At 37.1% G+C, this 60129-nt stretch overlaps 2 protein-coding genes and 1 long non-coding RNA gene across 5 annotated transcripts; 1 reads left to right on the forward strand and 2 right to left on the reverse strand.

Moving 5' to 3' along the window:
* Positions 1-1025: 1025 nt before the first annotated feature.
* On the reverse strand, positions 1026-25524 carry LOC116016405 (ATP-dependent DNA helicase homolog RECG, chloroplastic). 3 transcript variants are annotated; one of them, XM_031256651.1, is made up of 18 exons: positions 25387-25515; positions 23635-23707; positions 23166-23248; positions 22356-22491; positions 20649-21128; positions 20451-20563; positions 19780-20035; positions 17102-17271; positions 14449-14530; positions 9435-9524; positions 9037-9270; positions 8372-8443; positions 7284-7436; positions 7021-7164; positions 6558-6716; positions 5469-5552; positions 3031-3603; positions 1026-1535 (listed from the first exon to the last, which is right to left on the reverse strand). In XM_031256651.1, the coding sequence occupies exons 2-18, from the start codon at positions 23635-23637 to the stop codon at positions 1443-1445; spliced, it is 2925 nt and encodes a 974-aa protein (XP_031112511.1). In that variant the 5' UTR covers positions 23638-23707; positions 25387-25515; the 3' UTR covers positions 1026-1442. The 3 variants fall into 3 exon arrangements, with proteins under 3 accessions (XP_031112511.1, XP_031112512.1, XP_031112513.1); XM_031256652.1 differs by lacking the exon at positions 23635-23707 and having other exon boundaries at positions 25387-25524; XM_031256653.1 differs by lacking the exon at positions 23166-23248 and having other exon boundaries at positions 25387-25524.
* Positions 25525-40655: 15131 nt separating this feature from the next.
* Positions 40656-43166, reverse strand: LOC116017845 (serine carboxypeptidase-like 50). Its single transcript, XM_031258488.1, has 2 exons — positions 42029-43166; positions 40656-41119 (listed from the first exon to the last, which is right to left on the reverse strand). Exons 1-2 carry the CDS (start codon positions 43057-43059, stop codon positions 40765-40767), a joined length of 1386 nt encoding a protein of 461 aa, XP_031114348.1. The 5' UTR covers positions 43060-43166; the 3' UTR covers positions 40656-40764.
* An 8344-nt stretch (positions 43167-51510) lies between these two features.
* LOC116017716 lies at positions 51511-52192 on the forward strand. Its single transcript, XR_004097953.1, has 2 exons — positions 51511-51617; positions 51721-52192. It is a non-coding gene; the product is annotated as an uncharacterized LOC116017716 (long non-coding RNA).
* Positions 52193-60129: the final 7937 nt, after the last annotated feature.

Consider the following 60129-nt stretch of genomic DNA (forward strand, 5'->3'; position numbering starts at 1 on the left):
AGAGAAGAGAAGAATTAGTCACAGTCGTCTAGGAGTATTCCATGGCCAACAACAGTGCCTGTAAGTATGTAATCAAAATTTTTTTCGAGTTTTGTTTGGTTCCGCAGGTGTGTGCGTTTATTGCGAACAGTGGGTGCATTTTTGGTGGGTGTGCGGTTATGCAAAATGGTTAGGGGATCCGACGGTGCATGCGTTCGTGGTTGCTAACGTTTGCAAAATTCTGGTAATGGTGATCGGCGTTGTTATAAATGTGCAAAATACTGAATGGCATTTTTTGTACGTTAATGGAGTTAAGCATGAGTTTTTTTTTTTTTTTTTAATTATTATTATTATGATTTGTGTTAAAATCAGACAAAGATCCCAACACAACTTGTATTGGGTTACCATGATTAGGTTTCCTTAATATATGGAATTATTATGTTCCATTAATTTCCTTTATTATAGACTCAATATATATATATATATATATATATATATATATATATATATATATATATATATATATATATATATATATGCGTAACTATATATAGGAAAAAAAATTAATGACAAATAACTTGAAATAAATTTTACAAAGTTTTAATAATTTTAATTTGCATACACAATAATAATAATGAAAACAACTCTAGATGCTTTTGTTAGTTACGAATGAATTTTTCTTTGTTGACTTAAAAAATACAAAATATTCAATAATTGCATATGTGTCTTAATAAATAAAGAATTATAGTTTATAAAAACGAATAGACAGTTTAAAACCAAATAAACTTATAGACAATCACATTGTTATTATAATAAATAATAAAGTAATTATTAATAAAAATTACAATACACAACTTACAAATAAGAGTAGAGCATGAAATCTTAATTACCGGGAGCAATAAATCAAAACACTTTAAAGCGTGATAAATGAAAGTTTCATTCTCTTTCTGAGCAGTTTCCCCAACTATTAATACTCATTCTCATTCCACCATACCACCAAATATGCAAAATACTTTCACCAATACCCATTACCATTACCATTACCATTATCAATACTAAGTATTTGATACCATTCCGATTCCGATTCTCATGTGCGAATCAAACACACCCTAAATACAATTCCATCCCTAAAACTAATACGTAGTTAACAAGTAGAACTGTCCCAAGCAGGTAGCTGATGAAATATGGAAGTATGCAAATTATACAAATGCAATAACACTAGTGAAAATGTAAAATTCCTTTCAGTAGCAAGAATTAATTTTAAATTATGGGGAGCAGGAGACATCTGTTGCACATCCAAGACTGTATGCTAAATGTAGTTACATTTTTCTCCACAAACATGTACAAAAAATTGTACAGTTTGCTATCCAAAGCAAAAAGGTACATAACCTTCAAGACCCGGATAGCTAATAGCTCCATCACTTCACGGTGCAAAAGAACGCCACCTCTCTGTTGCCTGTACCTTAATCCCCAAGAAGGGAAAGAGGCTGGCGCATGCTAAGCTCAGCTTTGAGGTAGGGAAATTTCTCTAAATCAATAGAATCACTCAAGATTCTCTGCAAAGAAATGTTATATGAAGTGTACATTAATAAGTAAATATATATGAAGTCTATTATATAGTTCTGTAGTGTGGACAGCAAAGGCCCTGTGGAACAGTGGAAGCAACACTAGGAAAAAAAAGAGTTAAAACCGTCTGGGGTCCTCCGAGTATAGTGGTTTTGCCACGTTTAGTCCTAAACTTTCAAATTGACCACTCGTGGTTCTTCGACTTTCAAATTGTTACCATCCACGGTCCAGGTTAACCACCCTTGGTCCTTCAACTATCAAATTTTAACCACCCGTGATCCTTTAACTATCAAATTTTAACCACCCATGGTCCTTCCAAGAGGATCACAACTGATTAAATTTTGAAAGTTGAAGGACCGTGGGTGATAAACTTGGACCACGGATGGTAACAATTTGAAAGTTGAAGAACCATGGGTGGTCAACTTGAAAGTTTAGGACTAAACGTGACAAAACCACCATACATGGAGGACTCCATATGGCATTAACTCAAAAAAATATAAAAAATCAATAGATGTATAAAGAGTAGTCAAATATTTTATGATTCAATAGATGTTAGAAATTACATAACTCGAAACAGTTTTCACTACTACTTAGTAACTCCACAAGTGTCTGTCTTCAGTTTTGCATTCTCTATCAGTCAAGAGGAACAGCTAAGGTAAACTGAATGCAATTTCTAGATCAAAGCTCAACTATTATAACTCTAATATAATTCCCCCTATGTAACAGAATATGTTCCCATTCCCCCTATGTAACAGAATATGTTCCCATGTCAAGGCATTTGGCACAAGCTATGTTCTGCTGTAATATTTTACAGATTATATTTATGAGCAAATATAGTTGACCTAAACATATGCAAAGTTCTAGAAATTAATATGCTAGATCATTAAAGAGTATCTCAAAGCTATAACTAAATTAATATTCTCACATAGAAAAGATGTCAATACATACACCCATACATGCACACAGATGCATATCTTAAACCAAATAGCATACACGGGAGGAGAAGAGAACAGAACAGAACAGCAAGTGGCCATTGTGACAATCGCAAGAATACATCCAAAAGCATATCTATAATATAAGATCTTTAGCCTAGTTACAGACTAAAGCCTATGTATAATAAAACATTTTTATCCTTTCTCCCAATGTATGTGAAACAGTTTGTGCCAGAAAGTCCAATGAAAAATAACATTCTTCTCCAAAGTTGCATCTTAATGAGATTTTTCATTTACAGAAAAAAGGATTGATTTCTATAAAGGGGAAAAAAATTTATTGGGCAAATATGGATTGACTCAATTCTTGAATTGTTTATGAAGTTTTATCTTAATAACCAAGTAAAGCATGCTTAACAAAAAGTCAGCTTACAGGGTACATAATTACTGAACGGCTCATTGACTCTGTGTGACAGTGATACTTTAAATTCATAAATCTCAATAAATTCAACACAAAACACCCAGAAAAATTACTTTTAAGAGAATATTTACTCACCAGTGCAGCCAGATGGGCTTCTTGTAGAACATTTCCATCTATCTCTAATCTAGCAACGGGAAACTCAGGAAGGTGGCCAGACTGTTTCTTACCAAGCAAATCTCCAGGTCCTCGCATTAGAAGATCCATATTTGCGAGATAAAAGCAATCAGATGACTCCTCAAGAACCTTCACCCGATTTAAGCCACTGGTTGTAGACGCTAGAAATATACATTTGGACTTTCTATTTCCACGTCCAACTCGTCCTCTAAGTTGGTGCAATTGAGCTATTCCAAAACGCTCTGCATTCATTACTACCATCATAGTTGCATCTGGAACATCAACACCTATCTCAATAACTTGAGTTGATAGCAGTATATCAGTTTCTCCAGTTCTAAACTGCCGCAAAGCTTCGCTTTTTTCGTCACTTTTCATTCTTCCATGCAATAGCCCACACCTATAAGCTGAAAACCTACTAGATATTATTTCTAGATCAGCAGCCGCAGCACGAAGCTGAGGCAGTTGTTCAGATTGTTCAATGACCGGATATACAAGATATATTTTCCCCCCTTTTTCCAACTCCTCCAGCATCATCTGTAATGTTGACAAGCCAAAAATGCTTAAAACCAATTATTTGGAAACATAAAAAGGGAATGCATTTTTATCAATTTCAATTACCCTTGTTTGATGTCGGAATCAACAATAAAAGTTAAAAAGAGATTGCATCCTAACAAAATTTGATCTCTCCTTATCTTGTTCTAGAGATGCAACTGAAGCATTCACTCTATATTTTAAGCATATGAAGCAACAACCAAAATAGAAGTGTATAGCCCCTCACCATATTCAGATAGGAACTTTAATAGCTAAATATGACCCATATTGCTCAAACTTGAAATGGTAAACAACAACTACTCCCTAAGACTTGTAAATATCCTAAAAAAATCAACTTTCACAATAAGAACTCTTTATATAGCTTTTCCTCTAGGGAAACCAACAATCAAGGGGTATATGATTAGAGGTATTTACCAGTGAGCTAATGAGACCTTAAAATAACGAAAAATCACCAAGGCAAGAGTAGAAACATGAAGATATGTGTTGAAGTACGAAAGGATGCATAATGGAAATAAGTTGTTGATGAAGTACGAAAGGTAGCATAATAGAAATAAGTTGATGAGCATTCACCTTTGAATGGCAGTATTACCTTACTGAGGTATCATCATTGCGTTGAATTTATTTTATAGGAGGCAGCCAAAATGTATTCCTCCAGGCTCCAAAGTTCTCACATTCTTTCTTTGCAACCATTTATGTTGAATAATAGGAAACCCTAGTCCTATTCCTAGTAGAAGTAGGCTTAGTTTCCTAATCTCAGTAAGGGTAGGTTTAGCCTAATGTTCCTAAAAATATAGCACATCTATATAGTTCAGTACATAGAAATATAGAAACTAAGGGATACAATCTATTATAATCTTTCATTATAATATATTTTTTGTAATCTCTCTTTCTTTAGCATTTTCAAAATTTTGCTTCCGTCTAACTGGCGGGTGGTGGCTATTCGCCACCCACAAATCCTTTCAATCCCTCAATTTCAACATGGCATCAGAGACTATGTATCCTAGGCTATTTCTTTTTCTGTTTTTCCAAGCAAAGGCGCTCAGCTTCATAATACAGTTTAAATAGTATCATAAAAATATATTTAATTACAATTATTCATAACATATGTGCAGTGCCCCATTCATTTATACATAGAGGTATAGGGGAGTCTAGCCGATTACAAAAACTTCATTTTCCAAGATGATAGACACAAGTAACAAATGCGTAATCTTTTTCATGATAAGGTATGAGAGTATCCAAGCATGTATGTCCAATATATTCATTATAGGGAAAAAGGTCAAATAAGCCCCTAAACTTTACCTGAAAAGTCAATTAGGTCCCTAAACTTTTAAAAAGTGTATTACACCCTTTAACATGTTATATCGGGGCAATGAAGTCCAATAGCCGGTAATTGACCTGCTATTACAGGTCATTTTCATTCCGGCATCATCTCAGGCGAAAGTTTGGCGACCTGAGAAGGCGACCAACTGGTCGCCTTCCTCAGCGAAAAGCGACCACACCAGTGGTTGCCTCGCCTTCCATGGAGAGGCGAACCGTTCGCCTTCTCCATGGAAGGTGAAATGTTCGCCTTCTCTGGTAGATGGCGACCAACGACGGTTCGGCCGTCGCCGGATTTTCGCCTGAGATGATGCCGGAATGAAAATGATCTGTAATAACAGGTCAATTACCAACTATTGGACTTCATTGCCCCGATATAACATGTTAAAGGGTGTCATTGCACTTTTTAAAAGTTAGGAGACCTAATTGACTTTTCAGTAAAGTTTAGGGGCTCATTTGACCCTTTTCCCTTCATTATAAATGAGAATGGTATATATTCTAGTGTGACTAAGTTTGTAGAGATCACATACCTTGTAAACCTCCTCAAAACCAGACTCATTTCCTTCAATTGCATATGTTTCCACTGGTATTCTCCCAGGAGGCAAATCAGTAATCTATTGTTAAAAGAACCAAGAAAAGGTTTAAAATGTAAAATAGAATAAAGTAATCTAGAGACCAAAAATAGTGGACAGGCATAATGTACAGATGTGATATATGATTTGCCTACTGATAGAAGAAAAGCTTTTATTCTTCACCCTGCTAGTTCTAGTCATTTTCAAAAGTCGGAGAAGGGAGGAGGGTAGAAGAATCTAACTACAATCCTCAAACAATGATTGCACATAAAACCAAAACCCTAGGCCACTATCTCAACTAACTTGTTTACCCTACCATCAGAGAGGATTGTAAGCAAGGACTCAATGATAATGTCCTGATTTGAACTTCTAAATGAAAACTAACAATATATATATATGGGATCAAATTCAAACAGGCCTCCAAGTGCGGATGCGCGGACAAATCTAGCCCATCCATATAAACCTGATCAAAGGCTGAAAATTAATGAGAAGGGAGAAAAAACAAGGTGGCATTTTTGTTATTTCCTATAATTAAGATTGTGCATTTGGAAATGCTTGACGATGCATTTAGGAACTCTTGTGATCACACGAGGGAAGGTGATGAGAATTAGGTAGTCCTTCCGTGCACTGTCAAGCATTTCTAAATGCACAATCGTAATGACATGGGGGAAGTAAGGTGATGGGAATCAGGTAGTGCCTTCCATGCACTCAAAGCATTTCCAGATGCACCGTCAAGCATTTCTAAATGTATAATCGCAATTACGGAAAATTACAAAAATGTCAGCACGTTTTTCCCCCTTTTCATTGATTTTCAGCATTTGATCATGTTTAGATAGACTGACCAAATTTGTCCGCAAGCACCTGGAATGTTGTCTGCATGTGAACCTGGCCATATATATATATATAAAAACAAGCAAAGAATTTGAACAGAAAAATGCAGAGAATTGTTAGATTATAAAGTTTGATCATATCCCTGTTTACAACACAGAAATTTCCCAATAAACTCTACAACTTCTGAGCATCAAGAGGATGACAAACATAACATACCTGTGTCAAGGACATGTCTCCATACAAAGCCAATGCAAGTGACCTTGGGATGGGAGTGGCTGACATAGCCAAAACATGTGGTGCCATAAGCACACTGCCTTTGAAGGAGTCATCTTGCCCAATTGATATCTTTTTGGAACTTGTAGAGTTAAAAAACAGCTGCAGGCTATAAACTCTAATCATATTGTGATTATAGAAAATGACTGAGCAAAATGAATCAAACACCACCAATAAAAGCACATAAGTGTTCTCTTTAGAAATTTTCTACTTCTGTTAGCCACGTCTACAATCTTAAAGACAAGATGATGCTTCCCAACATAATTACGCAGACAGTTTTGGTCTTTCTGCTTGACATTATTTTCTTGACCAACCTACCATCACAGCAAGTCTGACCATTTGCAAAGATTCCACTATCAACACAGAAACATACACATGCCAATATGCCAGTCCAATGGAATATTACCTTGCCATTAAACAGTCCCCTCTGGACCACTCCAAAGCGATGTTGCTCATCAACCACAGCAATTCGTAATGCTGAAAATTCCACATTTTCAGCTATTAAACTGTGGGTACCAATGACCAAAGAGATATCTCCAGTTTGTAGGCCCTTCAAGCAGTTAAAGAAAATAATAGAAAGTTGGACACTTTAAACTTAAAAAAAACTAAAGCAACTTCCAACAAATGTAGAAGAAAAATAAAGCAGAAAATCTGTTCAAGATACTTTACCATACGAATCAGCCGTGATTGTTTTGATGGGGTTGAACCTGTCAGTAAAGCTACAGAAGGTTTACAGACCACTTCCTCCAGATTTTCTAGCAATTTTAAAAGATGCTCATAATGCTGAACCGCTAGCAATTCAGTTGGGACCATAAAAGCTGCCTGAAGGATGAGAAATACTAATTCAAATTGTAAGGTAACTTTGAATTCCTTGCATATATTTCTATTCCAGGATATGGAAAGCACAAGAAATTTCAGAGATGCGTTGTGGCACATGAGATTAGAACATTGTCAGAGGGAGAGATCTAAGAAAAATTGAAATGTGATCCTTTAGCTTCAGGAGGTGCGTTGTGGCACATCTAGATGATTTTGGTGGTGGGAAGTGGGCTCCCTAACGGTGGGTCACGATGAGGTGCCAAGCAATGTGGTGGTGTTAGTTTGCAAAGGCAACCACCAGAAAGGTTGGAACTAAGATAGGGTAACCGTGTTCCTTCGCCTACTTTTTCTCATCAGAAAAATAGCTTTGCTCAGGAAAAAAAAAAAAAAGAATATACAGGGTATGTAGGCTTTGATACCATGTTGAAATTGAGAGATTGAAAGGCCTAGTAAGTGGTGAATAGCCATACCACTCGCCAATTAAGCGGGAGCACAATATATGAGAAACCAAAGAAAGAGATAGTAGAAAGAATATATCATAATAAAAAAAATCACAATAGAATGTCACTTCAGATTTCTATGTATTGAGCTATACAAAGATCCTATATTTATAGGGACATTACGCTAAAACCACTCCTACTAACAATTGGAAACTAAGCTTACTTCTAAGAATAGGACTAGAGTTTCTTATTATTCAATGGATAGAAAGAAACAAACCTAGCATCATGAACGCCATAAATACATCGCTCTATGAGATGATTTACTCACAGCTCCTCCATCTACGATTTCTAAATTCTACACTTAATTGGAAAGCAAAGGAATATTACATTGTTACCCTATACATGTGGGTATTCCCACATGTCAGAAGAAGAAGCACAGGGACGATAGAGGGAGGAGAATTTGGTTGAAAACACAGTAAGCATATATGATTATGGACTAACCTGATAGCCTGAAGAAATAACCTCCATGCATGCTAGAAATGCCACCACAGTTTTCCCACATCCAACATCACCCTAACAAAATTAATAAGTATGGCAATGCACACTAGGTTAGTCATTATCTTATACATTTTCATTACAAAAGAGCAGTCCAGTCACCAGTGCATGGAGTTTCAGCCATTTGTGGGATTCAGGGAAGGGGTCTACCATAGTACCATAACCAACCTTCCCCAGTTCCCAAATATTAGATATGCATTTTTCACCACTCTTTACAAAAAACATTCATTGAAATACTAAAAGTGGACTCTTAGAGTATATTGTTGGTGAAATATTTTGTACATAAGAATGACTCCTAAAGACTCTTATATGGGATTATGTAACATTGAAAATACTAGAATAACTAGAACTCTCTAACAAGGGTTATTTCCATTATTCAGAATGGCCAATATTGCAAACTAAATATAAGACAAATTTAGTACCTTGCAGACAATAGTCTAAGCAGGAGAGGGGAGGGGACTGTTGAAAAATTATATTACAGCCAGAAACGTCAGCAAAGCCCTATCAAATGCACTGCTATATTGAACATAAAAAATTTGCAAGAAAAATTTCAAAATAAATGCATGTTCCTCACATCAGATAATGGACATAAATTGAAAAAAGTTGAAAACCTGAAGGAGTCGATTCATTGGGACTGGTCGCTTTAGATCCCACATAATTTCTGAAATAGCTACTAATTGACTGGATGTAAGGGAATACGGAAGAGTTTCCAAAAATTTCCGGGAAAGAAAGGACCAGTCATCTATATCTACTGTGTTCAGTTCAGGTTTCCTGCATTTATTCAGCAATGCGTCTTTTTCTAGTTTTGTATTGAGACCTTGAAGCATTTGGAACAACCGCCCCAGCTGGAAAAAGGAGAAGAATAATTGATAAATAAGATGTATAGTAACTACTGTTGATGGTGGTTCGTCTAACAGCACTTAAAAGAGCACAAAAGTTGAAATATGTATCCAAATTGAAAGAACACTTTAAGTTGAATAATGTGGGTTTCAAATTAAACCATGAGTACCTGGAGATAGAAAAACTCATCAAATATAAGCCTTTTGCGAGCAAGCTCAGCATCTAGTAAACTTTTTGGCTGGTGAATCCCTGAAAATGCCTGCATTTTTTTTTTCCAAAAGACATCCAAAGTCTTGTCTCAATGGTGCACTAGAAGCAACAGACTATCACAACACATATAAAGGTTCTTTTAGTAAGTATGACAACCATGTGTTTGTTGAAATACTTATATGCAGTGAAATCATATTCCTTAATTATTAAGCAACAAAAGCTAAGTACCAGTATAGTATAGTAAGTTATATATATTCCCCTTGTTAGCAATATTATTATTCATATGTTTTGTCCTACTTAATTATTATATAGTTATGCTTTAGTGGTTGTAACCTAGTCAGTAACTATTGCCTATAGACTAGGACAGGTCTAGGTAGTCTATCATAAAAGCTGTCTCTCTCTCTGTAATTGGTTACGTTTTTGAATACACAAACTCATCTGGTATCAAGAGCGAAAGGATTATTCTCTCTTTTTTTTTTTCCCGATCCTCATTATTATTCCCGTAACAAAACCGCTTCGCTTCAGCCATGGCCGCACCACCCTCTGATCGTACCGTCGCCACCACATCCACTCCCCCTCCGGTAATGCCAAATTCCCTAAACTCGGCGCACCATTTTGTTTCCATCAAACTCACAGCCCGAAACTACCTCTTTTGGCGTACCCAGCTCGTCCCGTTCCTCCGCGGGCAAGGCTTCCTTGGCTTCATTGACGGCTCCAATCCGTGCCCTCCGGCGACCGTCACTACCTCCCCGTCGACCGGTACCTCCGCGACGGCGGCAACCTCTGAGCCGAACCCTGCGCATGTGGTGTGGACACAACAAGATCAATCGATCTTGTCTTTGTTAATTTCATCACTCACTGATGAAGTTATGTATTTAGCTGTTGGTAGGAACACGTCGCAGGAGGTGTGGGATTCCATCACTGCGGCATTGGCGTCATCATCGCGATCCAGGTGCCTTAGCTTGCTCGGACAGTTTCAGACCCTAAGGCAAGGGAACAACACGCCGGCGGAGTAACTTGGGAAGGCCCAGATGATCGTCGAGGCTCTGTCTCTTGCCAGCCGTCCGCTTTCCTCCGACGAATAGGTATTATACGCCTTGCGTGGATTACGGCCAGAATACCGGGCGATGGCCAGTGCACTCACCGTCTCCGGCGCATCGATCACTATTCCGCAGCTTGCCGATCACCTCCAGGCCCAGGAGTTCATCCACAGTGATGATTTTGCAGTTGAGTCGTCAGCGTCTGCGGTTCCGCCAGCTGCGTTTTATGCTGGTCGAGGCAGACAGTCACCGAATGCCGGCGGTGGTGGCAGATCCAATTCTGGCGGCCGAGGGAGACAGGGTCGCGGACGCGGTTCTTCTGGTCGCGGGCGGAATGGATACTCACCAAGGTGTCAAATATGCAGATCACATGGCCATATAGCCATAAATTGTTTCAAGCGTTATGCTGATCAACCGGCGCCGCAAGCAAATGTTGCTGTTTCCAGTGATGCTCCAGTCCATTCCGAAGCTTGGTATCCGGATACCGGTGCCTCTTCGCACGCCACACCTGATGTTCAATTGCTGGATCACTCAGAAGCGTATACCGGTGGTGACCTGCTAAAAGTAGGAAATGGCGCAGGTTTGGTGATCTCTCGTGTGGGTCATGCAGCAATCCCGTCCACTCCTAAAAATCTATCAATGTCTAATATTCTATATGTCCCAAAATTATCCTTACCCCTGTTATCAGTCTATAAATTTACCAATGAAAACAATGTCTTTTTTGAATTTCACAAAAATTGTTTTCTTGTGAAGGACTGCAACACTCGGGCGGTTCTACTTAAGGGGTCCACGGTGGGTGGTTTGTACAAGCTGCTGATTCCTAGGTTCCATTCAGCCTATCTCACTGCTAGAGCGTCATCCGTGGTGTGGCATCAGCGGCTCGGTCACCCTCACAGTCAAGTGTTACATCGTGTCTTAAAACATTGTCCGGTTTCTACAAATAATGTTAGGACTACAAAAATATGTACAGCGTGTCAGTTAGGCAAATCTGCACGCTTTCCTTTAGACAGGGTCCCAAACAGTAGTCAAAATGTGTTAGATTTAGTTTACACGGACATTTGGGGTCCGTCACCTATTATTTCTGCTTCAGGCTCTCGTTACTTTGTTCTCTTTGTAGACGATTTTTCCCGTTACTGCTGGTTTTACCCGTTATGGTTAAAATCAGACATTTATAAAACTTTCGATTTATTTAGGGCAATGGTAGAACGACGGTTTTCGCGTTCTATCAAAGCCATTCAGTCTGATCTAGGGGGTGAGTACCGTCGCCTCAATAAACTGTTTGAATCACTTGGCATCACGCACAGACAATCGTGTGCTTACACCCACGAACAAAATGGAAGAGTCGAGCGCCGGAATAGACACATTGTTGAAACCGGCCTCGCATTACTAGCTGATAGTTCCACTCCCCACCAATACTGAGACTACGCCTTTGAAACCGCTACATATTTGATAAACTGCCTACCATCTTCAGCTATTCAATTCCAAAGTCCACACTATCGTCTCTATAATACCCAACCTCCCTACACCTTTCGAGTCTTCGGGTGCCGATGTTATCCCTATTTACGGCCATATAACCGTCACAAAATAGAATATCGGTCATCTCCTTGTGTCTTCTTAGGTTACCCAGTTTCGTATAGGGGATATCGCTGCTTAGATCTTAACACGGGGGTTACCTTTATCTGTCGTCACGTCCGATTTGACGAGTCTGTCTTTCCTTTTTCTGTGCAACCAGTTACACAGGTTGATACTAGTCAAGAGCATAATGATACACCCTGGGCAGCTGGACCTGTTGTCTCTGTCACGAACGCAGCTCCAGTTGATTTGGCTATTCCTCTAGCTCAGGACCCACCACCATTACCTATACAGGCTCCCACCACTTCCACTGCTTCTCAAACTACCACAGGACCGGCACAACGTGAAGGTCATGCTATGCGCACTCGTACCAAAACACGTGGAACAGGTGAACAGTTCTATGCTCTCAACACAACCACTGAACCGACATGTTATTCTCAAGCTATTGGCCACCCTCAATGGCGGGATGCTATGGATCAAGAGTTTAACGCCCTGCTGCACAACAACACTTGGAAACTCGTCCCGGCCTCCCCTAATATGAACATTATAGGCTGCAAATGGGTTTTCCGGGTCAAGCGTAAAGCCGATGGTTCAGTTGAGAGGTATAAAGCACGGTTAGTAGCCAAGGGATTTAATTAGGTGGCCGGCGAAGACTATTTTGACACATACAACCCAGTAGTTAAACCTACTACGGTTAGACTTCTACTTGCCATGGCCATATCAAATAATTGGACTTTGCGACAACTTGACGATCACAACGCGTTTCTAAACGGGCACTTATCCGAAACGGTATACATGAAACAACCCCCTGGATATGAAGATCCCACACATCCTGGTCATGTTTGTCACCTTCAGCGGTCCCTATATGGTCTCAAACAGGCACCTCGGGCTTGGTTTACTAGACTACATCAGTTCCTATTATCTACCGGCTTTTCCGCGTCGAAAACTGATGTCTCACTATTTTATTACTCTACTGACTCATCAAGGGTTTTCTTACTAGTTTACGTGGACGATATCATCATGATGGGTAATGACTCTGCTTTGATTGAACAACTGTTACGTTAGCTTGCAACTACGTTTAAAATTCGTGATTTGGGATCACCGACTTTCTTCTTGGGCATCGAAACTATTTCTGATAAATCTGGGCTCCTTTTGTCACAACAGCGCTACATGAAAGATATCTTGGCTCGTGCAGGTATGACTGATTGCAAAGCCTTGGCTACACCGGCTGCAGTAACACAACCTGCTTCTCCGTCTTCAGAGTTGTTTGACAATCCAACACAGTATCTGCGTCTAGTTGGTGCTCTTCAATATCTCACTATCACTCGCCTTGATTTGTCATTCTCGGTCAACAAGCTGTGTTAGTTCATGCATTCACCCACCATTGATCATTGGGGTTTACTCAAGCGGGTTCTGCGGTATGTTAAGGGAACTCAACACTATGGTCTGCGATTAAGCCCGTCTCGTTCTGCACAGTTGTCTGCCTACTCCGATTATGACTGGGCCGGCTGTCCGGTTGACAGGAAATCCACTAGTGGGTATGCTGTATATTTTGGGGGCAATCTCATCTCTTGGCTTTCACGCAAGCAACGCACCGTGGCACGCTCTTCTACAGAGGCTGAATACAAAGGGTTAGCTGACGTATCGGCCGAAGTCACTTGGATTGTCTCACTTCTTCGCGAGTTGGGTCTCCACTCGGGCCAACCTGCACAACTATGGTGTGATAACCTCGGCGCTACATATCTAGCTGCTAATCCTGTCTTCCATGCACGGACTAAACACGTCGAGATAGACTATCATTTTGTTCGCGACAAGGTTGCCTCTGGTGATTTCCTTGTCAACTTTGTGTCTACCCGGGATCAGATAGCTGATATTTTCACCAAACCACTACCTTCTACTCGTTTTCAAGATCTTCGGAGTAAGCTCAACGTTGCTGCTGCACAACCTTGTGCTTGAGGGGGTGTGTTAGCAATATTATTATTCATATGTTTTGTCCTACTTAATTATTATATAGTTATGCTTTAGTGGTTGTAACCTAGTCAGTAACTATTGCCTATAGACTAGGACAGGTCTAGGTAGTCTATCATAAAAGCTGTCTCTCTCTGTAATTGGTTACGTTTTTGAATACACAAACTCATCCCCCTGCACTAGTCCACAACCTAAGGTAAGTCTGCATAACAACCAGACTCAAGTGGAAGAGAAATCACGTGAAAAAGCAAATGTTTTTAGCCAAGAAGAAAATAAATCTATCCAATTAAAGAACTAAGTATTTTCCATTAGAATAATCAGTAATTGCAAGAGAAATGAATAAAAAATGCACAAGAATAATCTCTAGAAACAACTAGCAGCCAGCACACTTACATCATAAAGGCTTGGAAGTCCAAAATCCTGACGAATTTCTTCTGGGATAGGATCAATATTGACAGGAAGGAACTTCATTGCTCTGTAAAGCATGTAAGCCGTGAAAGCATGTTCGGAGTGAAACAGATCAAAAGAAGACAAAAATGTACTGAAACTGCCATAACATAACAGTAACATATTCGCAATTTTCCACCATCTGGATGCAACTAAGCATAAATGAAGAATTTGGTTGGAGGTTTGATAGGGATAAGACCAAATATGAAGACTGGAAATACCTCCAAGGATATAGTAGAGTAGAAGACTCTTAGAAGCCCAAGATTAACTGCAGGTTTTTGACTGAGGCCCAACTAGTTGGCTGACTAAGAGGCCTAGACAACCAACTAGGCACTCGATAGTTTTTCTTTTAAATTTGTTTGTATGTGTTATGGTTGGAGTATTAAGTGTTTTAGAGTATCATGTGCTATTGAACATTTATATTTAATGGGAGGAACCCATTCTAGAAATCTTTAAAAAAAACAAGATGCCATATTCAAAAACCAAGTGTTTTTTTCAGCTAGCAATTTTTACAACATTGTCTTTCATTTTTCACATATTTTTCTTTCATCTAATTGGCAGCAATATCTCAATTTCAACATGGTATCAAAGCCCCACACTCTAAATACCTTTTCGTTTCAAAATATTTAATTAGAAATCAACTTTTCTAATGTGTCTTGTGATTGTTTCATCATGTACCAAGCATTTGGTGAAATTTTCCAGATCCCTGTTTAGCCATTTTTCATTCTTTTTGGTGACATTTGAAGGCTCTTCGGATCCCATTGTGGAGTTTCTTTCCTAGTATTACTGTGTCCATGATGCATTCGTTGGAAGAACATATCAACGACGCAAGGCAACTCCATGATCAGTTTAGCAGACTATTTATCAGTATTATTTTTGAATTCCTTTCTGTTAGGATCCTATTTCTTTGCAAGTTACCGTTTATGACTGTTGCTCTTTTTATTATTTAAAGCTTAGGATTTATAGTTGTTTTCATCAAGCATTTTCTGAGAATTGAGTTAATGATAATTGGGAGAGGAAGAACTCCAAAACTTCTTCAACTTTCTTTTCTAATCTTTGTGTTATCAATAGCAATCATAGGTAGGAGAGGTTCCAAAGCACCCATTCCCCCCGCACATCGCCCAGTGACGCGTTCTCAAGACCCCGAGCCCACAACAGTCCATTTCCTTATTTTTAGTGTGCCATATTTATTCCCAAGGGTGTACAATTTCGGTATTACTATTATTTCCAAAGGCCACGCATTTCTCAAGTTTTCAAGAAAGGGGGCGTATTACCATCAACAACCAACCAGTGTTCTATTTTATTATTTTCATCGCTATGGGCTTCTCTTTATTGCTTTGAGCTAACTTCATTGCTATGGGTCAGTCGGTCAGATGTTGCCCTTTGCTACTCCTACTCCATTTCACCTCTACCGCATGACGGCTTTTTGACATTGGTTGCCCAGTCCTAGTAGGTGTAGGTTTAGTCACTGTATAAATGTAGGATCTCTATACAGTTTAAGATACAAAGAGACAACCTATTGTAACCTATTATTATTAGACCAAGTAAGCGCTCAAACTATTTGGAAGCACATTCAATTGCACTCTCAAACAGAAAAACAATCCAAACATGCACCTGAATTTTGAAACAAATGCAATTGAGCACTTTTGACCTGCTTTTACTAGTAAACTTCAAGTTAATACTGATGTGGATGCCACCTCATTGTGCTTTTGCGGATTTGGATGTTTATTCGGCAAAATAATAAAGTCTTACAGAGTATTATTTATTAAAAGTAAATGAAAATCTTCACTTTGCCTTCATCTCCATGAGGCAAAGAGCTTTGTCCTTAGGACCAAGGTTGCAAAAATCGCTAGGCGCCCGGTTTTTTTTTTAATTAATTTTTTTAAAATTATTTAAAATTTGGTAATTATAAACTATTTAATACTTTAATAGTTAGTACTAAAATATTAAATATTAACCTAAAAAACATCTAGAATTGTAAATTGTATAAAGATTTAAAGAATCAAAACATAACACAAAGTCACAACTCACAAAATATTAATACTAGAGTACCTGATTTTGAATTTTTTTTGGGTTTGTGACCAATTTGAACAATTTAGGGTTACTTCACTAAAAATGGCATCGGTTTGAGCAAAATAACCCATTTAAAAAAGAAAATACAAAATAATAGCTAACCGGCAACCTATACGCCCGCCTAGGCCACCGGGACCTAATCGACGCCTAGGCCGCCTAGAACGGCAATTCTGCCGAATTTCTAGGTGGTCGGCCACTGCCTAGCGCTTAGGCGCTGATTGGCGCGATTTTTGCAACATTGCCTAGGATGATGTCTCCAAGGAAACAAAGGCGAAGTTGGTGGTTTGCAATGGCGGCCAGCAACAGCGAGTAGTGGTGCATGTACTTAGTAAAAAACAAAGAACTAAAACAACTAATCATGCATAACTCAAGAACCAAAAATATAATTTTCCCTAAAGATAATAAAATTTTACTTTTACAATAATACCCCTCAAAATAGGGTTTAAGATGGAGCCTAATGGTAAACATTAAGGCAAGGGACAAAAACTATACGCACACATAGAGATAAGAAGTTTAGATCACAAACCTTGAAATAATCTCCCGAAGAAAGTTTGGTTTTAGACCTCCTTTTGAAGGATATATGGGATATGGCATCCTTTCTACACATATATGTGAATGTGAATCCTCCTCCGCTTGTAACACATCCATATTATATTCCTTCATTTCGTAATGATCTTTTGTATGCATAGTCCGTACCTTCAAAACATAACATCAAACTTCATATACCATATGAAAGAAGTATTAAAACTAGCAAAATAACAATTTCCTTGGTTATACCATCAAGTATCAGCATAGAATAGTAATTATCTACTAATAGAAACAAATTGAAAAAGCACTACCCTAATTGCTATAAACCAAACAATATTGCCAGCCAGCACACAGTGGCCAACATCTTTAAAAGACATGTTTTGTTTGATCAGAGTTGTAGTGAGTCTTTATGAATGAAAATTGGAGCATTTTTTGTAACTCTAGTAAGATTACTCAAAATTGTGGTTTTAGTTCGTTTAAACAACCATCAGAGACGGTCAGAACAAAAAGAGGCAGTTGTGAGAAGGGTTTTCACCAGAATGGATTGTGTTGAAATGTTGTGGTAAAAACTTTAGGTTTAGGGCTCTAATACCATGTGAAATAGGAAAAGTTTGTATGTATTTCTATGTGTAAAACATGCACAAATTGTTGTATATTTATGTACAACACAACTTGGGCTACGCACCTATGTCTATTACTACGAGGATTCGCATTCAACAGTATCCAACTAAGTAGAGCATGGAAACAGGGAAATGAGAAGCTGGAAACAGCAATTTCAAAAATATAGGAAACAAAATGTGGGAGAAACATGTCAATATAAAAAAATATAGGGGTATATTTGCAAAAACAATTCTTAAATATGCATAAATATTAATTATCTACTAGTTTCATGATTAAAATTATTACACTAATAAATAAAAATTATAAAATTAGTGTACCAAATCACTAATAAATAGTTAAATACCAATTACCAAAAAATCAATTTAAAATAAAACACAACACAAAGAAGACTGAAGAGAAGAACTGGGAAGCAGTGATTGGAAAAATGTGAAGAAGTGAAGTAGTCTTTAGGTTTTAATTTAATTTTTTTAGATATTGAATTTTTGACCCATGAATTTATTTTTAAAAATAAATAAGGACCAACCTAGGAAACGAGTTTCCAAATTTTTGATTTATTGTCATAGTTGTTGTCAAAAAGGTGAAAAAGCTAATTTAAAAGCCATCTACCAAACATGCATATTAGCTTTTTGACCTCCTAACACAGCTAAAATCTCTTCAAAATGCTCAAATTTCTCCCCAAAAAAGGCCAATATCAATTTCCCTCTAAAGCAGATTTCAAAAATTGGATGTCACCCTTATATTTCATTTTTCGTGTCAGGCAATCATGGAAGCTATCCTCACAGGTGATAACCGTAGGAAGGGGCAAATAATTAATGTTAATTGCTGCCACTTGTACCTCAGTAGAGAGGAAATGACTAATAATCTCCAAATCCATTGCATCGAGACAAGATAATGTTGCCAATTCCTTCCCCCAGGTGGTATCCAGTGTGTTACACTAAATTCTGTCTAGAATTTGCTTAGAGGGTTGAACCCCACAGAAGCAGGGGAAAATATAAAGGGTGGCTGGCCCCCTTCTTAATTTGGTCAGTCTACAGGGGTGGAACAAATGTTATTTTGAAAGCAAAGACTTGTCTTTTGAGAAATTTAGGGACCTCCTCGTGTATACTCTCACCGGATTCGTGGGGAGTTTGCTTATGACACCCTTTCATTAAACTACATCCTAGATAAGCTTAAACTCAACTGCTTTATGAATTAACCATTAAGTCCAATGTAGGGGGTTGGTTCTGTCCACAAATACTACTTGAAAGAGGAAGTTTTTCCAAACTCAACTAGACAAAATAAGAAATCTCTTTTCCACCTGCCCTCACAATGAAACCCAAAAGAACAGAAAAGCAATGCACCCTTTCAATGAGAATCACCTAGAGATGTGGTAGCAGAAAGTAATGACCCTTTAAATGGCATGCAAATTCACATTCTTGTGAAAAAAATTAAATTAAATTAATAAATAAAGATAATAACTTGGCAAATGTTGCCTAATATCTAACCTCAAAGGACATTTTGCAGCTTAGGATGCATTATTCAGAAGTTCCAAAACTTACAAGATGTTATCACTGATCAGAAGCTGAGAAAGTTTACCATGCAAAGCTACTCTTTTTCATATAATGTTTTGATAAGAAGACTTGAACCTCATTCCATAAAATAGCTTTAAAGACCAGCTAATTCCATCAGCAAAGATGGAAGTGCACTAACCAGTGAGGTAGTAACCATCACCTTAAGTGCAAGGACAATTGACACTATTAGAGTACTAGGAAATATGAAATTATCAAGCTAGAATGGAAGGGCAAGGGTACAAGTTGCAATTTAACCTTCCAGCCTATTTTCATATGTGCTAACCAGAATATCCAGCATGTAACATGTGGCACAATTTCACACTTCATCAAATTAAAAAGTTCCTGGCAAAAAATTATCCAGGAGACAGGCAGAGAGAAATACACATACTTCATCAAGATAACTAAAAGTAGTAACATTCCAGGACAATAATTCTAAAAACCAAAAAGATTAGATTTATGAAATCAATATTAATTTCATCATTAGATATGAGGTTGGTCAACTCACCTTGCCACTTACACACACTACATCCCCCACCTTTTGTTTCCCTTGAAGACTTCTGAGAAAAGGAAGATAAGTAAAGCGGGTACCCCGGAAAAACTTTTTCAAATGTAAAATGATTGTTTTTCCTCCACTGCTAACAGTTTTATCAATAACACAATCAGCATCACCAGTCATGGAAAAAGTTGTAGCTGCATCATATGGAATCTCACAAGAAACAATGACCTCAAGGAATGATAAAGAAGAACTGGCCTTCAGTGCCCTGCACAGAAAAAGAATTGTTTTCAAGATTGCTACATGGAATAATCATTATGTGGCAGCATGCAAATGCATGGATTTGAAGGATAAAGAAGTTATCGTGATACAGAATGTCCCTACTGAAATGTATATTAGATTATCATGTTTTCCAACACTAATTTAGTAAAGGCAACTATTTAATCTTGCCATGTTCATATTACAACCATTAGATAAAATCATGGTTAAACAAAAATTATGCCCGTTTCTTATAATTGATCATCAAACTGCCCCAATAGGTTGGATTCTTTCAAAGTCCAGAACAATGATAAAATCAATCTTATAAATTCAAGACAAAGGAGATGGGGGGATACTTTGACAGATAGCATACAATTTTAAGAGGGAAAAAAAAAAGGGTAGTTAACATTTCTGAAATACTTTACCTTGAGGATAAGATCTTTCCAACAAAAATCATATATTTCCCATCCTCAATTCCAACCTGCGCATTATGAAGATCAACATAGGTCCGAGGAAAATGCTGAAGCAATTTCCTCAACTACATGTAAACAAGAAAATTGTTAACTTAGGGTCAGAATCAAGAGGATAAATACAACATTCTTACAAACCCTCTAAAGCCTCACCGTATGAAAGCCACAGTTTTCTAGCTGATGACAATGTCTTTTACTCAGTCCAGTCATGCAACTAATAGATTTATCAAGTAACATTTCCACAGATCCAGCAATCTCTTGGATCTCAAGCGAAGGCTGACTGACAGGCTTAACCACAGTGGATTGCAACTCTTCCCTTACTTCTGTCTCAATAGTTTCAGCAGTACTGGAGGAAGAGTCAACACCAGGAGAGCCTATGTCTTGGGATTGCCATGTTTCATACACAGAATCAGTACTAACCAATGTTGAATCAACAGGCTTAGAGAACAGTCCTTTAGAAATCTGAGCTGCCAAAAACCCACTGTTCTTGGAGTGATTTTCAGCCACATCAAATAATTCAATTGGTTCAGAATATCCCAAAATGATGGATGGGAACTTTCTGCATACTAGGGAGATATCCCGTTCATCGTCAATTAAGTCATTTAGACCATCATAACCCATCAGCACAGAAACCTAAATGCAGATTAAATTGAACTCTTAACAGGGAAAAATGTATTTTGGAAGCTGTGAAACATATAATGTATGCCTAGAAATGAAAAAGTTCTACACAGAAATGAAAAGCAGTGGGACCACCTTCTCTTAGATGATGAAAATTTTCATCCTTAACCTAAGTTCAAGAGACAAGCATGGATAAGGTCCACAGATATGAAAGGCAAAGGGGTTAATTGATGAATCAAATCTAGACATTTTTATGTATCTCTCTAATCTATGAATAGATACATTCTTTTGATCTATCATCGGTTTTTTGTTTATGTACTGAGTGAGTGGAAGTACTGGATTCACATCTTTACAAAGTTATAGATAATTTGGTTAATTCAAAAAAAGGGGCAAGCATGGAGGCTTTTCTCAGGAAAGCCTAAAGTTTAATAACTGAATTTAGTTAGCTAATGTTGGTCAGTGGGACAGCTGCAGAACACCTTGCAGAGTGAGAAATTTTTTATGGTGCTCCTTGAGACTTTCCCAAGATTCTTGGGACTAACACAGTGCCAGCCTGCCAGGCACAGCAAAACTGTTCAAATGACTCCTTCAAGTTACGTCCATACCAAGTGAGCCCTCAACACTTACTATAAAACAGTTCACTCTTGCTTCTTAAGGAAGTCATGCTAATAGTTAGACTAAAAACTGTCTTGGACATATGGTGTAGGACAAGTAACAAAGTAACAGGAAAAACTTTAACAGAGTTTACTAAATATTTAGATATCAAAACTGATACAAGGCTGTCTCAACTACCATGGCAGCCTCAAGCATGCCAACTTATGTTTTTACTCCTGATCAACTAACTACTCCCACCTCCCCCAGCATCTCCCACCCACCAGATACCCTCCGTTCATCTCCATCCACCTGAATAACTGAATTTCCTAAACAAGAAATAGTTTTCAATTGATTCTTTTACAGTTCAAAGTTTTGTTTTCAGGAAACTAATTTATACTGAAAGAAGATAATTTGAAAAATTATTTCATGGTATGTTTCTTTCTTTAATCTTCAAGTCACTCAAATAAAAAATAACAGTAACATCATGAACAAGAACCAGGATAAGACAAATTCAAATGCAGAAAAAGGGAGGACTACATATGAAGAGTACATTTTTCAACAACAGATTTAGGAAAACATATCACAAAGAGGGCATACATATATATGAGAGCACAATGCTTGAGATAATTCAATCAAAATAGGACTTACCTTACTAAGCAGCTTAGACTGATCTGGTACACTAGCTCGATCATAAGCATCTACTTCCTCCAACAGCCTTTTTGCAAGTTTATGCTTTGACCTTGAAAATAATGTTGACATCCTTGAAAAAAGGAGATTACTAAACCTGAAAGATATTAGAGACTATGTAGATGACTATTGTAGTATCGATGAGACAATTGAAATAAGAGAAAATTCTACTTTTGGTCCATAAGTTATAGGATAGTAGCAGATTCAGTCCACGTATTATAAGCGTCACTACTTTTAATCCTCGAGTTGTTAGCAAAGTGGGGTTTTTGGTTGTTCCGTTTACGGATTTATCAAAATTCCATTACTCTTCAAAAGTCTTAGTTGACCAGGGCTATTAATAGAATTATACATCGTATTTCTGTATTTCTTCTAAATAATACTCTGACTCCACACTTTACTTGCCAGAAATGCAAACCACTAACCTCCATTACATAGATTTTTTTAATATTCTATTAGTTTAATGGATGCCAGTGGTCTACATTTTTGTGTTTTTAGCCACTAATTCGTGGAGTTAGAACATGATTTGGGTGGAATAAGAGAAATACAAGGTAAATTTTATTACTAACTTTGGTGAGTTTGGTCAACTAAGATTTTTAAAGAATAACAGTAAATTTTAACAAAATGACAAAAAACACACCACTTTATTCATAAGGACTAAAAATGGTGATGCCTACAACACAAGGACTAAGTGCACTATCACCCTATAACTAATGGACCAAAAGTGCAATTCTCCCTTGAAATAATATAGTCTAATAAGTACCACAACAATACCTCATATTTCTACCTAGAGCATTGCTATATCCTCTTTCCACTTCAAAAGTTATTGCACTTCTCAAACATTTCTCACTAAAAGCCTATGAAAGGAAAAGCATAATTTATATAAAATTAAAAATTAAAAAAATGATGTAAATATAAAGATAAAAGAAAACATGTAGAAATTTACAATTTATGAAGGCAATATTGAGATAGAATTAGATAGACAAAAGATTTTTATTAAAATGATACAATATTTAACATCAGAGAGATGTTAGTGGTCATAGTGCAACAGTCATGTTTCTCATTTTAGAGAAGCAATTCTGCTCACTTATGCCACATGGCCATATAGCGAGATGAAGGGGAAAATAATGTAAGAATGTAGAACTATTTGTAAAGCACCTACAATAAACCAAGTAAGAGATAAAGCAACACCCAGCCAATAGATAATGCAACGGCAGAGGGGGACGTTCAAATTAGCACCTACCATACTATGTGGCTGGTGACTGCACAGTCAAGGCTGAGAAAATGGGGGCTGATGAAGTATAGGGACATCAAACCTGCAAATTCATGCTTTGATAAAACAAATCCTCCACGAAAAAAAAAAAAAAATGGAAATGGCTAATTATGGTAGCAACATGAAGTGCTCCAGCAACTTTCCACTCATGGTAAGAAAGATTTCTACATCACGATAGCAAAGAATTACAACTATTCACAAAGCATACTGGGTATTGTGGTGGGTGAGTGTTCCACAATATTCTGTCAGCTCCTACAGAACTGGGAAGTTGATCCTTTCCTCATAGAACATGAATGAAATATCATGCAAAATCTATCTTTGAAAATACTGGTGCAGCAAAGAAGAATACAATATACTTGTAGTGTGGTCCATTAGGAACATAATTCATTGCAGGTTCGTAAGCAAAAGAGGCATCCCAAATAGGTCAAAGCTGAGGCAAATTCTTATCATACATTATTTGCCTTTTTTCACAAGCAAATGCTTATTGTAGTTCTGAAAATCAAGTAAGCAATTCATTTGTTCCACCATGCCAGAAAACAAAATTGGCTTATTATTTCACCCAATAAAAGTAAAAGCTTCAGATACTGAGATACTTAGTATCAATAAGTGATTCTTTCGGCCTAGCTTACTTTGAAGCTTACTACTGCAAAAAGTAGAAGCTCAACTTGTGCCAAAAAGACTTTCAAGGCTACATAAGAGGCAAGCCTATTTTTCACAGAGTTCTGGAATTGAAGCTTCTTGCTTCAAGAAGCTCAAGTTGTGCCAAACAGTTTGTGCTTATTATATTTTCACAGAGCACTGGCTTTTTTTTCTCTTTTTTTTTTTTTCTTTTTCCTGCTGCGGAAAACTTTAGAAATAAATACAACTCAACCATAAATAGTTGCTTTGTAGTTGAGCTTTATATTTAAGGTAGTAAAAATAAAATTTAAAGAAACAAAAAAGAGAAACCAAAGGAAAATCATTTAAACTTCAAAACAATTTCTATGTACTACAAGTTACATGGATATTCTCATCCTCAGTGCAAATGTGCAATCATTTCCCACCCAAACAGTTTGTGCTTAATCAAACATAACAATTTCTTTCTCTTTTCTTGTTTCCTTTTTTTTCCTTTTTTTTTATATATATTCCAAACTCTGGAAAGGTTATGCCTTAGGTAGACAAATCGATACCCAAAAAGAAAATCATACGGGAAACTTTCGTCCAATGCTACAGTAGAAACCCAATAGTTTTTTTTTTTTTTTTTTTGAAGATAGAAACCCAATAGTTAATGATTATAAATTTATAATCAAGTGCAATCACTGAAGTAACGTTTTAACTTCTCAAATTCCGCATGAACAAGCAAGCAAGTAACTACAACAATAAATGGCCTTCGTGCCTACTACAACAAGAATCTGAATTTACAGTACACCTGTTTTATTCAGTTCCATCTATCTTTGAGACAAAACTACAAACACGTCTGCCGCATGTTCGCTATTTTAAATTTCGCTAGCGTTAAAAAAAGGGAAACGAATCTCCGAAATGGAAACCCATATGCCAATTCTTTCCGAAAAGGGTTAGCGAAAATCACAGCATTCTAGTATTGGTTCACCACTAATTTTTGCCACCGAATGCATGAGTTTCCATACAATTTGTCTCTGTCTGTTGCTCTTAAGAAATGCTGTGAAATTAATTCGAACTACTGAAAAATTACCAATATGAATTGAGAATGAGAAGATAGCTCACCATGAAAGAACAAGAGTGCAGAAGTGAGAAGTTACGATGAGGAGTGCAAGAAAACCGAGCACGCGACTGCGACCAGCGTGGCGATAGCTTTATTAGGATTGGACATGAGAATTGGAATACGCGCAAGTTAATGCTGAATTTTCGTTCACTGAATTAAAAATAGGCAAAAACCTTTGTCAGGATATTTCATGGATCTTTGTCCATTAGATAAAAATGAAAATAGCAACAACCTTTAAATTAATCACTGAATGTAACCTAAAAATACAATTAGATCATTGAATTAAAAGAATGTGCAATTAGATCATTGAATACTTTAGATATATGCAATTTCACCTGATAGTAGGTTACTATCCATTTTATCAGGTTGTCTGCTTACTGTAGGGTGAGTTAGCATTTTTAAATAATTTTTAATAATAAACTTTAAAAATAAAAATAAAGTTAAAAAGAATATATATATATATATATATATATATATATATATATATATATATATATATATATATATAACAAAACAAAACAACGGGGTGGTCGCCGGCCACCCCCTTCCCGACCTCCTCGGGCGGCCACTCCTTCCCCACCTCCTCCTTCGTCTCCAGTGGCCAACCTAGTGTTTTGTTTTGTTTTGTTTTTTTTAATTTTAATTCTTTTTATTTTTTTAAAGTTTATTATTAAAAATTATTTTAAAAATGACAACTCACCATCCACGTAAGCATGTAATCTGATGAAATGGATGGTAACCTGCTATCAGATGAAATTGCATATATTTGAAGTGTTCGGTGATCTAATTGCACTATTTTTTGGTTCAGTGGCCTAATTGCATTTACAAGTTACGATCACGTGCCAATTTGCACCTTATTCGATGAAAATATAATACTTATATTAAAATAAATGTAATACTAATCATGAATAAAGTGTTTACTACTCATATGAAAAACTGAAAAAATAATTGTCTCATACTTTTAAACACTGTTGCAAAAATCAGTCGTCTAGGCGCCCCTACGCCGAGGCGAATTGCTCTTGGCGGACGCCTAGCACCTAACTCGGTCGACTAGGCCGAGTTGACGGCCGACTTAGCCGAATTCGGCCGAGTTAACTCGTTCAACTCGGCAGAGTTAGCCGAGTTATCTCGGGCAAGTCGGCATTGTTAATTCTTTTATTATATATATATATATATATATATATATATATATATATATATATATATAAATTTGTTTATTTATATAAATAAGAGAAGTAAGAGATGTATATATAATACTACGTATAATATATGGCATACACTCACACACATGCACTATTTTTTTTTGTTTTTATAGGTCTCCGCCTAGGCGCTAGTCTACCGCCCTCCTAGCGCCTACTGCAACCATGCTTTTAAATCAAAATATAAAAATATTATATTTTTTAAAAAAAATATTACACTTTCTTTCTTTCTTTTCTTGTTCCAAAAAAAAATGAGAAAGTATAATATTTTGAAGAAAAATGTAATTTGGCCAGAGCAACTGAAACTGAAAAAAGTTGAATAGTTAAGATACTAAATTGACAGTTTTGAAACTCGTGGACTATAATTAACAAGACTCCAATAATCATAAGACCAAAAGTGAAATTTTCTCCCAAAAAAGAATCTGCAAAAGGTTATAAAGTACATACACACGACATGGACCCTAAACATTTGTATGAACCAGTTCAAATAACAAGTTTACCCTGTTATTGACCCTTGGAGAATAAGTTCCCTAACAGTGTTTGACAAGTTCACGTGACTCACATTGTAAGACATACAAGCACTCTAAACTTAGATACACTTTCTTCAGAGTAGGTAGAGACAAATGATCATACCATCAGTGTAACTGAAAAGGAGTTGTGTTTTCTAAAACTATCAAAACGGGCCAGCGGGGCAGGCTAAAAAGCACGCCTTAAAATGGGCTTAAAAGGGCCACCCCCTCTAGGCCCGCAGGAGCGCGCCAAGTTTTTATTTTATTTTTTTAAAAAAATACTAATGAATTAGTTATTATTTGTGAAGTATTATCCATTATTTAAGCATTTATCCATCATGTAACTAATAAATCTAAAAACAACTACTCAAAATCCATCACGATATAAACATATATAAACATATACTCATATGTCAAACATATTACATATATTGATAGTCTGATACACGGACAATTTGACAATGATATATATACTAATTCAACTTTGCATATATAATCTATTAATCATATATGATTATATATAATTAAGGAGTAAATACCATTTGTGGTCCTTCGAGTTTAGTGGTTTCGCCATCAATAGTCCCCAACTTCCATAATTACTATCTATAATCCTCCGAGTTGCAAAAAGTAACATGCTACCGTCCTTCCGTTAGTCGCGACCATCTAAGACGTCAAAACTAGGGATGTTTTGGACTTTTCCCATATTCCCTTCAGTTTTATAAAGGCAAATGGCAATTCAAGGTGTCTAACCTGCTCCATGTCTTCTCTCTCTCACGCTAGGTTTCAGTTTAGTTCAACCCAAGCCCTAACAACATCTTTCTTCAACAAATTTGTTGTGTTCTTCAATTAATCGCATCGTCAATGTCAGTTTCTTCAAGCAGTTCAAGGAGGAGATATAATTTTGGTGACTCTATACACATTCGTGAGTGTGAATGTGGTAATCAATTGATTATTCGAACTTCTTGGACAGATCGCAATCCGGGGAGGAGGTTTTGGCGTTGTTTTTCTTCATCCATGAGCGAACCTTTTGTATTTTTCTATGTATTTAATTTTTTTTGATTTTTTTTGCATCACTGTTCGAGTACATGGTGAATTAATTTATATTTTTATGTTGATTTTAGGGTGGCAATGGTTGTGGTTTCTTTAACTGGGCAGATCCTCCAATGTGTCCAAGGGCTATTAGTATAATACCCGGGCTGTTGAAGAGGATAAATAAAGACAAAGAAGAGATCGAGAATTTGAAGGTCATGTTAGAAGTTGCTACTAAGATAAAAAGGTGTTACAAGCTTACAATTGTAATTGTATTTGCAATTATATTTGTAGTTCAAGTGTTGAGGTACTGTAGTAGTGAATCAGTAGGAGTTGTAAGGATGCTTCCAAGCAGTTGATGTTGTAAGTCTATTTGGATCAGTCAATATATAAGTTCATTCTGCTTATGAATTCTGTCAATTTTAATTGCTTTGATGTTAATTGTGTTAATGTTAATTGCTTTGATCAAAATTCTTTGCAAATGAATTCAACATAAGCAGTGGGCATTTTGTGACCAAAAGAGCCAATTGACCATTCCAAAATAGCTTAGTTTGTTACAAAAGAACATTGTCATATACCGTGGTTGTGCTAACAACATAAATTAGTTTTTTTTACAAAAAAAAGAACACAACTTCATTACCTCACAGCCACTAAGTGTCTAGCACAATTTGGGCAAAAAAGAACTACAACTTTAACACAATTTGGGCAGAAAAACAGACCATAACCCTAAGTGTCTAACACTACCCAAAACAGCTTACCAAAAAAAAAAAAAAAAACCATAACCATAATCTTCACAGCCACTACTGAATGTCAATGGGATCATCTTGTGTATTATTGAATTTTGATTGAACTGAGCGACGGGTCATATATTTTCGACTAGTGGGCCTTCCCTTGGCTTTCTTACTCTCCAATGCCTTGTGGACTTGTTCTTGACTATCATCTTCCTCTCCAACTGGTGGTGGCTGACTTGTAAGTTGTATTTCCTCAGCTTGTGTTTGTGTTGGAAGAAATTGAGAGACCACATAATCAATATCAATGTCTGCTAACCAAGTATCATCATCTTCTTCTAGCAGTGTTGCATTTCCTTGGACTGCTAGCAGTGTACCAGCTTGGACTGCTGGCAGTGTACTTTCTTGGACTGATGGCAGTGTAACATCATGAAGTTTCTTAGGTTTTACCCACACTCTTTTCTTTGGATTAGCCTATAACAAAATGAAACAAACACATAAGGGCAGGATCACCAATGCAAAAATAATGAAATAAATTAATAGCGTTACCAATTTCTCCTTAACAGCAGGATCATTAGAGCATTTCCTTTTATTGTGGCCTTCTTTCTTGCATTTTGTGCAATGCATTTTGACATGGGTCCTTTTTCAAATGGATACCATCTTTGGAAAGCTCATTACCACCTTTCTTTTTCCCAGCTTTGGAATCACCCTCATCAACTCCCTTCCTTCTTGACTTTTTGGGTCTTCTTGGTTTGACGGTGTATAGTGGTGGTAGAAGAGCCTCTCTATCTGTTTCAGGCCACTCACTAGGTCCTGCCATGGGCTTAATGTTACCTCTATAGGATTTCAAGTATGTTGTTGTGAAGTAAGAATGGTGAACATAGTCATGGACTAGACCCCTACCATGTTTCATCCAAATTGAACTTATTGCATCTCTATAAGGAATACCAGTCAAGTCCCAAGCTCTACAAGTGCAACTCATTCTACCCAAGTCTACTTCATGTTGCTCAAACAAAGTATGGATTACCCCACGTGGTTCAAACAAGTTATCATCACTTTGGATCCCAGTATAACCCTCAGCTAATTGTTCATTCACAGCTATTTTCTTAATTATCCTTGGACATATAGGATCAACCCATTTCAGTGCTGCTTTCCTACTTTGATATAGCCTATGCATGATTTTCTTCCTCAAACTTTCAAGACAACTAATTAGGGGATGCTCTCTAGCATCTAAAATAACATAATTATAACACTCACAGGAATTGTTAACTAAAATATCATAGTGTGCAGCTGTAGTAAAATGTGACCTGGACCACTCTAAAGGATGTTTGTCTAATAGCCACTCATATGCCTTGGCATCAATTGTCTTGAATTTTTGCATTGCTGCTCTGAATGTGTTCACTGTTGTGGCCCTAGCAGCTTCCCATAACCCATCTTTGATTGCCTTTCCAGTGAATCCTGCTTGTTTCATGTTGCCATGCAAATGTCTCACACAAAACCTGTGAGTAGCTGCTGGCAGAACACCCTCAAAAGCAAGCAATAACCCCTTCTGTTATCTGCATTACAAAATGTAAACATAAGCAATTCAGTGAGAAGTAAATGAAGAAGTTATGCAATTTAAAGTATAAACACATACCTGAAATAAAAGTCAATTGCACTTCATCTACAGGAGTGATATAAAGATCATTCTTAAGTTGCTCTAAAAACCAAGTCCATGATTGAGTTGTCTCCACTTTTATTACTGCATATGCTAGGGGGGAAACACTATCATTTACATCCACTCCAATGGCCAACAACAACTGCCCCCCCATGCAAACCCTTCAAATGACACCCATCTACCCCAATAATAGGCCTACAATACTTATAACCTTGCTTACATGCTTCCCAGCTCATGTAAAATCTTAGGAACCTTGGCGTTCCATCATAAAGTAGATCACCCAACTTCACAAGGCATGTGCTACCTAGATTAGTCCTCTGAATCTTCATGCAGTAACTCTACAGTTTATTAAAGCATTTCTCTTCCTCACCATAAATGGTTGACCTTGCTTTTTTCATTACCCTCCATGCTTACCTTCTTGAGATTTATATTCCGTCGGTAGTTGAAACCTTCTTTAAAAATTCAGAAGCTGTCCAGTTTGAATTTGATGCAACTTCATTTTGTCACCTCTTAGCAATTGTGCTGGAATTAGCTATGTAGTTGGTGTTATTCCAACAACATCCATCATGCTTGTCATTGATAGTAGTTATCCTCCAGTCTTTTTCAGCAGATTGTCTCCTAAGTGTAATTCTCCAAGGGCATCCTACTTCATTACACTCCACAATTACCCTTACCTTATCATTTTTAACATACAAAATTTCCTTCCCATTGTTCATTGCATAATTGTAAATTGCCTCTCTAATTCAGCTTTAGTCCCAAATGTTAACCCAAGGCAGAATGTAGGTTTTGGCATTTCAATCTTGGCTTTAAATTTTGGTAGCTCATACTGTTTTTCATCTTCAATATCACTATTCTTGTCACTGCCCTCATATAAAAAATTGATTTCAAAATTTCCACCATCTTCTACTGTCAACCCAGTTCCACCATCATCTAGCCCACCAAACTCGACATCTTGATCAACAAATTGCTCAAAGTCCATGTCATCTATATCAACCATACTATCATCAGAGTCACCTTCATCATCACACTCCCATTCACCATCAGTACCTGACTCATTTAAATTTTCCTCAGTCACATCTTCAGACTGCACAACCCAGATCTCAATTTCATGTTGCAACTCTATTTGTGATACTAAATCCCAAATTTCAATGTCTGAAACTAACTCTTTCAATCCATTTGATAGATTGCAAAACAACTTTAAACTATCTATTAGGTCATAACCCAATTCTTTAACTTTATCCTTAAGTGTGAACAATCCCCACTAATTCACATCCATGTTACTAAAACTACTAATCTGTCCTCCTACATAAGTTGTTGTCTCAGTTTTAATAATCCTTCCACCATGCCTTAAAGTCAGAGTAAAACCACCAGGCATATTCTCTGTAAACCAATTCAAAAGTAGGAAAATACAAGTCAAAGGCTAACAAGGCAGTCTTATAAAAGGCATGTTAAAACATGTTCTTTTCTGATTAAAAAAGCTTGGCATATAAGCACTGGTTTCTAAAAGGTTTCCTAACCCTAGACAAAGTGGTCCCTATACAAAGAAAACAAACAACATAACCCAACATAAATCTGTGGACCCCATTATAAAGCCAACCCATACACACTTACTGGACTTCATTTACTGCTTATGTGTTTTTTAAATCAAAATGGGACACTGTTATGTGCTTTGTAAATCAGAAAATGGCAGAAATATATGTTTTTCGCACCAGTACAATAGCAAATGAACTACATTAAAGAACATAGAAAAGGGAAACACATGGTCCCCCACCACAACATGGTCCCCAACAACGCAACAATCATTTTCTTTTAACGTAAGCGTAGCAAAAGCATTGTAAAAAAGTTTGTATAAAAACAACAGCAAAAGAACACACAAATGCCTTTTCTTTATACACAAACGCATCATTTGAAAATTAAAATATAAAATCGCTACTGTGTATTTCAAATACCTGTCGACTGCCCGCCTTGTGTAGAACCCATAGTTCAAAATCGATTATTCGTATAGCCTTCAATGAAAGTGGATGCCTACTTCATGCGTAACAAGACCCATCCATTTTGATTCCCAGATTATGTGCGAATTGTGAGGTTTGATGTTAGGACTCGTAGTTAGGGTTCTGGGTTCGTAGTTTAGGAAATGAATTTGGGAATTTCTGATTTCAAACATTATCTCAATTACTGATTGAAGGGAATATGGGAAAAGTCCAAAATATCCCTGGTTTTGACGTCTTAGACGGTCGCGACTAACGGAAGGACGGTAGCAGGTTACTTATCGCAACTCGGAGGATCACGAATAGTAATTATGGAAGTTAGGGACTATTGCTGGCGAAACCACTAAACTCGAGGGACCACAAATGGTATTTACTCTATAATTAAGTAATGAATAATGATATGCACACTGTAATATATATGACTATATCTTCTTCTCAAAACAATATATATATATATATATATATATATATATATATATATATATGGCCTTATTCATATGAGGACACCTTATTTTGAGGAGTATGAGTATTAATCTTAGCCATCCAATATAATGAAATAAATGGTAGAGATTAGAATTTGATTTGGTAGCTTTTCACGCATTATTAATATATAGAGGGTAAATAAGAGAATTTGGCTTAGGTAGTAATTAAGGTATTGTAAGCATATTGCACATAAACAGTACTAACCTCCAGCCATAGTTGACCTCAGGATTGCCTTGTTTGTTGTAGATGTTGTAGTAGTTTGCAGGGTGTCTCCCACTTACTCTCAGGTTCAATATAGATGGTGTATGAATGTCAGAGACAGTAACCCGAACAGTGGGGGACATGTTCCTTATATAGCCCATAGAACCATCAATATAGGCTTTGTAACGGTTTCCGTTACAACCGTTACATGGCATCACATAATGGCCTATTGAAGGCCATAACTTGCACCAATTATTTTTCCTTAATGGAAAAATGTTACATTCTCCCACTTGGTGCAAGTACAAACTCAAAGAAAACAACAAAAAAGAAAACATGAACTATAGAAACACGTCCTCTTAATATGAGTAGCATCTACTATAATCACAATGTAACTTGTTCTCTAAGCATTTCTCTTGTGGTGATAAAAAACTTAATGAATAAATCTTATGTTTATTCCAGGTCCAAAAATCTATTTTTCTCAACAAAATATGTGCACAATACAATAATGAGAAAATATCTGAATGCTTTAAGAATTTCATATAATAACTGAACCACAAAAGAAATGCAGGAAATGTTAAACTTAATGCAAGATCAGAAAGGAAAAATGTTGAAGAGCAGGGAAAAAGACCAATATAAAAGTACTAATTCTGAGATACTAGAAACTTTTTTTTGCACACAGGCAACCACCAGCATAATAGTCAAACCTCCACAAATATCAAAGAACAAAGAAAGTGGGAAGCGGTTGAAGGGTGCACGCAAAAAAGCTGCTGAAAAAATACAGAAAGACGGCCGCAAGGGTGCCACTTATGACCAGCAGCCAGCACGCCATGACAGTTGAAACTGTCCGCTGAAACCAAAGAAAAAAAAACAAGTGTGCGGTAAAGGGAAAGAGAAACAAAGTGATCTTACAATGTAATTCTATTATTTTTAGAAAAAATGACAATGGACTTAATAAATACAAGTACTTTGAGACATGAAAATAAAATACCCTTATTTTTCAATTTGTCATGATTTGTTGTTTCACTTTTCAAATTACAAGTACCTCTTCTGCACAGTGTGTGCCCTCTTTTGATATGTTGTGTGCTTTCTTATACCATTTGTGTGCTAGCCATGGTGGTGTAAAACGTGTGAATACTAGACTGGTAAGTATAACTGCCTTGAGTGGAGCAACACAAGCAGAGGGAGAATCAACACGAGGAACAACCTGCTACACCACACCAAACGGTTAAAGTAAGCCTAAAGTAGATAAAACAAGAAAGCTGCAAACTCCAAAAAAAAACAAAAAAAAAAAAAAGAAAAAAAAGAGGCTAAAGTGTCATCTAGCACCATGAACTATATTCAATTATTCATGCCGCACCCTGAACTTTCATATCATATATATCAAGCCACAAACCAACAAAAAAATTTCGCCTAGAACTTTTAGCAGGTTTCCCTATCTTCCTGCTGACATGGCGTCTGATGTGGCATTTCTCTTAACCTTATATTGTCCATGTAAGCATTTACATATTTCAAATTAAAAAAATAAAACAAAATTATTATATTAAAATAACAAAAATTTTCTTCTCTTTATTTTCATAATGTATACTTTTCAATTTTGCAATTCCAATGTTTCAATTTTTTTTTCAGAATTTATATTTTTTGACTAATTTTTTGTTTAGTATTTTTTCAATTTTCCAAATTTATAGAAATGCTTTTTTTTTTTGTTTGGTCTTCGGTTTTTGTTTTTGTTTTTTTTTTTAAATTTTTATTTTTAATATCTAAATGTTTTTATGGACAACATAAGGTTAAAAGAAATGCCACATCAGTTGGAAACTTGCGCCATGTCAGTAGGAAGACAAGGAAACCTGCTAAAAGTTCTAGGAGAATTTTTTTTTGGTTTGTGGCTCAATATATACGATATGAAAGTTTAGGGTGCGACATGAATAATTGGATATAGTTCATGGTGCTAGATGACACTTTAGCCTAAAAAAATAAAAAATAAAAAAGAAAAAACCTCGGCAGGTGTAACAAGCGCTTGATCTTCAACATTCTCACTTAGACCAACACCTGGAGGAGCAACCACACGCTCAGAATCCAGCACATGGTCTACGGATTTGCCATGCTTAAATAAAAATAAGACAGGAAAAAAATTAATAAAAGCAATATTGTGCGCACATTAATACTCGAGTAGGCACAAACATATCATATAACAAGCACAAAAGAAACACAAAAACATCAATAGCGAAAATCACAAACCCACCATCACGGCACCCACATCCACACCCTCCCCATGACCATGAGCCTCATCATCTTCAGAAGAGCCATCAATAAGAAGCAAACCAGACGGAACATCATTACTTAAACTACCACTAGGATGAGCCACACCCTGCTTAGAGTCCAAGACATGCTCCACAGTTTTGTCATGCTTATATTTTTTTAAAAAAAGTACGCATTAAAAAATTAGACAACACCGCTGCCATGCACACATAAATGCTAAAGATGGCACACACATATCATATACCAAGCACAAAATAAAAAGAATAACAATAACAGTGAAAAAGCAAAAGCACAGAATGGAAAAAACAAAAAATAAACAAAACTTACCCGCTCACTTCCAACATCACCACAACCATGGGCAGTATGTCATTCATTAATGCCCCTAGCAATATTAGACACATCAACCCACACATCCCCACCAAGATCTTGCGAAATGTCAAGGGTAAATGAAGGAACATCCCTCAAATTAGGCCTTTCCAATATACCACGCTCAACCTCAGCTAATGCATGGATGTTATCAGGGTTACTTTAAAACTTGTCATCATACTGCGTAAACGTCGGCTGCGATGGGTGTTCGTCAGTGGTAACAGGAATGGAAGAATGCGGCTTCAACCCCGTGAGTATTTGAGCAACATCTAAAAGCTACCGAAAGTTCACATCCCCATAAAAACGACATTAGCCTCATTTACCTAGCAAGCTCACTGGTTTTGTCAGCCAGTCGCTCAAGTAATGACTAAATGCAACAAAACAAACAACAAAATCGATTTACGTAAAAAAAAAAATGAATACGAAACTAAATAATAAATTAATACACGTACACTCAATGAAAATTACAAAACTATTACCTTTTGTTGACGAACAAGAGGAGAAGACAGCCCAGTCGAAACACCACGAGTTCCACCCAAATTATCACCACCCTGATCACAACGACTACGGTCATTGGTCACTGCAGCCGATGGAACAACAAAAGGAGCCTCAAGCTCCCCAATTCCAAACCCACCAAAACGAATCTCTGAGAACTCTCGAGCACGAAGCAACTCCGATGCCAACCCACGAAAAACAGGGATATCCTGAGGCACAGCATGCACCGCTGGTCGAACACGATCACAAACAACAACTACAATGTGACCCCATTCCCGGCGAAACAAAAAAAAACATATATTGTAAATAAAAAAAAGCATAACACCAACCCACAAAAAGAAACATAATTAAATAAAAAAAATAAACTCACAATCAAGAACATAATAGGACCCGTAAACCGTGGGTGCCCGCCTGCGCACCACAATGCATGGGTAGACACAAGCTCCTCGATCAGAAACCGACACCAATTCAAATGTGACACAGTAGAGACATCATCTAAATGGTGAAACACAATCTGATTGCAATATCCATTATTCATGCAGGAGATAAGCGAGGAAATCAACAATACCATGAAGTGCCGGTTAAACCACAACCCCCCGTCAAGATCCTCCTGAATAAAATTTGACACCTAAGCCGATGTTACATCATGACGACCCTTCCCAAAATCCACCCGCCACTTAGTTAACAACTTACTCTTCACGTATCTATCCCAACGTGTAATAACAACATCACCCCGTGGGAACCCAAGAATGGAGTACACATCATCCTCCCTAACCAGTAACACCTCCCCCTCACCCAACTGAACACACATCCTCTCAACTTCAAAATTCGCGAACAACCACTGACCCAAACGAACTGGCTAGTCCTTAATCTTCAGCTCAAGAATAGCACCAAAACCCAGATCAGTAATGTCCTTCTTCTGTTGCGCAGTAAGGTCTTCCAACGCCTTAACCAAAAGGGAAGGTGGCACCCTAACTCTTAGACCAGGAAACCTTTCCCGCTCGTCGGGCGTCAAAACAGTATCTGGGACATCCGTTTGGTGGATCCTGCCTGTTCCTTTCTAAGGAAGGATCAAGAGCTTTAACGAAATCATCATCATCAATGGGGGATCGGGACGAACACGCAACCACCTGTGCAACCCTAGCCTATTTTATTGCCACCAATAAACCGTGCACACATGAAATCCACCCATGAACACAACATAACACATATGCACACTATACAACGTATGGCATCTTTCCCCACCCTCGAAAGCATGTAAGGAAGTTAGTATATATACTTAGACACACATTTTTTACAACATTGGCACATAATTAAATGCCACCTGGTACACAACAATCTGACCCGTGAACTCACTCTATGGGTTTGCCCAATTAAACCTACGATTAATTTTCTACACTGTGATTTGATTCACCTCCAAAATCTATCAAACTATAATTTTTTTCGTGTGCCCTCACCAAGTAGGGACACCATAACACACACATCCAATTTAAGAATCTCTTAACTCAAGAAATTAATACCAAAAAAAAATTAATTACCAAAAATTTAAAACCCTTACGATCCTAGCATTTTAATAAAAAAAAAAAAAACAATATGATTAATTTCCCCCTAAACAATACCAGGCACATAACCATCAACAATGTGCGCACAATAAACACACCCGCCCACCCAACATAAACACATCCACTTTATCAAACTCAAATAATTGACCAAATAAATAAAGGAAAAAAAAAGCATTAGCACAACATTCTTAAATAAATACAACATTTAAGCATGACAAACAGTCTTTCTCAAAAATTCTGAACACAACATTGTTAAATAAAAACAACATTAAATCATAAAAAACAATCCTAACATTCTGAACACGACATTATTAAATAAAAACAACATTTAAGCATGATAAATAGTCTTAGCATTCTAAACACATTAAAAAACAAAATTAAAACCAAATGGCCAAACAGATTAAAAACACACTAACAACACTAAAAACTCAGTATTACAAACACAATTATATCCTCAAAAATTAAAATCTCATGCTAATTATTTAAAAAAATGTTGAGTACCCTAATTAGGGTTGCTATTAACATTCAGATCAGAATATGCACAGTATACCACGAATTGAATTTCCGCCCACCACCAAAAGCATATATACTCAGGTACACAATTTTCCCAACATTGACACACAATTGGTACCCCCTTGACACACAATATTTTGAAGAAATAACTCTACCAAGGTCCACAATTTTCAACTTTAAATTTAAAAAAAAAAAAAAAAAAAAACCTCTACCAAAAACTGTAAACAATAAAAAATTTAACAACAAACAATGCAAATAAACCAAAAGATAAAAAAAAACACATTATATATATATATATATATATATATATTTGCGAAAATAACATATTTCTAGTCTAAACCCATTCCCAAACCCAACAAACCTCACTACCCGGCGGCAAATATCCAAAAACCCTACCGGAAAAAACAAACTCTGACCCACAAATACGAAAAGAAAAAAAAAAAAAAACGACGGCGTCACCACACCCACCACTGCCAACCCTAGTACTGTCAAAGCAGGCCAGCCCGCCCCACCGCGGGCCTAATTTTTAGCGGGCCGGCCCGTTAGGCCCGCAGGCTAGGAATCATGCAACCCTAACAGTCTAACACGCCCCACGCGGGCTTTTTTTTTTTTTTTTTTTCAATGTTCAAAAAATAACTAAATTTTAGAAATACTAACATTACGAATTTACAATCCAAATTTTAAAAATTAAACCTAACAAAAATTAATATTAATTCAAAAATTTTTTTTTAAAAAAAAGTAAAGTCTACAATTTATATATTTTATGTTAAAGACTTACATTACTTTTAATTATTAATATATATATATATATATATATATATATATAAAAATTACACAGCAAGGCAGTACGCTGCCTTGCTGTGTAACATATATAATTTTCTTTTTTTTATTTTATAGGGCGGGCCCGCGGCCTGCGCGGGCTGCGGGCCTTAGCGTGCTAAGCACGTTATTGCGGGCCTATTTTTCTATAACCCTAACCCGCCCCATTGCGGGGCGGGTGCTAGCCAGCCCGCGGGTTTCGACCCATTTTGACAGTACTAGCCAACCCTACAACCACCCGGAAACCCCAACTGCGAGCCATGCATAACGAAACCACAATAACCAGATGACAAAAACAACAGCAAGGAAGGAAGACAATAACGGCACCTACATCCCCATCCAAAACCACCCGGAAACCCCAACTGTGAGCCATGCATAACGGCACCCACATCCACACTCAAAACATATAAGAAAGAAATTAAAAAAAAAAAAAAAAAACGAAACACAAAACAGAAAACCGTACCTCTACTCGCAGCCGGCATCTCTTGACCAGACCGCTGATCCCGCTAATGGTCACCACCAACGTCCGCCATCGCTGCAACTTACGTCTACAAAAAACAAGACCACCTGCGGCACCTTCTGCTCCCTCTCTCCACCGCCGGCAACTACGATAGCATCAAGAAACGAAAGGGTTGTGGTTGGTTCGAAAACTGCAAAAGGAATGTCTAGGGAGTCAATAGACACGAGAATTCAGCTACCATGATTAAAACTATCACCACAAAGACAAAAATAACCACAATCCTAATAATAACTTAAAAGATGATAACGCATCCCTAAAAATAAAATTACAAATAAGAAAAATTTATACAATTCAAAATTCCAAACTAACGCAAACCATTAGTCCTCATAATCCTTCACTTGAATACACTTCTATATATATATATATATATATATATATAGGTTTCCGTGTGATTGGCTTTCTCAGGTGCGATTATGCGGTTGCTTTAGGTCCGTGAAACTTAAGATGTGCCATTTTAAAACTTTAGGTGTGTGATTTGTGTTCTTAAGGTGCGTCCAACTGCACGGGAAGCTATACCCGCACCTGAACCTTTCTATATATATATATGTGTGTGTATAGATATATATGTGTGTATATATATATGTATGTATATATTAATTTTTTAAAATTAAAATCTTAGTTTTTAAAATTAAAATTGCACTAATATATAATTTTGATTAAGAATTGACTGGGGACGGGGATTCTCCGTCCCTGCATAATGTTCCGCGGAGATGAGGACTATTTTCATTTCCATGACGAGACCGGGTCGGGATTTTGGGGGACGAGGAATATGCTCTCCTCCCAGCCTCGTTGCTATCCCTAGACTAGACATTACCAAATGGCTATAAATCTGTGTGTTCCGCCTGGATTTTTACCCAGGACTACACTGAAAAAGCTCAGAGAAATATGAATTAGCTATGAGAATTTGTTAAAACCAACTCTGTAAGCCGCCATGGCTCTCATGAGATTTTGATTCCAATCTGTTAACTTTATTTCTTAGCGTGTTATTCATCCAGCTGAAAAGTTAAGCCGTTAACAATGCACTACGGACAGGTAAAGGGTAATACAATTAATACTCAGAGTGCACCAATCAATTCGGAGGGCTTGGCATGAATGGATTCATTCCCAAACGACCCATTCTCCAACACCCAATTTTCTATCATGGCTTGAGAATTCAGTGACTGATCAGTAGGGACCAAATGCCCAGCACCCAACACCACAACATGGCTCAAATTCCCCCACTTCTGCACATATCCTGCTAGCTCCTCATTCACCCTCCAAATCTTTCTCTCCGCTACCAAAAACTCTCTAAGCCCCTCCCACTCCATCGTCTTGATCCACGCCTCGGTTGACACCACACCATCTCTCAAGTCACACTGCCCCTGATACAACAACACCTTAGTGTTTTTCACCAAAAACTCCACCATATACCTGTCAAATAATTGAGATGTATAAAGTTGCAGAACAGAGGTAGGTGTATTGAGATTGATGTTGTAACAACCCTAATAACAGACACGGGACAAAAAATTAAAAAAAGAACGAAGGAATATATATATATATATATATTGCTGATGATTATGTTTTTTTTGTCTTGTTCATTACAAAGATTATCCTAAGCCCTTACTATAAGTGTGAAAGACTAGAAAGTAGTATCAAACAATAAATTAGAATCCCTATAAAATAGGATCTTTGACTAAGGTAAACAGAATTAATCAGCAGTAAACAATAATTAATTAATAATAATATAAAAATTACATTTTTTGTCCTCCAATTATACACGTATTACACACTTACACTTAATTATATACGTGATCAGTTTTAACCCCTAAGTTATGCGGGGGAGTATCAATTTTAATCTTTCAAAAACTAAATTAACCACTTTATTAAGTGACAATTTAGTAGTAGAAATTATTATTGAAAGACAAAAATCATCATTTAATGCATAATTTAGAGGCTAAAATGACTAAGGATCTGTTTGGTAAATAATCAACCTATCGGTTAATTTTGGCTTATTTGACCACTATTAGTTGGTAAATAATAAGTTTTTTGTAACTCCAAAATGCTAAAATTCAAAAGGCTACCCAAAGCAACCTTTTCAATTAGCTTTTTGAGAAAAGAAATTATACCAAACAGCTATCAGCTAATAGCTAATTTATCAACAAACAACTTTCTACAATCAGCTAATGTTACCAACAAATCATAACACCTAACCCAAACAGCCAACCCAATCAGTTAACAGCCATTTACCAAACAGGGCCTAAGTTTGTAGTAAAATGATGAATGACTAAAAATACAATTTTTCTGGAATAATAAATCAGAATTATGTCAGTGCAAGAATACCTCACGCTCTTCATCACGTCCGAGTGGAGAGCCTGGTCGACCAAATCGCTGCAAGTCTCGAAACTAATGTTTTCCTTAGCTTTCAATAGCCTCTTGATCTCCACGCTGCTCAGTAATTTAGCCACCAACTCATCTTCGTAGGGCGTTTGCCGTCTAAAATCGTACAAAGTTGCTAGTCCGGTCATGTTTTGCAACGCCCTCAAGATCGCTGTCCGAGCGCTCACGGCCGCGCTCCAATTCCCCCTCTCGGTTAGCCCAACCGCCACCTCTTGGAGCTTCTCCAATTGGGTCTTTTGGTTGTCATTGATCAACCCCAGATTATAGGCGTTAATGGCGTGAGTAGCCACTTGAGCCACCGGGTGAGTCAACCCGTTCCCAATGGCAACACCGGCCAAATTCACCCTGCTCGACGGCGCCAAATAAGCGTTCTTCTTCAGGGTATAATACCCAATTGCCGGCACATATTTCCCGGCATAACTCTCGCCGGTGATGTAAATTGGGCGCGCCTTGAACGAAGCATCGGACGCTATGAACTTCTTAATCGCGATGAAAAGATGCTTCGCAACATCGAGTTCGTTCCTCGGGATTTCTTCGGGAGTCGAGGCGATGCTAAACCCAGCTCCAATGGGGTTATCCAGAAAAAGAAGCCCAAATATGCGATTCCAAGACCCAGGGTTGGGATCTAAGGAAATCTGTTCTGAGTTTTTCCCCTTAGAAGAAGAAGAAGAGACTCGCCAAGGGCCCAGCTCGTAGAAGTTGCCGAGCATGGAGGAGCAGCCGGGGCCGCCTTGAAGCCAGATCAGAATCGGAGTCTTGGAGAGAGGAAAAATGGGTTTCTGGGCTTCGTAATAAGTGTAGAAAATGGCGGAGCCGGTAGAAGAGTTCACCGTAAGGTAGCCGGACTTGGTGGGAAGGGCTTCTTGAGGGAAGGGAGTGGGTGAATCGGCGAATGATTTGCAAGACAAGTATTCAAAAACAGAGAAGAAAAGGAGGTTGAAAAAGAGTGTATGGATAAGGGATTTGGATGCCATTGATGGATGCGAGCGGAGAAGGAAATAGGAAGCAGAGCAGTTGGCACTAGACCACTAGTGGCAACTAAAATTCATAGTTGACTTCAAAGGTGTATACATAGTACAAGAAGACTGACAATTGAAGATACAAAATAATTGCTGATAGAACCGAGGTTTGCCGTGCAGACACGATTCCTATCCATCCAAAATACCAATCAGAAAAAGTTAATTTCCAGATGAGTTAATATACTTAGGCGGTTAGCGAACAGAGCTTTCGACACGACAAACTACTCGTGTTTGAGCTCGGTAACCGTTCGATTATATTCGTTTATTAAGGTAAACGAACATTAACAAACAAAATTTAGAGCTCGGTTAATAAACGAACAGAGTCTGAACAGTGGCAGGCTCGTTTGCTAAGTGTTCGCGAACAAACTCGTTTGTGTTCGTTTAGTAGTGTTCACGGACAAGCTCGTTTGTGTTCATTTAGTAATGTTCGCGAACAAACTCGTTTAGTGTTCGTTTAATAATATTCGCGAACACACACACACACACACACACATATATATATATATATATATATATTTGTGAACATAGATTATTTCTTGTTCCCGAACAAATTGTGTTCATGAACATGTGCAAGTGTTTGGTTAGTAAGTGTTCACGAACGTGTTCATGAACGTAAATAGACATGTTTGTGAACGTGTTTGTTAACGTTTGCGGACATGTTCGTGAACGTGTTCGTTAACGTTAACAAACACGTTCATGAACATGTTTGCGAACGTTAACGAACACTAACGAACGCTTAACAAACGAACACGAACAGGATTTTAAAAAACCTTAACAAACGAACACGAACACGAATACTCCAAAATCCTTAACAAACGAACACGAACAACCTCCGTTCGTTTATGTTCGATTCGTTAACAGCCCTAAATATACTTAGACTATGATGATTTTTCTCAATTCCCTTTAAATAAAGGGATAATTTGGTAATTGCAATATTTCACCTCTCTTTTTTTTTTTTTTTTTGGGGGGGGAGGGGAAAACTGGTACAATCACTAGCTAGTACTAACGAAAGCCATTCTAGCACGGCTGTTCTCCATAAAAGCGCAAACATCATTCAGTATTTCAATGAACTCAATCCAATCGCAATTCTTCGTAGGAGCGATTTTGGCAAGTCAATCAGCTACCTCAGCTCATTGTAATCTCGATTGATCTGACAAAAAGCACCCACTGTTTAGAGCTCTACTCTTTACATATGTCCACCAATGTAGCACAGGGCCCTAAGGTTTGGGCCCTCTTATAATCTAATCAATCGCTTGTTTTGAGTCACTAAGGCAAATTATTGTGTGGACCATGGTCCACACAGCTATGTGGACCATAATCAAATGTACATTTTTAATGTACTAAATGTAAATTATTTTTGTACTGAATGTACATTATTTTTATACTAATAAAATAATGTACATTTAGTACACAAATAATGTACATCCCCTGAATATAATGTACATTATTTTTATACTGAATGTACATTATTTTTATATTGAATGTGCATTATCTAATAGTATGGTCCACACAGCTGTGCCACACATGATTGAGTCACTAAGCACGTGAAGCTTCTTAATTCCCATGTTCCAAGCCCAAGTCAATCCAATGTAAATTGCCCAGAGTTCTCCTTTTGTTGCATTGTTAGTTTTTGTCATACAGCTAAATCCTCGAATTCACTCTCCCTTCGGGCTTCGTAGAACTCTTTCGCAGCCAGTGGGCATATGGGGAAGTGTGAATGAGGCGTCCACATGGATCGTAGTCCAACCTTCCTGAGTTTGGATCAGATCACTAAGTTTCCTTTGGTGCTGTCTAGCTGCGGTTGTACTGGTGAAGGCTCTTCTAGTCTCATCGATTGTCTCTCGTAGCCGATCGATTTTGTTTTTGGTATCCCAGTCTTCCTCGTTAAACACCTTGCATCTCCACTTCCATATCTACCATGCTATAAGAGCGAAGGTTTCGCCCCACTTTCCGTGGGCGTTACTGTGCAAGTTCAGGGTCATACCTAGACAGTTTGACACCCCTCCGATCCATCTCTTTTGTCTTGCTAGTTCTTTTATCATCTAGCTTAATTTTTCAATACAAAGCACAAAGCAGGTAAGGTGAGATCAGGTCACCTTGTCAGAGACCTCTCGTAGGCTTGAACCAATCTAACCGATTTCCTTTCCAAAGAATTCCAAGCTTAGAAGTTTCCACACATTCCATGATGATGTTGGTCCAGTGTTCGTTGATTCCCACCTCCTTTATGGTTTGTTGGATGAAGTTCCAAGGAAGTCTATCATATACCTTCTCCAGATCAATTTTGATTACCATGACTTTTTGACCACTTCTTCTTGTTCTGATCCTATGGAGAAGTTCTTGGTAGGCAATAATGTTATCGACAATTTGGCATCTTGGCACGAAATTGCTTTGCTCTTCCCCCACAACTCCTTCAAAAGGTCTTTCTGTCTATTGGTAAGGACCTTTGTAATGACTTTGTATTTGACATTACAAAGGCTGATGGGTCTAAACTGATTGATTGTCCCCGATCTCGTGAGTTTAGGAACAAGTGAGATTAGAGTATCGTTCCAATCTTTGTGCTTGTGAGCAGTAATAAAGAACTCATAGACCATCTTATAAAGATATTTACCAACTTGGGTCCATGCTTTTTGATAGAACCCAGCATGAAATTAAACCCATCCAGCCCAGGGGCTTTATATGGTGGCATGTCAAAGAGTGCATTCTTCACCTCTTCAGTCGTGACTTCCCTGTAGAATGAATTGAGAATATCATTATTAATCTTAGGAAGAGGTTATGGACATACCTTTGGTCTAGGGATAGCAATTCAACCCGCCCCCGACGGGGAAAACCGATCCCCGCCCCGACGGGGGCGGGTTCGGGGAATTAATTCGGGGAACGGGGGCGGGGATGGGGAGGAATTCCTAATCCCCGCCGGGGACGGGGACGGGGAAGGTATCCCCCGCCCCGACCCTGACCCCGATCCCCGATCCCCGCCCCTTCCCCGATTCCCCGTATATTATATATATATATATATATATATATACGAATTATATATTCAAACTAGTTCTTTGTTTAGGACTTTAGTTGCCTAGTTCTTTCACTTCTTTGTTTATAAATTTCCCTAATATTTGTCAGCTAGTTTATGGTAAATGTTACGTATTATACTATTTGGCAGACCACCTTCATGAATCATGATATATATAGATTTCAAAGGCTTAATTAAATGTTATTATGATTATCAATTTTGCATATTTACTTAATAAAATGTAGGTTTATTACATAGTTTGCAGATTTACTTAGTTTGCAGATTACATAGTTCAGTTTGCAGATTTACTTAGTTTTGATTTTTTTAAAGTGAAATAACTTAATAAAATGTAGGTTGTTATGAATTATAAATTGAATAAGGAATAAAAATAATCAGTGACTATTATTAGTTTATTTATTACACTCCAAAATATCCTGGAAAACTAGAAAGAATTTATTTGTTGGACATGAATAACATGATGAGAAATAAGCACTGGAAAATTGAAAATGATGAGAAATAAGCACTGGAAAATTGAAAATAAACTAGCAGTGGAAAATTGGAAATAAACTAGTAGTGGAAATAAAGTAATAAACTAGTAGAAATACCTTTAATTGTTTATATTGAAATAAACTAGTAGAAATACCTTGTATTTGATGTCTATATGTTATCATTTAATAAATATTTAAACATTTACAGTAAACTAATTCTCTTTTACGATAACAATATAATTTTTTCATAATATTAGTTTCTTGGTTAAATTGATATAATTCAAAAAAAATTCCCGCGGAATTCCCCGTCCCCGAAAGATCCCCGCAGGGACTGGGATGGGGAATGGGAATAATTCCCCATCCCCGCCTGGGAACGGGGCGGGGACGAAAAATGGGGAAAGATTTCGGGGACGGGGACCCCATTCCCCGCCACGTTGACATTCCTACTTTGGTCGTAGCTATCCTTCTTTGTAAATAAGCTTAAGAAATGGGACTGGATTATATTCGCCATTTCATCCTCGTCAGCAATCCCTGTTTCTCAGGCCCATAATTTTAGTGCTAGCTTGCCTAATTTTGGTGATAGCATGGTAGTACTTTGTATTCCGATTGTCCGAAGCTATCCAATCGTCCCGAGATCTTTGGAACCAAGCCAGCTCCTCCAGGTACAGAATTTCATCAAAATCTTTTTTCAACTTTTTCTCTAGTTTAATCAAACCCCCATTCCTTTTGTGATCAAGTTTACGCTGGATTCCATCTAACCTGGCAAGCGTTCTCCTTTTTCTTTTTTCCAAATCACCTATAGCACTTTTGATCCATTTACATAGGGTCTCTCTGGTTCTATCCAACTTGGCATCGAAAGAATCTGTGTGGTTATTGTTCCACACTTTGTTATTCAAGGGATCGAAATCTTTGTGAGCAGCCCATATCACCTGGAATTGGAATCTTCTGGCATTGGTTATTTTCTTTGTTCCCTCCAAGTTCAGTATAAGAGGATTATGATTAGAAGTAGAGCTGGGGAGGTGTGTTACCACTAAATTAGAGAAGTAATCAAGCCATTGTTCACAACGATCCAATCTTGCCGCCTTTTCCAAGTAAAGCATGGTCCATTAAATCCAAGATCAACCAACCCTTCTTCGTTAATCCATCTATTGAAATCTTTGCTACGTTTATCATTGAAAGAATTAGGGCAGCTGACTTCTTCGCTATTCATAACCGCGTTAAGATCCCCCATCGCAATCCAACGGGTCGTAATGTTACACTCTACACTGTTAAGAGCATTCCAAAGTTTGCGTCTTAGCGCGAGATTTGGGCCGCCATAAACCAGTGCAATATTCCACTTAGTTTTATCCGTGTTCGTGAGGTACTAGCTCCATGCCCAGATTCGTTTTGATGATTTGCGATTGCATGTTTATTCCCAACTGCACCACGGTGCACATAGCAATGTGCACCACGTACGTAAAACGACGTCGTTTCGGTGTTAGTAGACGCGGACGCGAATGACTCAGGGAATTCATTATCATACACATAATCATTATCTATAATACACAGAACGTTTGCCTAGAATACACAGAATGTTTGCCCAGAATACACAGAATATTGACACAAAATACACAGATGTTAGTGGACGCGAATGACTCCAGGGAATTCATTATCTATAATACACATAATCATTATATAGAATACACAGAACATTTGCCTAGAATACACAGAATGTTTGCCCATAATACACAGAATATTGATGCAAAATACACAGAACTCATCCTCCTAACATTCGAATGAACAAACACATCACAATTTGTGTTATAACATGAATACACATAATAGTTACACAAAATACACAGAAATCATCCTCCTAAACATTCGAATGCACAAACACATCATAACATGTGTTACTAACATGAAATCACAACATGTGTTACTAACATGAATACACATAATGATTGCCTATAATACACAGAACAGTTGCCTAGAATACACAGAATGATTGCCTGGAATACACAGAATATTAACATAAATACAGAGACCGGCCGAAACGGAAAACGTGATTTCCAAAAAAAACGAACGATTAGTTTACAATGCTCAAAACGACGTCGTTTAGATACGTGGTGCATATTGCTATGTGCACCGTGGTGCACAATATAATTTGCCTTTATTCCCACTTGTAGCTTGTTTCTCATTTTGGATTTGCTTTTCAGACACTTGGACTTAAGATCCCTTTCCTTTTCCTTTGAGATTCTGTTTTCTTGCAACCTCATTGTCTCTCGAATTTCCTTCTTCACTCACGTTCCCAGTTTCTATGCGTAATTCCATATTATCCTCATTAGCATTGTCTATAAGAATCTCGAACCTTGAACCTGATGTGTCCCCTTGGTTAGTTCCTCTAGAATTACCAGATTGAATTCCTTGATTGCCTTGAGTTTTCAAGAGGAAGTTCAAATCAAAGTATTCAAGAGGGAGGTCATGGAATCTTACCCATACAAGCACCCCTTTCGTTTTCTAAGTTTTTGGATCAAAGTTTGGCCTCCAATCTTGAACAATCAGGTAATGATCCATAAGATAGTTTATAATCAGGTAACAATCACGTCTGCCCATTCACCTTTTCTTTATAAGATAGTTTGCTTCCCTGATACGCTCCTATAGAGCACTTTTTCTCTCTTCGCCTCTTCTAATTCAACTTTTCACCTCTTTCATTTACTACTTGCAAAGAAACACCTAAATCCCTGAGTTTGATACCCTGTAGTAGTATTATCTATCAATAAACAAATGAAAATAATTTATATCCCTCACAAATATGTCAATTTATCAATGCCACCTCTAAATTATTAATGGTGTAAATGTTACCTCTCAGATTTTAAAACGTGATATATATGGCCCGTCCCCTAATAGGAAGGACTAACATTGTTGTCGGAATAAAAACAAGCGAAAAAAGATAAAAACAAGTCAAAAAAGAAAAAGTGAGGAAAAAATGTGGTATTCAAACAAAGAAAATGGCAAGTAATAACATTTACATCACTAATAATTCAAGAGCAAAACAATATATGTCACGCTTTAAAAATTGAGGGACAACAATTACACCAATAATTCATGAATGACATTGATAATTGGCATATTTGTGAAGGATATAAATTAGAATTTTCCCATTAATAAATGTTTCAGATTACAGAGTTTTTCGATGCAACAATTGCTAAGAGGTGCAGATGTAAAACATGTTACTAATTGGATGATGGGTGACATAGCTGCATATTTGAGCAAGGAAAAGTTATCCATCAATGAGATTAAACTTAATCCTCAAGAACTCAGTGAGCTCATTTCTGCAATCAAAGAGGGGACTATCAGTAGAAAGATTGGGAAAGAGGTACATATATAGTTGGCATGTTTGTGAATGTTCTAGCATTCTCTAACTTGCCTTAATCTTATTAATCTTGAGATTTTTTATTTTTATTTTTTGTTGATAGCCATAGCCATAGCCATCTACTTCTACTTGTCCTTATATCACACAGTATAATTGGAATACTTTGAATATAATAATGAATGCATATTTCTGGATGCTGCTTAAGAAAAATGGGCAGACTATTTATTTATTTAAACGAGTTTTTTTTCACTTTTGATCATTTGACTTTATATGTCCTATCAAATTGAATTCATGACTTTTATTTCAGACATAATACAGACATAATACGTGCTTAACTTCAAGTTTTTTTGGAGAAAAGTGTCAAATTGGCCCCCTAAGGCGGATGGATAGTGCAATTAGGCCCCCTAACTGAAAAAAGTTCCATTCAAGCTCCTAAACCGGCAAAAAAGTGCAATTGAGTCCTAAATGATTTGTTTATCAGGTCAAATTCAGTTAGGGGGCCAAATTGCACTATCCACCCAGCTTACGGGGCTAATTTGACACTTTTTTCATTTTTTATTTTATTTTTCAAAACAATTATTTTTATTTATTTAAGTTAAAAATATTAGTTATTATAAATAAAAAAAATTAAAAATAAAATTAAAAAACAACCACCAACCGTTTAATTAATTTGTAGAATTCGTCCCCAAGTCTTGGCCATACGCATTTTTTGTTCCTAAATTATAACTGATGTTGCACTTTTTGTCCCTTTATTAATAAAACATTAGGGATGAAATTTACAATTTTAGTATAACTCACGGACGAAAAGTGAACATGACCAGCACTCTTGGACGAATTGTATGTTTGCATTGCATTTTTCGTTCTTTTGTGCTCACTTCTCCTTTAGAGACGAAAAGTGTAATTTTTTATTTTTTGTTTTTTTTTTTAAAATTATTTAAAATAATTATTTTAAAATTATTTAAAATAATTTTACAAAACTTTTTTAATAATATAAAAACAATTATTTAAATAATGTTTTTGAAAAAAAAAACAAAGAAAAAAAAATCGGCAATCCCCAGTTGGGATTGCCGACTTTTGTTTTGTTTTGTTTTTGTTTTTTTTTTTTGGTTTTTTATAAAAAAATATTTAAAAATTATTAAAATTAAATAATTTATAGAATACAAATTAATTTGACATTATGACCAAATGTGATACAAATTACAAAGTTTTGCACTTAATTTTAGTTTAAGGAGTAGTAACATGATAAACAAGTCATTTAGGACTCAATTGCATTTTTTTGCCGGTTTAGGGGGTTTGAATGAAGTGTTTTTCAGTTAGGGGGCCTAATTGTACTATCCACCCCATTTAAGGGGCCAATTTGACACTTTTCCTTTTTTTTTTTTTTTTTTTTTTTTTTTTTTCAAATTTGGTCCCTCTCACCAAGAACCCGGCCAACCCCATCGGAAATATACACAACCCAGCTTATTTTAAAGGGTAAATAGTCATTTCTCTCAAATGTAAATTAATTAAAGGTAAGAAATATTTCATTGGTTCCTTCATTCTCCTCTGTACGTCTCCTCTATTTGAAGAAGGTGTGCGAAGAAGGAAAACCCTAGCCACTTGAGAGAGATAGATAGAAGATAAAAAAAGAAGAAGATGAATGCTGATTCTTCAATATCTAACTCGACAGGTATGTACTATGAATATGGTGAATGGCTTCCTGTAATACATTGTCGTTGTGGGTATCAAATGAAGTTGCATCCTTCCTGACCAAATGAAAATCCTGGGAGAAGGTTTTGACAATGTCCAATGGTTAGGCGTTGCTCAATTGAATGGTTCGACCCTCCCATGTGTAAGAGATCGAAGAAAATAATCCCAGGTTTGCTAAGGAAGATAAGTAAACATGAAAAAGAGATTCGGAAGTTGCAGGAGAATGTGAAAGCTAAGGAGAAAATGAAAGTTAAATTAGTTCGTGCTGAGCCAAATACAATAAAAGAGTACTGTAGTTGTAGTCTTTGCAGGTAATGTTGTAATCCTACTTATTTTTAACTTTGACAATAATGTAGTGGATCTGAATCAGTTAATGTAATATGTAGGGAATTTTGGATTGATTAATATGTCTTTTTTGAATTCAAGGTATTTGTGATGAAGTTTAGTGTTCTAAGTAGTAGGTGTACGTAGTGAGGCTTAGTGATCCAGTGTAGTGTAAATGGAATTGAAGTTTGCAGTTTAGTGTGGAAAGCAATGTAATTGTGATTGACTTCATATGGTTTTCACTTGAATTCATTAGTACTTTAGTGTTTTATTCATTTGAACTTCACTAGTTTGAGCACACCTACTAATTTGTTATAATCCTAGTATTCTTCTAAGCAACACAAAACCAAAGCAATAAATAAGGAATGATACTACCAAATTTATGATTTCATTAATTTTTTTGGGGCAAAATACAAGTTGAAATAATCATAATCATATTCAATTGACATACTATCAAAATGAAATACCTAAATAATATTTTAATACTCATAATTATTTTCAATTGACATACTGTTTCAATTGATAACCAAAATCTAAGTTCCCAAAAAATCATATTCCCAAAAGTAGTTCCCATACATATAACTTCACAGCTAGTTGTTTAGTCAATGGTTAATGGATCATCACTGTTTCCAAAAATACAGATTTGAAACTCATGGCAGTCCTTGTTTGGTATTTTTTTCCCAATTGGTTTCTTCTATTATTTTGGTTTCTTGCCCTTGTCATTTGATGGTGGTCCTATAGTACTAACTGCGTGGTTGCCCTTGCCCTTGTTCTTACACTCTTTCTCTTCTTTGGTGGTAAATACAGATCTGTTAAATAAATTTAAATATATGTTTGTGTTAATTTTTAATGTGTTAAATACTTAAATATGTGTTTGGTTTAATTCTATACATGCAATGAGGTCCCAAATGAAAAATAAGTTTGAAAAATATTGGGGAAACCCTTAAAAAATGAACTGTTTGATATTCTTTGCCAATATATTAGACCCTAGAGATAAAGTTGAGTATATGCCTCACCAATTTACTCCATTTATGGTGAAGTTAAAGGCAAAGACTGTTTTGTTAAGGTCCAATCTACAACGGTTGAGTTGTTCAATGATTATGCACATATATACTCTGTGAGTGTAAGCAGTGAACCATCTAATGCCCATCCTTCTCAACCAATAAATGTACAAGCTACTACTGTTGGTAGGCCACAATCTAGGTTGAAAAGCGAACTGAGAAGGCATAGAATGGAGAGTGGTGGAAGTTTTAAATAGACTGAGCTGCAAATATATTTGAGTGAGAGTATTGTGGAAGATAAGGATGATTTTGATATCCTTAGATGGTGGAAGGTAAACAGTGAGAGATTGCCTATTCTCTCAAAGTGGCTAGGGATATTCTAGTAATACCATTATCAACTATGGCTTCTAAATCTACTTTTTCTACAAGTGGTAGAGTGCTAGATCCATTTAGGAGTTTCTTAACTTCTAAAATCGTGGAAGCCTTAATTTGTACATAGGATTGGTTGAGATTACCGAATCAACCAATACAAATTGAAGAAAATATTGATGACTGTGAAAGGCTTGAAAAAGGTAAACCTTTTTTTTGTTATTCCTTATTTCCTTAAGTCCTTATTCACTTTTAAGTTTTAAGCCTTATATGTTTTTTATTTGCAGAGTTTCCAAGTGGAGTTAGGAGTGCAGGTCCTGTTGGAACTAGTTCATCCCTTATAACCATTGTAGTAATGTTCATTCATTCTGCTCTGCATTATATATTAATTTATTATTCTTGTTTTCTATTATCTTCTGAATTCTGATAATCTGTTATGACATGAGTAATGAGTACATGACAAATGACAATGGCTTCATTGTCTTGGCAACAATTAACTTGTTACTGCCTTGAGTCCTTGGCCCCTTCAAGCTTTCACTCTGCTGCAGGTATAATAATATCAGTTCAGTATGCACTTATAGCAAATCTGGTCTGGTATTATCATTCTCCCTTCCTCATTTAATTTTCTTTGGCTATGATGATGCTTCCACCCTGGCCTAAATCAAATTTTGGGTTGGTATGTTATTCGAGTTTTCAAAACTTAAGAAGCAATTTGCCCCCAATCTTAACTTGGTCTGAAAATAAAGCAATTTGAGCCTATTTTTATTACTAAGCGAACTGTTAAATTATGACTTTTCATGTATATAATTGTGTTTTAAGTTTACAATTTGAGCAGGAAGATGAAGAATGTTGATTGTTGTCTGCTAAGTTGTTGAGTATTGAGTAATGCTAAATGAATGAATGATTTTGTCAATTTGTAAGTTTTGAGTAATCAGTGAGACAGTGAAGTACAGATTGGACAATATTATTAAGTTAACTTCTATGTTCTAACTTGTAAGCTGCAAACTATTAGTAGGCCTAGTTACTTGTCAGTTACTTAGTTTTAAGTTGTTAGCTTTAACTTTTAAGTTTCAATTTTTAAGCTTAAGTTATACAATTTTTAGGTTGTTTGTTTGAACTTTGAATTTTGAAGAATTTGGAGTGTAAACTGTAAATAGTAAAAATTTTACTTTAATTAGTAGTTTAGTACTTAATTTTGCACTTTTACTTACTTTTTTTCTTCTTTTTTTTTTTGCGATATGAATAAAATCGCAATCCGATCCAATCCGCTCGAAATCCGAACTTAATAAATTTGATGGGTTGAGCTGGTCAAAATGCACGGATATGGGGTGAATTATGGTATCCGGTATCCGATATCCGATCGGGTGGGGATTCCCAAATTCGAACCGCTCGAACCCGTCAGATGCTCAGGCCTAGTCTTGCCACGTAATAAGGGAAAAGTGTGTAGGAATCTTAGGTGCCCACTTAGAAGCTATCTTATATGGAACTCACACAAAACATGAGCTAGGTGAGTTGCGAGTTGGACCACCATTTATTTAGAATAACTAAATACCTAATAGAGTAGTATATTATAAGAATAAATTATGGCATGCATCATGGTACCCATAGTAAGGTGGACCACTAATAAATGTTCATTTTTAATGTATTAAAATCTTTTAATGTACTAAAGGTTTAGTTTTAATTTATATAGTACACTACAAATGGATTTCCATAAAATGAACGTGTAGTCGTGTAGTATATTAAAATGAGCCTTCAGTAGTCCACTGGGTATTGGTCTATAATGGATGAGAAGTCTCAAGATATGTTTCCATTGGCAGTGCGGGGGTTTGTTTCCTACCATAAACATTGAGGGTTTAGGTTTGGCTTGGACTCCTTCTGCGGAAGTAGTGTATAGTCTTGTGTTAAATCGCAAAGTTAGATTAACTTTATTTACCAGGGTTCTAATTCTCACCAACCTTCACCTAATGACATGGGTGTTAGAAATATATTACGAAAATAATATTTCCAGGAAAAATAACAAGCACAAAAGCGAAAGGAATTTTTGGACAAGGGTAAGCTTGAGTCGTGTACTCACTACACTGTCCTTAAAACCTTATTTGCTATTTCCCACGGTGCTAGGAGCGTTGTTGCCTAGGTTTCCCAGGATAAAACAAGCTTCGATTTCTAGTTTGAGCACTCAAACTTTGAAACCCAGCGAACAAGAACGAAGGGCTGAACACAGTATGCTAAGAAGGGAGTAGAAGCAGATTTTCGAGAGAGGAAAAAGATATTTCGTTGTGTGTAAATCTGTTGCTTCTACCATCAACTTATATAGGAGTTGCTGGAATTAATAGCATTTAATCATGGTAGTTAATCTGATCATAAACTCAGCCTTACGGTTGACCACTACCTGAGAAGTACAGATTACACGACTAGACTAAGATTCGGCCTACTTTGTGTTGGAAAAAGTTTCAAAAATTGACATTCGTGCCCGCAGGTGCCGGCGCACACGAGTTCAGGCCTTTTCGAACTCATTTTGGGATTTGATTTGCACCCCCCTGCGCGCGAGAGAGAGCCTCTATGCTATACAATTCACTAAGCCTAAGAAAGGCTCTTGTATAAATAGTGGTGCAAACCCACTTCCCAAACCAATGTGGGACAAAGCTTTATTCTAAAGCTTTCCCACAATTTTTTCCAACTCAAATGGGTCAACTTTGAGAACCAATTTCTCATTCACCCATTATCCGTTTTGTGCGTACAATATATCAATCTCTTCATCTAACTACGAAGAACCCGAATCCACTTTGACCCGACCAAAATCGGAAGTGGACCCCACATTTATTTGTACCACAAAATAGCCACTTAAATTGCCATTTTCATGCTATTTTCCAACAATCCCCCACATGAATGAAAAATTGATTTTCGAGGTTGTTTTGAAATCGGAAACAACTGTGTTCACCGGTCGATCCCTGCATAGGATAGGTAGGTGTTACCCTTTGAACCTTCCCTCGTGAAGATACATTTACTCTACTGGCTGTACGGTAGAATGCAATGTCTTTGAACCGACTGCCGTTTGTGTAGACGATGACATATCTCACACAGGAACCTTCCAACATTGTTCTGTTCTCATGAGTGTGCCCGTTTTGGTCGTGGGTCACCGTTCCTGGTTCTGCAAGAGTTTCTAAAGAATTGAGCCCAGTTCAATTCTCCTTTGAAGCGACCCTCACTTCTCTCTCACATAGGTGATTCTTTTTCTGAGTATCCCGCATACTCACACATGTCAACCGACATTCGAATCATTAAAGCATCAATGTGCTAACCTCGTGCGGGAGCCACTGTTCTAACGAGGAGTGGTAGGGAGTCTGAGACCCCCACAGTGACACGCTACGTTCCATAATTTAGTTGTCCCATTGAACCTAGGTTCCAGCTAGGTTGGGTATCCACTATAGAACTTATACCAAGGGCTTTAGACCTATTTCTCGTGTCAACTTCTCGGTTAACTCTCTACTTAACCCTTTGGTTAACGGATCCGATATGTTGTCTTTTAACTTTACGTAGTCAACCGAGACAACACCAGTTGAGAGAAGTTGTCTAATGGTGTTATGTCTACGACGTATATGTCTAGGCTTACCATTATACATATGACTTCGTACTCTCCCAAGTGTGGCTTGACTATCGCAATGCACACAGATTGGAGGTACAAGTCGTTCCCAATTAGGAATATCCTCTAGAAAATGGCGTAGCCATTCAGCCTCTTCACAACATTTGTCCAAGGCTATCAGCTCAGATTCCATCGTGGGTCTAGCTATCACGGTTTGCTTAGAGGATTTCCATGCAACAGCTACACCGGCTAGTGTAAACACGTAGCCACTCGTGGACTTAGAGTCCTTAATATCATATATCCAATTAGCATCACTATACCCTTCAAGTACAACAGGATATCCCGTATAGTGCAGTGCATAGTTATGAGTATCCCTTAGGTATCTCATAACCCTCACAATTGCCTTCCAGTGCATATCTCAGTGGATATCTCGTATATCTACTGAGTTTGCTAACCGCAAAGGCAATATCTGGCCTAGTGCAGCTCATTAGATACATTAAACTACCAATAATCCGAGCGTATTCTACTTGAGAAATACACTCTCCGTGATTCTTTGATAGTAAAACGTTTGTATCAAACGGTTTCCTAGCCACGTAACTATCATCCTTGTTGAATTTTTCAAGGATTTTATCAATATAATGAGATTGGCAAAACACAAGACCATCTGATCTCCTAATGATTTTAATCCCGAGGATCAAATCAGCCAAACCCATATCTTTCATGTCAAATCTCGCGTTTAACATGTTTTTGGTAGACTTGATCATCCGATCATTACTACCAACGATGAGTATATCATCTACGTATAAACATAGAATGACATACCCGTCTATTGTTTCCTTAACATAGACACACTTCTCACTCTCGTTTATTTTAAAACCATTGGTTAACATCGCATGGTCAAACTTCTCGTGCCACTACTTAGGCGCTTGCTTTAACCCATATAGCGATTTAACCAATTTACAGACTTTCTTTTCTTGGCCCGGAACAACGAATCCTTCGGGTTGTTCCATATAGATTTCTTCATCTAACTCGCCATTTAAGAAAGTTGTCTTCACATCCATTTGATGAACTTCCAGATTTCGCTGTGCGACTATGGCAAGTATCATCCGAATGGAGTTTATTCTCGTTACGGGAGAATACGTGTCGAAGTAATCAAGGCCCTCGCGTTGCCTATAACCCTTGATTACAAGCCTAGCCTTATACTTCTCGATGCAACCATCCGATTTCATATTCCTTTTAAAAACCCATTTGGATCCTAAGGGTTTACTACCCGAAGGAAGATCGACAAGTTCCCAAGTGTGATTCTGTAGGATAGAATCCACTTCACTTTTAATAGCCTCTTTCCACATTGGTTCTTTCGTAGAAGTTACAGCTTCTACATACGTACGAGGCTCATTTTCTATCAAACAAGATAGAAAATCTGGTTCATTTTCTATCAAACAAGATAGAAAATCTGGTTCATTTTCTATCAAACAAGTTAGAGTACTGGAATCATACTCTAACAAGTAAGTAAGAAAATCAGGACCAAATGATTTTTCAACTCTCACCCGCTTACTGCGTCTAGGCTCGAGCTCGGGTTCTTTCTCAGAATCCCCACTATCATTGTCCACAGGTTTGTCAAATGTTTGTTTTGACGTACTCGGTCCCTCGCTGGACCTACAAGGAAATATATTTTCGAAGAAAGATGCATTCCTTGATTCAATTATCGTGTTCTTATGCACGTCCGGTTTATGGGACTCGTGTACTAAGAACCGATAAGCACTACTGTTATGTGCATAACCAATAAAGATACAGTTCATGGTCTTTGGACCTATCTTTATTTTCTTCGGTGTTGGCACCAAAACTTTGGCAAGACACCCCCACACTTTGAGGTATTGGTAGGAAGGCTTCCTACCTTTCCACAACTCATAAGGGGTCTTATCGAGCTTCTTGCGGGGTACCTTATTTAAAAGGTAATTGCTTGTCAAAATCACCTCACCCCACATATTTTGAGGTAAGCCCGAACTGATAAGCATCGCATTCATCATTTCTTTCAGTGTGCGATTCTTTCGTTCGGCAACACTGTTCGATTGAGGTGCGTAAGGTGCCGTACGCTCGTGTATAATTCCTACACTTGCACAGAAATCACCAATTGGTGCTTCGTACTCACCACCTCTATCACTTCTAACCTTTTTAATCTTTCGATTAAGTTGGTTTTCAACTTCATTCTTATAAAGAATGAATTTATCTATGGCTTCATCTTTGCTTTTCAGCAAATACACATAGCAATATCGTGTGCAATCATCGATAAACGTGATAAAATATTTATTACTACCTCTCGTTTGTATCGATCTAAAATCGCACAAATCACTATGGATTAATTCCAGTGGTTCAGTTTGCCTTTCAACCGACTTGAAAGGTGCCTTAGTTAGTTTTGCCTCAACACAAATTTCACATTTGTTATTTGTGTCAATTTGAAAAGTAGGAATATGGTTCATGCTAATTAATCTACGCATAGAGTTAAAATTAACATGACCTAGTTTACCATGCCACAGATTGGAAGACTCAAGCAAGTAAACAGAAGTAACATTGCTTTTTTATTCATAACAATAGGCATTACACTGAGCTTAAACAGCCCATCAGTTACATAACCTTTGCCTACAAACATTCCTAACTTTGACAAAACAACCTTGTCTGACTTGAAGACCATCTTAAAGCCATGCTTATTCAGCAACGAGCCAGACACCAGATTCTTCCTTAGCTCAGGAACATACAGCACGTTCTTCAACGTCAGCTCCTTCCCAGAAGTCATCTTCAGAACCACCTTGCCCATGCCCTCCACAATGGACTGAGCAGAGTTTCCCATCCTCACCTTCTCGCCTTCCACGGTTTCAAAGGTACTAAACATCTCCCGGTTGCAATACAAATGCCTTGTTGCACTGGTGTCGATGAACCATTCACGTGGGTTAGAGCCCACGAGGTTCACCTCAGTGATCATAGCCGAAAGGCTAATCTCGGCTACTTTCTGGCTCACATCTCCAACCACGTTGGCTTCAGAACTCTTGTTCTTCTTCTTTGGAGCCTTGCATTCAGCCGACTTGTGGCCAGTCTTGCCACAATTGTAGCACTTACCATGGAACTTACCCTTGGTAATGCCACCTTTAGGACCTAGCTTCTGCTTGTCCTTCTTAGCCTTCTTGGAGTGTTGACCGTGCTCCACCATGTTAGCTTTAGCGCCA

This window comes from Ipomoea triloba, chromosome 4, assembly GCF_003576645.1.
Source record: "Ipomoea triloba cultivar NCNSP0323 chromosome 4, ASM357664v1".
Taxonomy (NCBI): domain Eukaryota; kingdom Viridiplantae; phylum Streptophyta; class Magnoliopsida; order Solanales; family Convolvulaceae; genus Ipomoea; species Ipomoea triloba.

Bases quoted from the DNA above. Each gene is read 5' to 3' on its own strand.
- LOC116016405 (XM_031256652.1), bottom strand. The intron at 21,129-22,355 runs GTAAGTCCTATT...ATCTGCATTTAG, and splicing joins AGTCTAAGCTGCTTAGTAAG to GTTTCTGTGCTGATGGGTTA. The intron at 5,553-6,557 runs GTATGTTATGTT...TTTTAACAATAG, and splicing joins GAGACATGTCCTTGACACAG to ATTACTGATTTGCCTCCTGG.
- LOC116017845 (XM_031258488.1), bottom strand. From the start codon at position 43,059: ATGGCATCCAAATCCCTTATCCATACACTCTTTTTCAACCTCCTTTTC. The intron at 41,120-42,028 runs GTATTCTTGCAC...ATTATTTGACAG, and splicing joins GACGTGATGAAGAGCGTGAG to GTATATGGTGGAGTTTTTGG.